Raw genomic sequence first — 69,458 nt, 5'->3', positions numbered from 1 at the left:
GAAAAGATCTTTACCAACCCTATATCTGATAGAGGGCTAATATCCAATGTCTACATAGAACTCAAGAATTTAGACACCAGAGAACCAAATAACCCTATTAAAAATGGGGTACAGAGCTACACAAAGAATTCTCAATTGATGAACACCAAATGGCTGAGAAGCACCTAAAGAAATGTTCAACATCCTTAGTCATCAGGGAAATGAAAATCAAAACAACCCTGAGATTCCACCTCACACCAGTCAGAATGGCTATGAAGCCACATCTTAAGAGAATGTGGGATTCCCCTACAGTGGGGCATAGAACCTTCACTGGGCCAAGGTCCTCTCCTCCCATTGATGACCGGCTTGGCCATCCTCTGCTATACACATGCTGCTGGAGCCATGAGTCCTCCCATGTGTACTCTTTGGTTGGAGTTTTAGTCCTTGGGAGCTCTGAGGGTACTAGTTAGTTTATATTGTTGTTCCTCCTAAGAGGCTTCAGTAAGCAGGAGGGGGTGGGATGGTGAACGGGGGGGTGGGGAACAGGGGAGTTTTAGTTTTTGTTTTTTTTGGGGGGGAAGGGGAACCTGGAGAAGGAGATATTATAAATAAGAAAACATCTAATAAAAAAAAAGGAGAATGTGGGAAATGTTTGTGGTTAATTGTGTTTCACCTCCTCAAACATATGTTGAAGACAAAACTCTCAGTATCTCAAAATATGTGTAGACAGGAACATGGATAAATGATTAAGTTAAAATGAGGATTTTAGGAGCTTCTAACCCAATCTAATTGATCGCTTCATTAAGACAGATAATTTGGACACATAAAGAGTAAGTAGGGTTGTGTCCAGAGAGGAAAGACCATGTGAGGACATAGCAAGAATGTAGTCATTTCTAAACCAAGAAGAGAGATACTTCGGAAAAAAATAAGACTCAGTTGCTCTTGGATATTTAGCCATCAAAGCTATGAGAAAATAAAGGTTTGGCATTGATGTCACATAGTGTGCAATTTTTTATAATGGCATCTTCAAATAGCTAATATAGAAAACATGAGAGTGTGGAGTCCCTTTTTGCTTCTGTTTGAAATCAGCACAATATTATTATAGCTGCATTATATTGATGAAATTGAATCATAATTTCAGCCCAGATGGGGAGTTGCTTTACAAAGGATATGGAGAAAGAGAAGGAAATAACTGTGGCCATTTTATACAAACAATCTGTCATAGTAATTAGAACGGTAAGGAAGCATGTGGTATAGAAATAGATATTAATTCAGGGAATGCTGCTGGTTACTTTAATCTATAATTGTTTTTATCCAAAGCACATTGCTTTCTGATTAGAGTGAGACAGGTTAATTGATTTCATCCCATGGTGTATATGGTGAAAACAAGCCTACCTATTTTAAGGACACTTTACTGTAGTGAAAATTTTGGTTTCTTTAAAAACCCATTTATGTTATGTAAATAGGTTTGTGTTTTAAACCTAGGTATGGGATATGGGGCTGGTTCAGACTGTCTACAGCAGCTAACTATGATTTGTCTTGTGCTCTGGCAGGGGCCTGACTCTGCCAGCTGAAGATAGCTTATGTTTGAAATTCTGGGGACTCTTGAGAAGGTATAAAAAGGCAAGAGCCCAGAGAGAGGTGGTAGCTGCTGCTCCCTGTGCTGCTGCCTCAGCTGCTGCTGGTCCCTGCTGTTGCATTTGCTGTTGCTGGCTTGTTGGATTGCTGGTTGCAGATATTCTGATGATTAAGACTGGATTTGCCCCTAGGAACTCAACACCTCTAATCAGCAGGAAGTAGTGTAAAGAGGTCTACACCCCACTTTCCCTTTAACTTTCTTTCTTACCCACCTAGTGTTGGGGAGTTGGAATGAATAAGGGTGAAGAAGGGTAGTAGTTTATAGTACCAAAGAAAGTAGTCAAAAAGACAAGCTACACTTCACCATTGGTAATATGAATCAAAATTATCTATAACATGACCTAAGAGTGGAAAGAATGAGTTTCTTTTGCCTATACAGATCAAGTGACCATAAGGGCCCTCAAAAGTACGTTCATTTTGTCTAAATCAGTTTTGACACGAATAATTGCCAACAAGTCATCACTGACAAAACAGAGTAGGAGAAGAGAAGATGTTTCATTTTCTTTAGTATGGCACCCAAGCTTTCTATCTCAGCAGGCTCTGGTCCTCAGTGATCATGGCGGGCTGTGTAGGTTATGGCTGACACAGTGAGGATTTAGCTCTGGCTTCTGTAGTAGAGATGGTTATCATAAGCTTTGTCTTACCCTGTGTCCCCAGGAAACTTATTTGTTAACTTTAGGTGATATAATTAGGCCAGCCATGGATGGACAGCATGCATCTTTGGCACCCCGCAGGACTGAAAAGGAAATTGCTATGATTCAGCCAGTATTCTTTTAATGCTTTATTCAATATTTAGTAGAAAAAAATCTAATTTCATACTAATCAAAGTCTGATCCTTTGTTCTTTGTTTAATCAATGTGTCCTCTTTTACTTTTCCTCAGTGAGAGTTCACATCAGTGAAATCATCAGGAAACAGAACATACTGAGGAATTTGATGGTGAAGGGTATTTGTCTTGCATAATACATACTCTTTCTTTGAGTGAACGATCATTCAAGGATCCTTGCCAGGCCTTTCAACTCCCCATTACTATAGTTACAGGGTCACTCTGCCTTCCTCCTACCCCATTCATGTTCTTCATCCTGACTTCCATTTTCTGAATCTTTTCCTTGGATTCATGCTCTTTCTTTAACATTCTTTGATAAAAGGATGTGGTGCTGCTAATAGTTCTAAATCCACACTTGGATACCTTCTAGATGTCTAGCAGCAAAGGTCTTGTGATTTTGCTTCCCATGGCACTGTAGGGTATAAAAAAAGCTATGAGAAATAAACTTTGGGCTTTAGTATTCACTGGTAGACCTCCTTACCTATCTTTCGTCTCTTCTTTCTGTCTTTCCTATGATCATCCTCACTCCCCCCTCAGAAGCTGTTCGACTTTGTGATGAGAGGGAGGATACAAGGCCCCCTTACCTCTTCCTAGGCTATCAATATGCTCTCCTTTTTCTTTCTGCTTTACTCTTGCCCTAGGCCTATCCCTTCTGCACTCATTTCCACCCGAGGGCTATAGCAATTATTGTTCCTTCTGCCTAGGATGCTCCTCGCCTGGTTCTTCACCTTGATGGCTCCTCTCTCTGAAGAACTTTTATTACAAGCTTCCCCTTCAGAGCTGCTCTTTAGCTTCCTAACATATAGTTATCCTCCTCCTTCTCTTCCTCACCAGCCACCACTTTTCTCATGCCATTCTTCTGTGACTTTATTTGTGGTACTGGACAAATTAGTAAAGTCCTATTTTTGTTTGCATCATTGTTGTGTATTGGTAGCTCTAGGAGATCAGTTACCACAAGGTAGGATACCTGTTTTGTAGTCTTTACTGCCCTCTTTTAGGCTATTGGCACATTTAGTGACACAGTTAAAAAGAATGACCTTTCTTATAGCAGTCTTTAGTCATCAGGCATGCAGTCAGCCGAGGTCCCAGATACTGGGAGCCTAAAGACTGCTTTCCAGAGTATTGGATAGTGGGGAAGGGCGATGCTTACTATTATGATCCATAGTTTGATCATTTGTTTTATATATATTTTTTATTTTATAACTAGACTTTGTAAGACCTCTGTAGATATTATCTTTGTATGTTAACAGAAATGAGATTATTTAGCATAAACAGGTTATTTCCAAAGCATTTAAACATGATAAATTATTATAAAGTATCCATTAAAGTATAGCCTATTCTCATTAAATATTTGTTGTTGGCAACTAAACAAAGAAGGTGTCTAAAAGAAAGAAAAGATTGCGGGGGAGGGGTGTTAGGCAAGGGGAGCAACACATGTTGGATTTGAGAGCCAAGACCCAAAGTGTTGTGAAAGGAAAGTCTTTTGCTCACATTATTTATTGAAACTTTAGAACAATTTAAAAATCTATCTATCTATCTATCTATCTATCTATCTATCTATCTATCTATCTATCTATCTATCTATCTACCTTCTATTTATCTAAAGGTAGAAGCAATTCTGGTGAAATCACACCATACAAACCCAAAAATCTATAAACCACACATTTTGTGACACATCTGTGGGATACACAGAAAAACATCCACTTATTGTAGCTACCTGAAAACAGAACAAAACAATGAAATCACAGAAGTCTAACTTGGTGAGTCAGTGAATTTACTGGGGCTACTTATAAGAATATGGACACCTCCCAGCAGCTGCATTGCCAAAATCCCACTCCATCATGGGTGATGACACACAGAAGCTGTAGCCATGACTTGCAGGAAGCTCAGCAGGTCTGAGAGTCTCCTCCAGGCATCTTATCTGGTGAGCATCTTCTCTATCAGCAGCTGTTTACAGTTCCGGACACCTTAGGGAGGGCCCTTGTAAGTCTCATCTCTCCCCGATATGTGAAGTTCATTTATTTTCCAAGTCTCATGGGCCTCCACTTTTCTCCTAGAGGGATATGTTTTAGCTGGAAAAAAATTTCTACACAATACCAATGCATGATTTCAGTTTGAAATTAGCTTATTATTTTCTCACTTCCACAAGAAGTCTCACAAATTAATTAAAAGCATACATTCCACAGTAATAATTTGTGACGTTTTGGGAGAAGGCAATTGTGTACCAGCTTCACTGTAATTTTGCACCTGTAATTTGATTAATTATTAATAAAGAGCAATATAAATAATTCATTTCTTATTATGTTTACTAAGCCAGCAGGGCTTAGTATCGCCTGAGACAATATCAGTGTCTCAGACAAAGAAAATTCCAGATTCTCATTACCTTGTAGTGTGCCAAGAAAATACCACTAGTGGATTTATAAAAACATGTAGTATAATTGTTAATATATAAAGTGTGCTGCTGATAAAGTCGACTGTTGAGATAAAAGTCTCTAAAATATGAAAATTGATAATTTTCAGATGGACTGAGTCACAAATGTTTTAGAACTGATTTGTAGTTATAAAAAACTATGTGCATGTGTGTGTGTGCATGTGTTTGCATGTGTCTGAATGTGTATGTGCATGTGTAAATGTGAATATGTGCATCTGTGTATATGTGCATGTGTATGCACATGCCTCTGATTATATGTGCATGTGTGTATGCATGAGTGCATGCATGTGTGTGTGCACATATGTGTAAATGTGTGCATCTGTTTATATGTGCATGTGTGTATATGCATATGTGTATCTGTGTGCATGTGTGTATAGGTACCTTTTGATATGAACATAAAGAATATAAATATAATGTGTTAGCAAATAATAAAAAATGATCCTAGAAAGTAAAAACTATATTGCTCCTTCCAGAACTCATCTTTGAAAAAATTATACAAGGCCCATGACTACATTCTAAAGGTTTAAAATGAGGAGGAAAGTCCGTTTCCCTTCATTGATCATTCTTAGATTATTTGATTGATTTCTAGGGCTTCAGGCATGGTGACAGTGAATATGGATGAAATTAGAAGGGAAATCTAGCCAGTGAAACGCCCCTAAATATAGCATGCAGACTTTTGTAGCCATTCATAGTGAGTATACACCCACTCAGACCCATCACTTCCTCTTGCTCATTGGCTCCTCACTGTCACTGCCATCCAGACATTCTCTTAGCTTTAAGCCAACTTATTTTCCTTCCTTACATTTATTCATGTTTGGCTGTACAGAATCCTGCTCTTACTATTCATAACTCTCCCTTGAATCCAAACCTCTCCTTTCTACTTCCCTTCCTAATGCTGGAGTTCACATCCTCAGTAGAAGGGTCAATCACCTGAAACTTCCTGTCTAACAAAGTTCTTCTTCACCTTCTTTATTCTGGCACAGCAATGCCTACTATGTGGTCCATAGAAATAAAATTCTCTGTTATGACATGAGAGGCTCCTCACAACCAGGTACTTAAATAATCATCTTTTCCACACTAACATCCCCAAATGTAGACTTCTTGCCATGTCTCAGTAGATGAGTCCTATACTCCCATGCTCATAATATAGCTCCTTTGCCTGGAAATTTCTCCATCTGCAAACCTTTAAAACTCAACTTTGATAATTCCATACTACATATTTTTGTACATATCCATATAATGTGTACAATATACTTTGATCATACCTTGATATTCTTCCTTGAAACTTCTTTCAGAATTGCCCATACCCTCTGTAACTGGGTTATGGTTGTCTCGGGATTCATTGGGTTTGTTACCTGTCACAAAGAATTGAATATCTGCGAAAGACAAGACCAAGCCACAGAGAAAGGAAAAGTAGCAGCTTTATTCCTTCTGGATCCAACAGGCTTAAGGCTGGAAGTCTACTAAGCAGTTATTGGCTTGGATATTATATAAGACTTCTGGGTCCTTACTTTTCCCCTCTGACTCTGTTTAGACAGCCACACCGTGACTCACTGTTATTTTTCCTCACAGTGTCTTCTAAGAACAAGAAACGGCCGTATAATAGAGTCCATTTGTACTTCCCTTGTTTACCTGTGTCTCTCTAACTGTCCTTTATCACCTTCCCATTTCATATGCTCACACCTTCCTCTTTAAAACCCACCAAGTCCAATTAGAGTTTCCATATGTGCATGGATGCAGGGCCTTCTGCTGGAGCAAGGCAATCTATGAGAGACTATACCCTATAGAAAACCAAATGCTCCCACCCTCACCCTCAGTAGACATTATGCCAATAGCTTTGTTAGCGGTGGAGTCTCATGAGTACCTTCCGCACATTTGCTGGAATTTTTATTGGCTTGATCTTATGTAGTTCTCATATAGGCAGATGAAGCTGATGGGAGCAATGTCATTGGTATGTCCAGAAGACACTATTTTGCAAGCATTATTTCTAACCTCTGGTTATTCGAGTCTTTCCAGTCCCTCTTTCACAGTATGCCCTGAGCTTTTGGGGAAGAAGTGATATAGATGTCCCATTTTGTCCTACATTGCTATTTCTGTATGCCCCTGATGATCCATCTTTGAATGGATGACAATGGGCATTAATTAATACTGTGAGCTATAGACACAGGTAGATTCTTGAATTTTCCATCCTCTTGCAATATGAACTTGGAAAAAAAAATCACTGAACTTTTTTTTTTCTTCTGCATTTTTATGTCTATGAAATGGGAACATTAATTATATGTGTGTATGATAAAGTTGGTGTGAGGCTTAAATGAAAATAAATATGTAAATCTCCTTGTCATGGGAAATAATTTGCTGCACAAGCAGACGTCAACATTTCTTTGCAGCGCACAGGGAACATATAAATTTGGTAGCTACTGTCTCTGGACTCTCCTGATCAACACTGAGATGTCACAAGAAGAGAATTTCAGTATGTGAAGAGATCTGCTAATTTGGGAGGTTATCCTGAATTCTTTGGAAAGTATTAGGGAAATCTTGATAGTTACCGTAGGAAAATCATTCACCAGGGACATAGAATGATTCATTTGAATAACAAGACTGTTGTAAAGAAAGTGCAAATTTATCTCTTTTTGCTCTCTCTGCTTGCCAAGCTTTCTCAGTCACTGGATAAGAATTCATTACCTGCCATGGGTATCTGTGCCCTCTTGAGAAATAGACATTTTCTTGGTTTCCTAGATCATAATCAGCTCCAGCTCAGTATGATTTCTAGTCTCACACATGGCTAAAGCCCCAAGTTTTGAGTGAAAGTTGTACCCTTTCCTTCTAGCTGTTCTGTCTACATGAATCTGGAAGTGCATAGAAATCATAAGGAGTACAATGGTAAACAATGATGGGTAAACACATTAGTACCTATTTTTTTTTGAGGAGCTGATCATCTGGTTGGTAGGGTTGACAAATGATTGATTGGATTATAGTGTGGCACATGCTATGATAGAGGGAAGCTTTGTGACCTGACAATAGAGAGGAAAGATACTAAAGACCAGTATGGATTCAGAGATGAGACATGGAAAATAGAGATTGTTCTAACAAAATAGTACAATATGCTATAATAAAATTTCGGTATTTTAAAAATCAGAGAGATCTAGACATAAAGCTGAGTGCTGTAGGCAAGGAAGTTTGTGTTTTAGGCTAGAGGAAGTAATGTTTAAGATTAGGGAAGATGGAAATCCAAGTAGCATGTGGTCAAAGGGAACAACTTGGTTGAAGATCACAAGAGAATCACTTGTGCTCATTTGGAAAGCCAGTGTGAAGCTTAGTCAGGTATCTGTTGTGAGGAAAATAACCTAGAAGGAGGAATAAAACCAGGCAGTGGTGGCGCATGCCTTTAATCCCAGCACTTGGGAGTCAGAGACAGTCTACAGAGTGAGTTCCAGGACAGCCAGGCCTATACAGAGAAACCCTGTCTTGAAAACCCAGAAAAAAAAGGACGAATGGTTTATCCCATAGTTTTGAAGTTTTAGTCCATGATCACTAGTTTTTAGTTTTTATCTCATATAGTGATAGTGAATCATGGTAGTTTAGTATACAAGAGAAAGACTATTTACTACATAGAAATCAGTAAGGGGTAGAAGAAAGGAAGGAATGAGATTTCAGTAACTTTTTCAGAATCATGCCCAAATGACTTAACTTACTTCCACTACCCACCTACAGATTCAACAAGTTAGCAACCAAATCATATGGGCCATTGTGGGACATTTAAGAGCCCAGCCACACTATGTGTGGCAGCATAATCTTATGAATAGGATGAGATTTAGATGTATGTTAAATTATAATAGACATGGAGTAAAATATTTGCTGATTATTTTTAGTAACACTGCTTATAAGCTCCATGATTCTGGGCATGTTGCTTAACCTTTTTGAACCTAATCAGTTCCTAATCTAAAATGAGAGATTTTCAGCTGCAAAGTGTCCTTGATGCTGGTGAGAATTATACTTATCTGTGAGTATAAGGGTAAACATTAACACGTAATTAGCGACTTATGCTGGGTAGTTGGATAGGTTTCCAGTACCAGATGGGCTAACAAGGACAGAGGAAAACCCAAGAGGCATCAACCATACTTGAAGAATTACAGATAGGCTAGGAAGGCTGAGAGTGCTAACTATAGTCTTCCCCGGGGAAGGGGCCACCACTTGGTTATCCAACACCAAGTGGTCAGTCCTGAAGACATGGATGTAAGTAATAGAATACAGACTGAACTGTTGCATTTATGTATTTAGGAGTACATATACATATGGATATAACAACTGTTAATGAAAAAGAGGCCACGAACTTGATAAAGAACAAGGAGGAATATATGAGAGGTTTTGAGAGAGGAAACAGAAAGGAAAAGAGAAAGGGATTGGGGAAGGGAAAGGGAAAGGGGAAGGGAAAGGGAAAATTATATAATTATAATATCAAAGCAAATAAGAGAAATAAGTAAAATAACAAAACCCATAACATTATCTACCTCAAATGCTATATATTTCAATGGGAAAATGTATGTGTAAAATCCTTTGTACTAAGCCTGATTCTTCATCTAGACTAAAGAGTTCTTAGTTCACTTACTAAAATCACCCTTCTCTTCTAGACTAAGGAGGTGGAGCATAATCTATAAGGTAAAAACAGGAGTGTTTCAGTATAGATATGATAAACTAGCAATGTCTAGTATTGTAATTATTGATGTTTAATCTCATTTTTATTTGCCCATTTATTGGTTGTGTTTGGTTGAGCTAGTCTGAGGACTCAATCATTTCATGGTGATCCGAATGTAGCTTTGTACATCATCTGAGATGCTCAAATTGAAATTATTTCTACAAAAACACTCTACTATTTATCCATTAAAGTGAGCTACCCACTTGGGAAATTTTCACTTAGAGATATCATTAGTTTATTGTTTGAGCCAATAATGTTGGTGCAAGATACTCTCCCAAGAATACTTACTGTATACTCCTTAATTGTGTTTGATTCCCAACACAGATTATCTTGATTTACTTAAAATGTACACTCACTCATTTCAAGCGATCTGCCTGTAAATGGCAGTCTGAGGAATGGTATCAGAAACTACATGAGGTCGGGAAGAACAATAATAACTCCCACCCTCATTGGTTTAACATTTTAAGTGATTAAAACTCAACTGTTATCAAATGTTGTAATATACACTGATAAATAATTAAACAACATTCTATTTTCCAGATGTAAAATATGTCAATGTGGGGAATATGAATTTATTTACATGTACTTTTTCTTGGTGCAGAGGCTTCATCAGGAGATGATAAACCAGTGAAATTGTTAGAATATGATACTAATAAAAATTAATAATGAACTGAATTGAACAGAGAGTAAGGAACTGTGGCAAGGCAATTACATGTCACAGAGAGGGTTAAAAGTTGAGCTATTTTATGAAATTTTATACATGAGTTTTTAATCCCAGCTGATCTTTGAATAAAAGGATGCTCCTTTAGATATAGAGAGGGCATCATTGATATGAGACCTTGTCCCCTGCTTTCAGAATTAGAGAAAGGTTCAGAATAATCATTAAGTACAGTTTTGTTTTTGATGTCTTTAACTCAATATAGTCATAAGCCAGAACAGTGTTTAAGTGGGAAGTGACGTTTCTTAATTCCATCAGTGTGAAGAGTTTTAGAAGGGGAAGAGTGTACTGTTAGGCCAAGAACGTGAAGATAATTATTAATGATATTGGTTCTTTTCTTTCTGTGACCTAGTGTATAAGTAGAAGTTCTATTAATGACTTTGACCCAGAAAATGATTATTCCTGGAGAAAAGTCTTTTACAGAAACTGTACAAGTTTTGGGGTCATGAATATTTAGCTCACACGTTAGTCACCGTGGCTCACACTGACTAACGACTACTTTTGATGACAGAGTTGCTTGAAGGAGAACAATGGTTTTGGGTAATTATTTGTGTTATCTGTTGCTCAGTTTGTTCAGCAAATAGTCCCATTCTTGGTACACAGCAGAGAGTCAATCACTAACATGAACTGAATCTGAAAATAAAGACATGTTTGTTTCCAAGTTGATTAGCATAATTGTGATTTGAATTTTTATTCCTAGGTAAGGGACTCTGTCATCATCCACATGGAAACCTGAGATCCAGTCTATGCAGTGAAAAACTGGAGAGGTAAATTGAAGTATTTTGTGAAGTTTTCTACATCCATATTATACCAAAATGTTTTTACCGAATGTCTAGGAATATGGTCCTTTTGTAAGATTTAGCACATAAAGAGTGGTTCCAACCCAAATATGTACTTTCCACATATACTTTCATGCTACAAACTTAAACAGACAGAGCTTTTTAGCTAGTGGGGGTGACTGAGAAACGTGGCATTTAAAATAATGGTGAATGGCTCAGTCATTAAAAAGTCCTCTTTATTTACTTTCACAAATGCCACAGGAGGTTGAGACATGACATTGAGTTTATTGTGATTGCAGGACTTTCCAAACTAAAACAGAGTTGAAGGCAGTTGACATTTTCAGTAATGTTATGGGTCAGAAAGGTAAGCTAATTTGGGATCATCTAAATCCAAGAAGCAGCTTTGTTTTGCACAGTAAAAGGAAGAAAACCATTTTTCTTTAGAGTCATATTGAAAGGACCCTAATAATTATCTGGTTCAATCATGGCACTACTGGACAAGACGACTGGATAAAACTCAGAAATGGTGAACTAGGATGGTGCCTGAGCTACTCACAGAACAACTACGACATTTTGAACCAATTGTAGAGCGTTGTATAAATCTGCTTAGTGTGTTGGTTTCTATGTTCAGGATACATGCAAATGTACTTGCTTATGCTTATAGGTGCATGAGAACACACATATTCATACATGTATATACATACTTGCACACAGACATGCAAAGAGAAAGAATTGGAAATAGGAAAAACAAAGTCTGTTTTGTCTGCCTCTGTTACTTAACAGCTGTGTGTCCTAGGGTAAATCAATTAAAGGGAGGGACAGCTTCCTTTTTCGTCCCTAGATCCCTTCCCATCTTTTCCAACATATTTATTCCCAGATTGTGCACTTATGGACTACATCAGAGGGTCCTTAGCCTCATGGATTCCTATTGGGATTTTTACATTCCAAACCCAAACTGGAGCCAATGATGATAGCAGTCTGTTCTTGGCAACTGGACTTTTAATGTCATTTTTCTATACCCGTTCTTTCCTATCAATGGAATGCCACAATTCATCATGTGATGCTTTTTGCTATCCTATTTCCCTTATCTCTATAGTGCTCCTTATCTTTAAAAGTTGGGGTTTTCTCCTGAACTCTTCATTAACCACACATAAGTGCTATTTCTTTCTGTTATGTTCTGCTTCTTTCTGTCACCATGGCTGATATATTTAATAGACCTCCTTGTTACTGATAAGAACTCCAAAGTTATGCTTCTGGTTATGAAGAGAGAAGATCACAGAGTGACTAGTACAGATCCAGATGAACTTAACCAGAGAAAAGGAAACATAGGTGTCCAGATGCAGGCATTCCAGAAGGCTCCTGTAGCTTTGACAGGCTGTTATTCTGTGTATGAAACACTGAATGGACTCTATTACATTGTGAACATTGATTCCCATAGGAAATCTGATGTGGATGATAAAACAATATCACTCAGAAGAAGTCACCAGCAAAGTGTACTCAAGAAAACAAGTAGAGACTCTACACAAGAAAACTGCTTTCTAGCTGGGCAGTGGTGGTGCACGCCTTTAATCCCAGCACTTGGGAGGCAGAAGCAGGTGGATTTCTGAGTTTGAGGCCAGCCTGGTCTACAAAGTGAATTCCAGGACAGCCAGGGATACACAGAGAAACCCTGTCTTGAAAAACCAAAAAACAAGAAAAAATAAAAACCAAAAAAAAAAAAAAGCTCTTGATTATTTCTTTAATGAATCATTACTTTTATAATGTGTATTTAAATAGAAAAATATCTAAAATAAAGTACATAAATGTATATACTAATTAGAAAGCTCTGGTTTGAAAGCATGGTAGAAATATCCATCACCAATTATGGTACTGCTATCCTAAGATCTGGGTGTATATTCAGGACATTTTTTTTTCTTTAATTTTTCTCACCTAACCATCAGGTCAAAACTAAGCTCGTGTACATTCATTGCTTTGAAATAGTAACTCCTTTGGACGTGCCAATTTTTCTATAGTGTACAGTTAAAAAAAAGGCCAGACTGTGCCTCTTTCAGCACTATGGTGAGGCTTATATGGTGAGCTGCAGTCATTGTCCAGCTTTGCTTTGAAAAAGAATCAATGTTCATAACTGCTTATGATCCATAGTGTGAAAAATGGCTTTGTAGACATTTTTTGTGTTAATAAAATAACAGAAGTTACTTTCATTCTTGTTAAGCCATTTTCTGACATGAGATTTGATCATCTGACCATGTCAGTAGCTGACAGAATTTGATACCTGCTGCAGCTTCTCTCTCTTTTAAAGCAGCTGGCCCAGAATAGCTGACATATTTACCATCAAAAATATAAACTGATTAGGGCTGCAAAAATATGTCTTATTTATTATAGATACAAGATGGATAGTAATCATGGACTTTAATTGCCTTCATTTCCACATTTCTTTCTTATGTAGTAGATCATTTACTTAATTGAGAAAGTAGAAGCAGAGAGGCCATCAGGACACACTGAGATCTTGGCTTGTTTTTTCCATGGCCTTCAGTCTTACTCTATCAGATCAAAGTACTGCATAAGTGTAGGAGAGCATCTCCATTTTTGTTTAGCTATTAGAATGGACTAGTTTTCAAAGGATGCTCTCCCATCTCCCAGTGCCTGTTGATACTGACAGTTATTGTCTCCATCTCTATATTCAGCTTTAAGCACAAATGTGATCTACTATTTTGAGACAAGTCACCAACCACTAAGTAGACACAGACTTTCATCTTTCCCTAACTCTTTCCTAACTTCATTCTACCCGATTCTTACCATGCAGAAGGGTTAAGTATCACCATGTATATACCCTGGTTGTGAATTTCAGAACAAATGGGTCAGAACACCACAGGGAATAGAGATTTGTGTAGATAGCTTCAACATTTTCAAACATTTTTTCTTCCAGTGAGGAAAAAGTCCTTTGTTGTGTAGTGAATCTCCAGCTGAGAAAAATCTCATCTGGAAAATCTAGAGTAATTATACTTCTAAGCAAAAACAATAGACCATAAAAAATAAAAATAAAAAATGAATGACATTGCTGATCTCAGTCAGCTTAGAAGTTTGAATTTTCAAATATTAACAAATGTTGAACCTGAGCTCTGGGTTATGGAATCTTATGCAAGGATTGATAATAGAGAAATAGAGGGGGCAGGGATGGCTTCAGTGCCTACAAGTGGTAGTCAGCTGGTTACCCCTGCAACAAAACCTGGAGACAATAAACTCACAAGGAAAACAAGATGTTTGGCCTCATAGTTTTAGAGGTTCCAGAGGTTTCAACCCATGATCACTTGGCTTCTTGTTTTTAGAATTGTGGCTAGGTAGTACATCATTATGGAAGGATGTGATAGAGTAAACCCTAGCTCTTTTGGTAGGAAGCAAAAGAAAGAGGAAGTCAGAGAGGCTAGTGTCCATACTTGCCTCTTAATGCCTACTCTGGGGACCTGAAGACCATTCATTAAGCCCTACCTCCTAAAATTATACCACCTTAGCATAATGCCAAGCTGGAGGTCAAGCCATTAACAGAGCGGTATGTAATGTAAGAAACAGATTTGGAGATAGAGAAATCCTAGATGAGTGATGAAAATGTAATTGAAGCAATGTTAGAGAAGTCCAAGAGACTCAGTTTGGCATTTGACATTTGCATCACCATGTAGATAACTCACGGACCTACAGTGGAGGACCAAGGAACTAAGATGGCAGCACAATGTTGAAGACTTCGGTTGTGGGATGAACCTGTGTATTCAAATCCTAGTCTCGCCTCCTGCACTTAGACCACTTTGGAGTGGTTGTTTCTATTCTCGTTTGTACATTAGAACAGTAGAATTATCTGAAGAATTTTGAAAACAAATATAGATGGCCAGATATAGTTCTGCAACATTTCAATCAGAATGAGGGTAGAAAGCTGGGTCAGAATGTCATGGTTTTATAGCTGTGATCCTCAAGCGCTGGTGTATACTAGAGTCATCTGGAATTTGTAGAAACAGGCTTCTAGGCTCCATTGAAAACAAGTTAGAATCAAATGATTAGTTTATAGGTCAGAACATTTGAATGTGTAATTGTCTTAGTTAGGGTTTTTCTGCTATGAACAGACACCATGACCAAGACAAGTCTTAATAAAGGACATTTAATTGGGTCTTGTTTACAGGTTCAGAGGTTCAGTCCATTATCATCAAGGTAGGATCACAGCAGCATCTAGGCAGGCATGATACAGGCAGAGCTGAGAGTTCTACATCTTCATCTGAAGGCTGCTAGTGGAAGACTGATTTCCAGGCAACTAGGATGAGGGTCTGAAAGCCCACACCCTCAGTGTCACCTACTCCAACAGGGCCACACCTTCCAAAAGTGCCATGAGCTGAGCATAATATACAAACCATCAGAACAATCATCTCGAAATATTTGATGCCATCTCTTACTAAATATGAACAATGGCATAAGAGAGGCATGGTAGAAATACTGGATCATTTTGAACAATATAAGAGACATATTGAAATTTAACACATTCATGAAGCCATGTTTATTACCAGAAAGAAAAAAGATGACTACTCAGGTGGTAAACGTGACCACAAAGACAGACCAATATATTGATGTGGAAGAGCTGGCCACCAAGAACACAGACTACAGTTTGAGACATTGCTGTTGTGATAGAAAGAATGGAAGTTTTGCTTGGGAAGCTTTGGTTTCTTGGCAGGTAAGGGGTTGTATCTCAGCAAATGAGGTAAGATGCTTCCGAGTCTTGCTACATTAGGTATGGTTCATGAGCTTGAAAATATGTTAGAAATGTAAACTATTAGGTACCCATTCCATAGATCTATTGTTTCAGAGTTTTTACTTAGACAAGATTCCTGTGCAAGTCTTAGGGTGAGTCTATGATGCAGCATTATAATTTAGGGTGCATTGTGGTCTAACAGAGCACGTAATGACACATTGCCTTTGGTAGTGCTCTAGTTAAGGTATATGTGTGGAGTGGGCAAGTCTGCTGAGCAGAAAATCTCCAAGAAAAGATTACAGGTGTGAGAAGGAGTCAGAAGGTGTGTTTCAGATCTAGCACTGTCCAACAGCATTTAACAGTCTAAAGCTGTTGACTGCTTTGAGATTAATCTATTAACTGCTTTGTGGAAAAGAAATATTGTCATACACAAAAATGATTTTTATAATGACCATGGTCTTTTGGGTATCTCTGGAAGTAAACACTTTTGGAAAGTTAATAACTTTTAAAATTCCAGAGTATTAGGAGGAAAAAACCCAAAAAGCTTGAGGAAGACATGAACTTAATTCTTTGCAAACATCTATTTTATTTTTTCAATTTATATGTGGCCTTTTGCCCTCCATTTTTCAGCAAAACTACATATTTATGTAGCAATTCAAAAATCCAGGGGAGTGAAAGAAACATTTTATTTCTTCTTTTGGAAAAGATGACCATTTTCCTGCATGTTTTATTATCCATGAAAACCTCTTATTTCCTAAATAGTATTTGTTCAAGCAAATCACTGGAAGTTGCCTAAAGGGCTTCAGATTTAAGAGGCTTGGTGACTGCTAAGTCAGGTCTATCTTTTGAAGGTAAGAAGCAGAGCGCTTGGTACTGTGGTGTCAAATAAAGTAGACAAGGGCATTTTCATGGAGGAACATCCCTTTTTGGAGGGCAGGCTATGTCTAACAGGTAAGAGAGCTATGAATTTCTCTTAGAGAAACAGTATTTCCTTCACTGCTATGTCTGTACTGTAAAGTTTTCTAGGTATCAAAGTGAGCATAGTTTTAGTAATTTGAAAGATTGAGTGTGAGTCAATCTTGCTATCAAAATATTGTTTCATATTCTCATTTTTATAAAGCATATCTATAGAAGAAGCTGGACCATTTATATTCATTTGAGTTCCCCCCACCCCCCGCTGCCTGTGAAACAAGTATTTATGGCAGGAGGGTAGAATACACTTGCTATGAGGCTACTCAGAGTTATCAGGGGAATGGAAAGTTGGGTCAAGAGCTGATCAAGAAGGAAATGCATATCAACAATGACCTTTAAATCTCTTAATCCCTATCTAGTTATCTAACATCTACTTCAAGACCTGAGACCCTAACATCATTTAGGAGATTGAAGTTGAGTTGATTTAACTACTTACGGATGACAATGAGTTATAGAAAGATTTAGAGTATCTATTCCTCCTGATTTTTCAGGCCTTGGAGGGCAATGGGATTTCATTGTTATATACTATCTGAGTATAGATGTATCCATAAAGGGCAAGAAATAAGATCAAGATGAAAATTGAGTACAGAAGGCCAAAAGATTAATAGCATTATTATTAAGATTGTAATAGATTTACTTCCTTTCCGTTGTGAAAACCTAGAGAACCACTACCAAAGCCAAAAAGGTCGGTGTTGTCTACACTAGATTTTGATATTCCTTTATGTATACCTTCCATGAATCTGTGTGAAAGAAGAAGGATAACAGGAAATCAGAATAGAGACCAGAGACCTCTAGACCCTGGTGTTCTGGGTTTCTGCCAGGACAACATCAAGGATGTTTCTGACTTCAAACAAATGGTGAACATTGTGGTTCCAATTCATAAAACTGCCAGAGCAGTTTCTAATCCTGTTTTTATCATTACAAGAGACATTACAGAGAAACCCAGATAGTGGAGATGGCAAAAGCCAGTGAGCATCTGGTCAGTTCCACATCCAGCAATAGCCTGAAATCTTCAACACAGTTGTTGGATGTTGTGTGTTTTAGAGTTCTTCAAGAGAGCTAGAGGATGTTCTGCATAGCTAACAGAAAGCAAAGTCAGAGATAACTTAAGAACAGGAAGATAAGGTATTTTAAGTATGTATGGAGGGCTTCAGGCTTAGAGATGTTTGGAAAAGTTGAATAAGATTTCTAGAAACTCTTTTAGGTATTTCTGTGGAGTCCCTGTCCTCTTCAGGTCACTCAGTACTCCCCATAACTTTTCCATAAGACTCCCTAATGGAATCTTATGGAATTCTAGCTAATGTTTGGCTGTGGTTCTCTACATGTTTTTCAATTGGCTGCTGGATAGAGCCTCTCAGATGACAGTTTATGCAAGGCTCCTGTCTGTAAGCATAACAGAATATTATTAATAATGTTAGGAATTGAATTTTTGCCCATGGGATGAGTCTCAGTTTGGGTCTGTCCTGCCTGTGGAGTGCATACTACTAATTAGACTGGCCTCAGTGGGAAAGGATGCACCTAGTTGTTCAGTGACTTGATGAACTATGGGAGAGGTATGTGGGGTGTGTGGGTGGAGGAGCAATACCCAAGGGGGATCCTCCTTTTCAAAGGAGAAGAGAAGGGAGGATGGGGGAAGATCTGTTTGAGGGGGTATTGGGTAGAGAGGGAGGCTGATATTGGTGTGTAAAGTGGATAAATAAATGAATTTAAAAAAGATTTCTGGGAACAAAAGAACTTGAGTCTTGATAGATTAACAAGTTCTATTTATTAAAAACAATGCTTGGAGCCAAGAGATGGTTTAGTTACTAAGTTCTTACCCTGAATTTATGAGTTTGATCATTAGCACCTATGTCAAAAAGCTGAGTACACTTGTGATCTCAGTCCTGGCGAAGTGCAGACAGGAGGATCCCAGGGATTGGCTAGCCAGCCTGTCTAGATGAAACAGAAACCTCATGTTTAATAAGAAACTCTGTCTCAATAAATAAGGTGAGAGACCAGAGATATGGTTCAAGATATGGTTAACAGCACATGTGCTTTTTCAGAGAACCAGAGTTCAATTCTCAAACACTCATGTAAGGCAGCATACAATTGCTCTTACTTCACCTTCAGGGCATCTGACTCCCACTTTTGACCTCTGTGGGCATCCATATGTGCACACACACACACACACACACACACGCCAACTCTCCTCCATACGTACACCCACATAATCAAATAAAATAAATCGTTGACTATCTCTGTCTTTTATGATCTTTTGTGAAGATCCCTGGGCCTTGGGAGACATTCCATTTAGAGATGAACATTTCATAGTCTTTTCTTTGCACATTGACTATGGAATTCTCAAAAAATTAATAATATTGTTTGAAAAATAATTTTAAAAATGATAATATGGGGAAATGTTTGAGAAATAGACAAGAAACATTGCACTCACATGTGTACACACATAAGTGAGCGTGCACACACACAGACAAGTCAGCCATTGTCGTAACTAGCATTGGCTTATGCAAATTGTGTCTTATAGCATACTGCGTGTTCTTATAGTCATCAGCTCTTATTTCACCCTCCCAAGAAAACTGCAAAGGAAGTGTTATTGCCTTCAGTTTTCTTAGGAGGAAATTGAGGCTCGCTCTCTTATTCTGACTGTTTACGTTCAGTGGATAGCTAGCAGCAGAGATAGATGTACACCTCATTAGAGCCCTTTCTACAGTCTCTTCACTTTTCTGATGAGTGTTTTCAGGAGATACTGATGAGCTTATATATATTTATTTTTTCTTAAAATGTGATTTATATGACCAGGACACTCATATCAGACTAAGAAACTGAAGCTTCTGGTGGCAGTTTTGAATTCTATACTATAGTTCCAAAGTGAAAGGTTATATTGATTTTCGTGGTTTTTGACTAAAAATATTATTTGATGTTTCTGTTGCTTGTCAGATTCCTCAAGTCAACATAGAGAATGAAACCAGTCCAAGTTTGAGATCACTCTTGTACTCTTTTTTTATATTTGCCCCAAGAAAGATTTTCTCTCTCCTACTTAGTTGGCCTGCTTGTTGCTATAAAAACAAATAATTCATAGGAGGGTAAATATTAATGACTTCAGTAGAAAAATACCCTTTTCAGGAACACTAATTTAATTCACTCAGATGTCTAAAGCCTCAAAGAGTCAATTCAGTGATAACATAGCTTCTACTATCAATTGGATTATAATGGGAGGAAAATTATTGTTTTGGTACATAAGAAGAAAGATTACACAATGAAAAGAAGAGAAAAAAAAGGTTATTTTTTCCTTAAAGACAGTGATAGAAACTAAGGAGGAATATGGTTTAGCTGCCATGGAAAAAGTCACCTCTGGCCTCCATGGAACACTAGGAAAGGACACGTATCATGCATATATGTAAATCACAGGACAGGAAATTTTTTGCAGGGAGTGTGAAATTAAAGCCATAGGAAGAATACAAATTACAGGTAAATAAACTCATTGGTATTACAGTGAGAAAAGCTTTTTTAAAAAAACAGGTTTAGGATTCAGAAAATCAAACACAGAGGACACTGGGTGTTTTATTTTAACTCTCTTTTTCTTTTTTTATTGATTTAAGATTTATTGCATTATGATAAGAAAAGTTATGTGACTTCAATTTATCTGAATTTCTTAATATTTAAAAACATATTTTAAGTAAATCAAATTATATCACATTCTTGTTTCCCTTTTGTACCCCAACTCCACCCAGAGAATCCCCTTCAATACCTGCAATACCTTCGCTTTTTTTATTTTGTCATATTCTTTAAAATTTATAAAATATTCTAACAATAAAAATGAGTATTATAAAAGTTGTTTGATATAAAACAACAATCAATTTAACAGTCTTATGTAGATGCTTGTCTACAGCAATACTGAAAATACATGTTTTTCTCAATTTAAATTTTAAATAACTCCAACGATATTGACTCTATATTTTAAACTAATACATCACTACTAGTATTTTTTAAATGAACATAAGTAGATAAAGTCTTTTTGTTTGTTTGTTTTGGTTTTAGTAGAGCTTCAAATCTTGGCTCTTACTGTGGTACAAGCCCCAAATAAGAACAATTTTTAGACATTGGAATTCATTGTAATAAGGCTGTACTTCAAGGACCCTCACATCACCAAAGGATTTTAGCTCCATCGTAGCTAAGCTGAGAGTTGACAGTTCTGCTGCACCAAGAAATGAATTGTAGGCACGATTTTTTGATACAGACTTCTTGCTACAGTCAGAGCTATTTGACTTGAATGAGTGACTTCATTCTCATCCTATAGAGAACAGGCTACATTCATTTAAGAAATGGTGTTTGTATTAAGATGGTCTATCCATGAAGTCATTCACCAACTGTTTCATTGAACAATGGTTCTGCTTGGAGGGTGGCACAGACATTAGGTAAGGGTAAGAATCTGGTTCATTAGCTGTGATAATTTGGAAAAGCATTCATCTGAGAGAAAGAGTAATTTATAAAGTCCTCTTGTTCAAACTTGATACAATAGTTACAAACATTAAGCAAAACATTCAGTCTCTCTCTTTGTTATTTTCTTACAAGCCACCTTCCAAGTTAATTGTCTACTTTTCTTTTGGCTATATAAATACTTTTGAAATATGTAAGCTGTTCTGAAAACCATAGTATAGTGTAAAAACATGAAATAAACAATCCTACTAATAGAGAGGCTGAGATAGGAGAAGCAAGATTTCAAGACCATTCTGTGTTACCCAGCAAGACACTGTCACGCACAAACACATAGAAAGTGTCTATGTATTGTACAATATAGGATCTATTTCTCCAATTACTAAATTGGAGAGATCACTTGATGACAGCCAACAAACTTCTAATTCCTCATATTTTGGATTTCAATCAATTAGGATATGTTGGTAATATTAATTTTCATATTAAGATATTATGAAAAAGTAATTGTTACTCCCTGTTATTTTTGTTGTTAGAGGTGGAATTATATTTGTGTGGGTTTGTTGAAAGATTAATTTCTTACTTCTTCTAGGGTGTAGTTTTGCTCCTTATGTTGGTGTTTTCCATCTATTATCCTTTGTAGGGCTGGATTTGTGGAAAGATACTGTGTAAATTTCATTTTGTCATGGAATATCTTGTTTTCTCTACCTGTGGTAATTGAGAGTTTTGCTGGGTTTAGTAGCCTGGGCTGGCATTTTTGTTCTCTTAGGGTCTGTATGATATCTGCCCAGGATCTTCTGGCTTTCATAGTCTCTGGTATAATTCTGATAGGCCTGCCTTTATATGTTACTTAACCTTTTTCCTTTACTGCTTTTAAAATTTTTTCTTTGTTTAGTGCATTTGGCGTTTTTATTATTATGTAACAGGAGGAATTTCTTTTCTGGTCCAATCTGTTTGAAGTTCTGTAGGCTTCTTGTATGTTCATGTGCATCTCTATCTTTAGGTTAGGGAACTTTTCTTCTATGATTTTGTTGAAGATATTTACTGGCCCTTTAAGTTGGGAGTCTTCACTCTCTTCTATACCTATTATCCTTAGGTTTGGTCTTCTCATTGCATCCTGGATTTCCTGGATGTTTTGGGTTAGGAGCTTTTTGCTTTTTGTGTTTTCTTTGACTGTTGTGTCAATGTTTTTCTATGGTGTCTTCTGCAGTTGAGATTCTCCCTTCTATCTCTTGTATTCTGTTGGTGATGCTTGCTTGCATCTATGATTCCTGATCTCTTTCTTAGGTTTTCTATCTCTATGGCTGTCTCTCTTTCTGATTTTTTTATTGTTTCTATTTCCATTTTTAGATCCTGGATGGTTTTGTTAATTTCCTTCCCCGTTTGTGTTTTCCTGTAATTCTTTAAGGGATTTTTGTGTTTCTTCTTTAAGGGCTTCTAGCTGTTTATCTGAATCTTGCTTTTCTGGTGTGATTGTGTGTCTAGGACTTGCTATAGTGGGAGAATTGGGTTCTGATGATGCCAAGTAACCTTGGTTTCTGTTGCTTATTTTCTTATGCTTGCCTCCTGACATCTGGTTATTTCTAGTGTTACCTGCCCTGGCTAAATCTGACTGGGGCCTGCCTTTCCTGTGATCCTGGTTGTGTCAGAACTCCTCAGAGTCAAGCTGTCTCTGTGATCTTGTGATTCTGGGATCCTGTGATCCTGGGCATGTTAGAATGCCTGGGAGTGGAGCTTCCTCTGGGTGCTGTGGGACTAGCTGCAAAATTTGAGCCCAAAGTCTGCTCAGGACACTGGACCAGATAGACTAGAAGGAACTTGTGCCAGTGGACTGGTGGAGTTCCTATGTGCCTTGGTTCCTATGTGCTGGTTCCAGTTACTCCTGGTGTTGGGACAGATCTTGTGTCCTCTTCACCTCCAGGACACTGGGTTTTTAAGGAGGCAGGTTAACAGTGTTCCAGAGATGATGATAAGAGCATGGTACATCTTTCTGTAAATCATCCAACAGAATTCTTATTCAATATCTTATCTAACAGAGACAGGTTTAATATCCTGGAAACAAACTTCATGATAAAATATAGAACATTTTATGCTTCTGGGCTCTTGACACACAAAATCAGTATGGTCTTTAAGAACCCTGAGAAGCTTAGGCCATTAAAAATGATTTATCGGTGATAACCTTTGTCTGTTGAAAGAGTGGCCCCTGAATATGCAAGATTAATAGTTTATTTACTCATGAATGTTATTCTCACCCATATTCTGTTCTCATGTCCATATCTCTCTTTCATCTACCACTTCCTGCTTCTTGAGTTCTCATCTTTTGCCTAATGCTTGGTTCCTAATACCTCACTGTGTGGGTGCTGGGTTCCTAACACCTCACTGTGTGGGTGCTGGGTTCCTAACACGTCACTGTGTGGGTGCTGGGTTCCTAACACGTCACTGAGTGGGTGCTGGGTTCCTAACACGTCACTGTGTGGGTGCTGGGTTCCTAACATGTCACTGAGTGGGTGTTGGGTATGTTCTTTCTGTGTCTTTTCTTTTCAGTTCATCTGCATTGCTTGGGAATATTGGTTCTAGGACTTTATTTTTTATTAGATATTTTCTTTATTTGCATTTCAAATGTTCTCCCTTTTCCTGGCTTCCCTTCCAAACCTCCCCCAACCCCTCCCCCCCACCAACCCACCCTCCCTTACTTCCTGGTCCTGGCATTCTCCCCTCCAGCTGCATATGTAGCAGAAGTTCTAGGACTTTCTTTTCTGTTACATCAAGCGTTTAGCTGATGAGCCTGGACATCCCAAGTTTAGTAGGATTTTTGCAGATACCAGTGTGAATTTGACCAGATTTTAGTGGATACAACTTGGTGATAGGAGAGGAAAAATTCCTTATGAAAATAAGTTTGCAAAATCCTGAGTGCTTAATCATTTGCCTATAGACTCATTGGCTCATGTGCAAATTAAAGGCTTGGAGAAATCTTTCAGAAGGAAAGATTTTGTGGTGAATTTATAATGTTGATTCTAACAGAATGTAATTATATATATATATTATACACATTTGATTGTTTTCAGTTAGCATATTTCATGTGATTCTATATAAAGAACAGAAACCTGACTTTAAGTAATGGCCCTGGTGTATGAGTTTCTGATGTTTCTATGGTATTATTAGATAGTATTTGCCATAGATCTTCCGATGGTGCAGTTCAAATATTTTTTATTCCCTTTGGTTATTTTCACCTTTACTAGACTAAACCACAGACTTTGAATTATCTGTACATGTCTCATCTACTCTGACAAAGTCCAGATAAAATTTGGACAAGTCCAAGGCTCTTATCTTACTATGTCTCTATTCATGTGTGTCTAGATAGTCTTTGAGCAGTGATGTCTACTCCTTTTCTCACTGATGCAGAAATATTCGGCATTCAGTATTTAAAAAAAAAATTGCTTTGACCTGCGTTTGGAGTCTTCTTTTTGTTATAGTCACCCTGGGTCAGGAGCAGAACTTTCTGATAATATAGCTAAATTGCAATCCCTTCCAGCCAATACTCTGCCCCTGAAAACGTTTGTGCTTACCTGGGAATTGGGATATTTTGGAAATTATATTTTAAAGTGCTTACCTTAAGAGGATGCCACAGAGAGGCTTCAAAATGAGGCCACAGACCCGGCAGAGATGTATATTGCCTTGGGAATTTAAGCTGTCAAATAGAATACAGAGAAAAATGCTGGCAGTTCAATTTACTTCTTCCTTTTCCTCTGTGTGACTGGAACATAAGAGTTTCTCTCCTTCCCCCTCTCTTTCTCTCTCTCCCTCTCTCACCCTTTCCCCTTCTTTCTTCACGCTAATTCATTACTCCATAACACAGACAATTTATGTACTCTCCAGCCTAGTACCATCTTAAACCTTTCTTTTGAGTTAACTTGTAATTGTGCATATTACTAGGGTACAGTGTGATGATTCAGTGCATACATACAGCATGTTCTTGATAAATTAGGTAATTAGCATTATTATCTATACTTATCTCTTTATGTTTGGAGCCGTCTATCTTCTAGAGCTCCATAAAAGATATAATAGGCTAGGCCAGACAGCATTTTTATCTTCGTGGCATTTGCCATTTAATTTTCACAGAGATAACATTTCTACACGTTCCATGTAGGGGAGCTTTTCTTTGGATATATTGCTTCTTCTCTTACTTTTTAATGGTAATTCTTATTAAATCTGTTCCTTGACAATTTAATACTTGCATATAATTCATTCCAGTTGCTTTCACCTCCTTCCTCTCTTATTTCTCTCCCACTCCTGTCAACCTCCCTCCTTTATCCAAATCCATTTCTCATACTCATGTCTTTTTTGGTTTGTTCTGTAATCTACCTGGTTTAACCAGGGATATCTGTATGACTCATGAGACTGGTGAATGAGGGCCCTGGGCAGGAGAGAGCTGGAGAAAAATGACCTGCGAATGGGGCCACTTGGGTGGGCTGGATGAGGAGTGAGGCTGAGATGACCACCTGTAGAGCACCATGAAGGCCTAGGAGGTAAGCCATGCTGGAAATGACCCCAGCCTGGTGTCATAATACACAAGTGGGCATAGCACTCCTGAAATTACTCCTGAGGTTACCTCAGACACTCAGAAAACCCAAGCACCTCTAAGAAGATCAAGTAAGTGGTGGAAAATGGAAAAGAGAAGCAGAAGGACATAGACACAATGGAGAGAGGCAGAACCAGAGACTTGTGGGTAGGAAGGATAACCTGATGGGAGTAGTCAGTGACACCACCTGGGATTGTGGTGGGTTGTCTTCAGTATTCTTATTTCTTTATTAAATTCATCTTTCCTCTCCTAAGTTATTCTTGTTATTTTATTCAGTCCTTTGTGTTTTCTACAACTTCAACTAAGTATCTATTCTTTAATGGCTGCTACATGCATGCATGTGTGTGTGTGTGTGTGTGTGTGTGTGTGTGTGTGTATGTATATATTCTAAATATAATCTTCTCTGTCTAAATAATGTTACTTGTATCTATATTTCTGGGACTAAACATTGGTATTAGATAACTTACTGGTGTGCTCTTCTCAGTATTACTTAGTTGATTATAGTTCTTTGTGTAGGGTTAAAGCGTCTTGAGATTTCCCCTACTTTGATATGTCTCTTAGCGATATTCTTGTTCAGCTCATGTATAAGCAGTAATGTTGGGGATTTTTTAATGTTAATGAAAAAGGAAAGCATGAATTTGAAAAGGAGAAAGAATGGTATATGGGAGGAATTGGAGGGAGTAAGTGTAAGGTAGTAATGATAATTATATCATTATAATAGAATAAATTTAAAAAGGAATCCATTCTTGTCCTCTTAAGTTTATGAATGTTCTTCTCTAAGCTCTTAGAACTTTTGAACATATTTATAACTGTTCTTGTAAATCCTGAATCTTGCATTTCACCTAAGTTGCTCTTGTTGGGCACCATTATTTAATTTTTGGAAGGGTCATATTATCTCTTTTTTACTGTTTGTGTTTTTTGTGATGGAACTTGGGCAGTTTGGGATATGTTGTTGGTTTTGTCTTTTGCTGTGAGGTTTTAGGTCATTCTGATAGAGTCGCAAGGCAGGGCAAGGCAACTGGATGGTTGGTTTGGGAGAGTTCCAACAGGGCAAAACTTAAGGGAGCAAGCCTCTTACGGTGCAGGAGCAGTTCTCTTCCCTTACTTTGCTCTGTGTGACTACAAATGAGAATGATATTTTGAATTTTGAATTAGCCATATTATAAATGCAGCATAGACCTATAGGAGACACAGTATTTGGTGAGGTTCCCAAAAATATTTGGACAGTTTTATCAAGTATATATATCCAGTCATGCTTTTCAGTTTACCATAGTAAATTCTGAGCTAGAGCTCTCTTTGTTAAGTAGTATCAGGTTTCTTGAACATGCTAAGTATGTGGACATCTAAAATGTCTAATAGAGACATACAATTGGTAATATATCTTACTAACTATGTAGTTTTTCTTACTTCTGTGATTTATATTCTTTTAAGAATCTATGTAATGATTATTCCCCCTCATAATATTATGTAAGGTTTTGCATGGTCTAGATTTTCTAAACTGCCAAATTATGATTATAGTACTTCATAATCTAGTTATTTTAATTGAGAGATTTTTTCACTTTATAAACAATTTGGTTTTGATTCTAATTCCTGTCCTTTCTCTGAAAGTTGGAATTTTTGGACTAATGAAAACAACTTTTAATATGATCCTGGAAGTAATTTTGTTTACAGTTTTCATTTCTACTATGTCTTCCATCTTTTGGACTGGATTTGACAAAAGACAATAATATCATGGTTATGAAAGTAAATAACACAGAATCATCCATAAGGTATGGGCTCTAAGACCCACTAAAAATGTTTATAGAAGATGGACTGTAGCAACTATAGAACCCCACACTTGTTGTTTTTCTTTGTTACAATGCTTACTAGTGAGGCTAAAAAGTTTATGAATATGATAATTTGTATTAATGCTTAGTGAGTCATGGGGAAAATGAACACATGTATACTACTCCAGTAGCTCATGCCTCGTGGGTTTATTCTATAAACTCACCTTTATTTGTAAATCAACCATAATGCAACCAGTGTTCCATTATGAACACACTAACTTGTCTCAAATTTCTGTCTTTACCTAACTCCCCTATAAGAAAGCCTAGGAGAGTTTTGGTCTGTCACTATTTATTGGTTACATTTTTCCCCTAGCTTTTTCTTCTCCCTTAGTTTAACATACTAGGTATGTCTCACTGAACTGAGTCATCTTGGCATAGTTTGTGAAGTATCATCCCAGAAGGACTTTTTATTTACACTTGTCAATTCTAATCTAGTGGACATATCATTGGAAGGTACTCAATATTCTGTTTTTGCAAAATTTATTTTTCCTGCATATTCTAAACTCTCTTGTGAATTGATCAGCATAACCATCATAGCAGAGTCTATTTTCATTAACAGAGCTCAAATCTTTCCCCTTTCTCAATCTTCCTCCTTCTCTTCCTCTTCCTGCTCCTCCCCCTCCTCTTTTTTCTTACTTTTGTTTTAGATTAATTAAAAAACAAATATCATTTTTTGAAATGCATTGATTTTAAAACTTAAATGCAATAAGCAGAAACTGCACCATTATTTTTAAAAGTTATTGAGTTAAACAAATTAGCCAGTTTTGACACAATATATAGGTAAGAAGTTCTATTGTTGTAAACAAATCTCTCCTATACTATACCAGAAAGTTCTCATCTTACAGATCTGTTTGCCTCTGCCAGGTAGAAAAAAGTCAATATGGCTGTGTGTGATGGTGCATACCTTTAATCTCAACACTCAAGAGGCAGAGATAGGCAGAGCCAAGAGTTTGAGGCCAGACTGGTCTATGTAGTGAGTTCCAGACCAACCAGGAGTACACAATTAAACTTTATCTTAAAAAAAGAAAGAAGAAAAGACTGAATTGAAATAGAAATCACTCAGTAGGCCCATCATTAACTATGCTAAACATTTAAATTATATTAGGATTTAGTTAGTAAGCATACTAAACATCTCTTTTATTAATTTTTCTACAGTCTCACTATGTAGTCCAGGTTGGCTTAGAACTTGTCTCTTCAGTGCTGAGATTGAAGGTATGCACAACCACAATAGAAGCACCAGCTTTTTTTAAAATTGAAAATAGAATTTTCATTTTTTTTATGATTTTCCTTCCTCTAAGTCCTCCTACATCTGCTCCACCTCCCTGCTTCTATCCAAATTTATACCCTTTCTTATTAGAAAACAGACATCATAAAAAAATAGACAAGATAAAATAAAACAAACCCACACCAAACTGGAACAGAAAAATAAACAAATAAATAGAAGAAAAAGAGCCAAAGTAAAAGGACAAAAAATACATACAAATGTAGACACACATTCACATACACAGAAGTCCTGTAAAGACACCAAACTAGAGATCAAAATACATACATCAAAGACTTGTAAAGTAAACAAACAAATTCTGACAAATCATTATGAGAAAAAGAACCTCCAGAAGTAAGAAACCTTTGTGTTTGTTTTGGGAATATACTGCTGGGTATGGGGCCTGCCATAAAAGTGACTTGTGTATGTGTTTTAAGCTGATACAGACCCTGTGCGTGCTGCTGCAGTCTCTGTGAGTGCACATATGTGTCCGTCTACTTATGCATGGCTTCTTTGGTGTTCCCCATCCCTGCTGGCTCCTAAACTCTTTCTGTCTCTTTTTCTGAAGGGTTCCTTGAGTCCTGAGCAGACAGATTTGATGGAGACTTAGGACTTAATGTCCCCTGGTTTTGGCACATTATCCAGTCGTGGTCTCTGTATTTTCTTCCGATCCACTGAAGGAGTAAGCTCTTCCCATGACAGCCGAGTAATACACTCATCTATGAGAAGAATAGAATAATATTGTTTCTAGTTATGGCCAACAAATGAATATTATTCAAGAGCAGTGATTGTCAGGTACATCTCAATTTCAGTTTAAAACATTTTGGTATAAAACATGAATAGATACTGTGTTTAAAGGGTTTAAAAAATTAAATTGTTCCTCAATACAATAGTAGGCTGAGAAATAATCTGTCTAGAAATTACAATAGAAAGTAAAATAAGGATTCTTAGGGAGTCTTTTGGTAAGGGGGACTTGTTAATTTTATTCTAAACTTATTAAATGTTAAAATAAATTATCAAATATTTATTAAATACTCTTCAAATGAACAAATTCCTTGGCCCTACTCTGTCCATATTAAAACTCATGTGAAAGCAGTGCATGAAAAATGTAGCAAAATGATTTACATCTTTTATTAGAAGTTTTGGAGTCACGTGGACAGGTTTGTTACCTGCTAGCTGCATGTCTTGGGTTTCCTAACATTTGTATGCCTAAGCTTTCTTAAGTATAAAATATGTTATCCTATGATATATGATTTATATGATATTCTCTATATACATTATATATACATCATATATCATCCTAGGGATGGTATAAAGACTGTTATTAAAGAGCCACCAGAGAAATGGAACCAATAGAATTTCATACACACACACACACACACACACACACACACACACACACACACACACCTGCACACACACCAGAATTGGTTCATGTGATTATGATTCTAAGAAGTTCCAGCAGCAGCAGCAGCAGTTAGTGTTGGCAAGTTGTACAACAAGGATAAATCAGTTATAATTTATATCAAGCTCAAGACTTAGGAGGAAATGGTGCTTTTTTTGTTTGTTTGTTTTGTTTTTTGTTTTTTTTTTTGGTGTTGAGTCTGAAAGCTAGAAGCGATGGATATCTCTGCTCAAAGCAGTTAGGTTTTATATTCTATTTAGTATTTAGCTGATAGAATGATGATGCCCATTCGCTGTGTATAGGACAGTCTGTTTTGCTTGGTCTGCTGATTCCAAAAATGCCCTTGTATATACATTTCAAATGTAAGAGTGTCCATGGACTGAGTCTGACTAACAAATTAAATTAATCAACATAAGTGAGAAATGATAACATGTGTGTAAAATGCTTCGTATAATGCTAGATGTAGAGTTAGCAGGAGGAGATGCTGGATAGCACCAGCACTGTCAACCAATACAGTCAGTATGATCACTGTCACCATCAGCCACATTGACACTGTGATCCTAATGACTTCTAAGTGCCTATTCTTCTATCTTTTCTGGTTCAAAGTCTTAACCCATTGATGAGAACAAAAACTAGCATAGATCTCAGATGTCTCAAGAGGGGTAGAATCCTCCTTGCTCATAGCTGGGACTGGCCTGAGAACTCATCACTCGATTAGTTGCTCTTTCCTTCCCCAATGACTGTTCCTACCTCCTGAGAATCATCTTCTTAAAGTCTTTGCTTGCAGGACTCTTACTCTCAAGTTCTACTGCTGTTCTGAACCCAAGTAATAATCATAGTAAAATGTCAGGGAAAGAATTAGTAAACATTACCACCCAATTTAGACACTCGAATGAATACACAGAAACATTAGAAGCAGTAACAATGAACTATGTTAAGTGACTTTAGAATACAAGGCAGCTATTTTTCAAGTAGTGTTCAAGCCCAAAAGTTATGCTTTCCTAGCAAGAGTGATGGCAGTGACTGAAAGTCCTCCAAGGGCTGAGGAGGAAATATTTCCTTTGATTGAAAACCCAGACTGTTGACTGGCTTGCCGCAAACCTATCTGTAAAAGCAGACAAGCATGCTGTAAAGATTTGTGCGAACCTGTGCTTTCCCCAGTGAGAAACCTGTCTTTGAAGTCTGATCTCTGAATAATTGTGGGCCGAGGCAGCAATTATTGCTGTGCATGTATTAGCCCAGATCTAAGGCGCTGTGTGGCCTGGCACAGGCTGATGTGGAATTGAAGAGAGACAGGATCTGAATACAGAAGACAGTCGGCGAGCTCCACACAACCAAAATAACAGCAGAGAAAGAGACTCAGAAGGGCTTTTGTGTGCTTCTTTGTGTTCTTGAAGCTATGAAAGATATAGGCATTTGTGAATGCACCTGTGAGGAGATACTAGCATCAGAAGATCCCTCGCTCACCAGCTCTGCATGCGTTCTGTTACAGGCATAGCAAATGAAACACACACAATTAGCTCAGTGTATTGCTTTACTTCTTCTCAATGGTTTCTTACTGTAGGTGTAGATTAAAAGTAGTCTCCCGTACTTTGTTGGTGTTAAATAGCTGAATTGTTGGGCATCAGGTAACAGCAGACATCATGAATTTGGTGCCTAGGAAGGCCACATCTTCCCCTTATGTATGAAGTCTGACCCAGCTTGTTCGTGTTAAGGTAGGCCACAGAATACATGACAGTGAAGTCGCCATGCTCAGCTCTGCCGGGCAGGTTTTTGTTCTCTTTTTGAAGGACAAGTAAATATGCATTTTCCCCCCCAAGGAGACAAGTGGCTAGTTGCACAGTTAAAGAGTAGCTGTTCTGAGAGCGTTGAGCTGAGAGCAGTGGAGCAATAATAGAGTTCATTTTTTAAGTGCCTGGGAGCTATGATTTTTCTCTTCAGATTCGGGTTTCTAAAACTGTTTTACTAGGGTCTGAGAAAAGAAGAAAAGTGAGGGGGATAAAGAGTTAGAGAAAGTCTCTCTTTTAATTTTTTTTTTTTTACAGTGAGTTTGGAGAAAAATAGAATTTTTATTTAACAACAGCAATAATGTTATCTTTGTCCTTTTCTTCTTATGCTGCCCACATCCTTCCTTTTGGAAACCTACTTTATGCTATAGTCTATCAGTTCAGTTTCTTTTTTTAAAATTTGCTAAATATTTTCTTCTATATGTGAGAACATGGCTGTGTTAGGTTATCTTGAACCATACAGATCCATATTTAATAGCTACCTGGTATAGTATTATATACCAAGTTGTGTTCTCTAAATGTGATTGACCCTGTCACTTAATTTTCAAAAATTGCCTTTCTCTGAAAAATCCCTTCTAATTGATTATTTGATTGCATGGATTAGTTGCATAGAAGATATAACTAAAAAAAAATGTAATTATCTCATCTAATAAGTACCTTAAAAATTCTACCTCTTTTCCACTGGATTAATATTTAAAATTCAACTTCCTGGGGTCTCAAATCCCACTGAATCAGAATTCCTGGAGTGCAGGTGTGGGAGCTATGTTTTAAGTTGAGCCAGAGAAATCTCCACTTCTGGGACTTTTATGTCATGCGTGTGTGTGTGTGTGTGTGTGTGTGTGTGTGTGTGTATGGCAGGGGGTTAGGAAGAGGAGAAGAAGAGGAAAATGGATTTTAAGAAAATCCTTGAGCTGGGCAGTGGTGGCACATGCCTTTAATCCCAGCTCTTGAGAGGCAGGCAGATCTCTGAGTTCAAGGCCAGCCTGGTCTACAGAGTGAGTTCCCGGACAACCAGGGCTACACAGAAACACCCTGTCTCGAAAAAACAAAGAAAAAACAACAAACAAACAAACAAACAAATGAAAAGAAAATCTTTGTAAAACTCAAGTGTCTTTAGTGTTTATTCTGTCCAGTTGTTTAGAGTGCTTGAGGGTGAAAAACCACATGGACCACAGGAATCTTAGCTTCGCTGAGACTTGGCCTTTCCTTTTGGGAACCTACATCTGTGCGTGAGGGTAATGGGAACATCCACATGCCAAGAGTGCCTACGTCTGGAAACACTTCAGGCCACTCTCGATGCGAGGTAACACTTCCTAGCTGTCGTAGCCAGTCAGATCCAGTCATGAGCAAAACCACAGTGCCTTTAGAAGTACCTTTCACGGCTCTCGGCTGAGTGCCTTGGTCCTTCCATCTGTTACTGAATCGCTGAGTGTCCGGGGTACAGAAGGAAGGATTATACAGCACACCTCGCTGTAGGGTAGGGTAGAATGCCGTCCTTCTCCATTCCTTATGTATTTACCATGTTGTTCTCAGGGTTTTAGGGGCACAGGCGCTGCCTTTTCGTTACACCTGTAGCATGAGTACTTTAAGCATAGTTTTATTTTGCTGCAGCATACTATATATACATGTTTTCAACTTTTATTTGAGGTATTGTACTTAGGTGATTCTTTTTTTTTTTTAAAGATTTATGTATTTATTTTATGTATATGAGTACACTGTAGCTGTCTTCAGACACACCAGAAAAGGGCAGAAGCTGCTGACCCCTGTGGTTGAATCACGGAAAAGGGGGAAGAAGCTGAGAAGGGTGACTCTGTAGGGGGACCAGGAATTTCATTTAACCTGAATCCCTAAGATCTCTCAGACGCTGGACCACTAACCAGGCAGCATACACCAGCTGATATGAGGCCCCCAACACATATACAGCAGAGGACTGCCAGGTCTGGGTTCGGTCAGAGAGGATGCACCTAACCCTCAAGAGACTGGAGGGCCTAGGAAGTTTAGAGGTTTGGTAGGGTGGGGACATCCTCATGGAGACAGGAGGCAGGGAGGAAGTGTGGGATGTGGAACAGTTGGAGGGTGGACCAGGAGGGGAATGAAGTCTGGAGTGTTAAAAAAAAGAAAGATTAAATGAAATGAAGGAATATTTTTAAAAAAAATAGAAATGGAGGCTGGAGAGATATCTCAGTGGGTAAAAGTGACTGCTGCTTAAGTATGGGGTTGTGACTTCAAATCCTCAACACTCATGTCAAAAGATAAGTGTGGCTATACAGTCTGGCCACCCAAGTGCTGGAGAAAATGGAGACTGGGGGGATTGCTAAAGTTTGCTGGCTGCAACTTCAGTAAGAGTCCTTGTTTTAATGGAAGAAAGGAGAGAATAGTGATGGATACCTGATCTCCACTGGCTTCCCTGTGCATGTATACTGTAACATGAGTATTCACATACTCATGTGTACATACTATATACATCACATACACATACTCACACGTACACACTCACACACACACACTGAATAAATAAATGAAAATACAATCTCAAAAAAGAGAATAGTTTTAAAGGCATTGTTTTGTTGGGCATATTTACACAAAATTTATAATGTCAAGATATTCTGATACAGGGACGGATGAGGTGGGTTTTGTTGTGACTGTTTTGTTATATTACTCAAAACCACACTCTTTCTACCCTTTCTGAATTAGTGTGAAGACTCCACAAGCTCCTTTATGAGTGATTTGTGAAGTGTTCTAGACAGAATGAGCCACAATGGTTGTATTCCGACTCTCCGCCTGAAGTACCCGCTTCTGTTCTTGGTACTTCACTGTGCTGTACAATAGATGCAAGTATGCTTTTTAACTCCACAAATTCACCACTACTATAACTACTAACACTTATTTACTGTCTGTTCAAATTTTGAGACGAAAAAAGGGATGAAACAACATGAGAACTTAGAATAGCTGACCTAATAACTGGTTTTTATACATGCGTATGTGTGTGGCTTTGAGTGTGCATGTATGTAGTAGGTACATGAGTGTGTGTGTGTCTGTTAGAGAGAGAGAGAGAGAGAGAGAGAGAGAGAGAGAGAGAGAGAGAGAGAGAGAGACAGACTATGGAGGGGGAAAACCAGAGGTAAACCTTGAATGTCATTCCTTAGCAACTTCCTACCGTGTTTTTTTGAGACGTGGTCTTCCACTGAAACCTGCAGAGCAGCCAGTGAGTTCTGTTGTCATGAATCACTTTTAATTTTCCTTCTTAGGTCTTAAATAATAAGCATGGACCACCAAGGTGACTCACTGAACCACCTCTCCAGCCCCCAAATTTGTATTGTATATGAGTCAAATTTTATCTGAGAGTCAGAATCTTAAGGAATAATCGAAATATTTTAGCTTCCTTAGAGAGACAGATTTAGGAGAATGTTGGATTGGCTAGGTTCCAAGCACACAGGTGAAAGTCATTAATATGAAAGTGTCCTTCGATATGTCAGAGTATTTTATGTAGTTATTTATTTTAAGATAATACTTAATATTTTAAGATATTTTATTATGTTGCTCACGGTGAAAGAAAACATATAGGCTTACATAATCCTATTGCTTTAGGCTCTTGTGCTGACAAACATGTACAACTGCACTAGCTGGCAATATTGTATGGTTATTGCATGAATATTTCATGAGATAACTAGTTGTATTTTTGTAATTTAATAACTATTTAATATAAAGTTAATACATAAAAAGTAATGACTTATTAAATAAAAAACAGTTCTAAAGCATATAAACTTATATAATAATATATCATTCAGAAACTTCAAAACACATAAACAATTAAAAGATTCACACTTTTTTATAGAAAATTCTTGGTGGCATTAGAGACTGATATATCCAGGGCTGGGGCCTTACTTTAGTGGGGCTTCTTCTCTAATAAAAGTGACAGGGTGACAGGTATCCTGGGATTTTGCAACTGCTTGTGGCCTGGACTCATTTCATTCTTCTAGTGGGTCCATCACCTTTCAGAAAATGAAGACAAGGTAAAATAAAAGCATGCAGCATATATAGAAAGACTCAAGTGCCTCAGGTCATTAAGAAATAAGAAACAAAACAATGATTTTAAGAGAGAAAAGCTTTCTTTTGTAAATTAAGGTCTAGTTTTCTAAAAAAAAAAAAAACCAAACTATTTTTTTAAACACTGGATTGCATCTACCAGATGATATAATAACATTGTATTTTTAATCAAGTCAAAAATATTTCTAGCACACAATTATAAACATTCACCCTCCTTTGTAAACCTGCAAGTTGGCTGAGCCGCAGACTACCTAAGCTGGGCATTGCTGATCTTTACTTGTTCAATTTCCTAGATTTAGTGTTTAGTGATTCCTTTGCCATAGCAGAAAAACAGTCTAAGGAGCCTGACTTCAGTGTATTGCAAACTTTTAGAGATATACTACTGAAAATTCCACCAGCCAGTGGTAAATGGCCTGACTGATCAGTAAAATAGCAATATTTCTAAAGAAGTAGTGTGTGTATGTGTGTGTGTGTGTTTGTGTTACATTTGTATCTGCTGGAAGATAGTATAGTTATCTATGCTTCCATTTTCAGCATTTGCTGGAACCTATTGTAAACTCAGATTCATTGCACTCTGTGGGACATCTGAGGGGGAGCCAACTTTCCCTAGAGCCACTAGAAATGGCAAATTTCCTTTGGCTCTTTGGGGCCACTGGCTGCCATGTCTAAGGAATTCTAAAGAGTAAAATGTGAAGTTTTCAATGTGGCCCTAGTTGCAGTGGCCATAGTTCTATGAAACAAAAGCCCCTGGGCTTCAACCCTGTGACTGTGTACTGCTAAGGAGGTAGAGTTTATAAAGATGATGCTCCTATTCAAAAGTACCCTTAAACTCAGTTCTCACATCTACTCTAGGGAACACAATACATGTCCATAATTTGGAAGTGAGCAGAGCAATAAACACTAAGATGAAATAGTCTTATTCTAAATAGATCCATGCTGAGCATTATTACTAAATGTGGGCTTAGTGTAAAGCATGTAGAAATTACTTGATTAGACTTAAATGCTGCTGCAGTCATTAGCCATCAAGTCGCTTCATTTTCTGAGATCCAGTTTCCCTATCGGTGCAATATAAGATTTAACTTGTATGTTAATACATATATTTATTATATTATGTAATGTAATATTACTAATACGTATGCTAAAATAAAATGGAGACAGCGGATTTTGAAACTTTATAGCATGGCCTTCGGCATTCATCTCCTTGGACTGAGTTCTTCCTTCACCATTTATTCAAAGTCTAATCTTACACTTCTATTTCTAAATTAGTGTTTCAGATTGTTATAAAAATTACCACAGGATTAAAATGATAGTAAACTATCATATAGCTTTGGCAGCCAGAAGTCTGAAAAGTCAAAGATTCACCATGGTTTGTGGTTTCTGCATCTCTGAGAAAACCTCTAATCACCTCTTCTTGTTCCTGGTCATGATAGCGTCCTCCCCACCCTAACATTTAATATCTGTCTGCACTTTTCCATGGATTGTTTACCACATCTCCTTTATGTTTCAAGCACCCTAGGTCGTTCCTCTATGAGTTCCTCTTGTGTGTTCTCTACTTGTATGAGGACACCTGCTATACTGGATTTTACAGCTATCCTATTACTATTTGACCTCATCTAATTTTTTCTAAAATACCTTTTATCCCAGAGGCTCACACTCACAGGCACTGGAGTTACAAATTTCATATATTTTTCTGGAGTTCATAGTTCAAACTGCAATATCCCACAATATCCACAAGCCTCAGAACCCAACAATAATGTATAATTGGGCTAATTTTTTTTTGAGAATTCATAATAAGGACCAGCCTTTCTCTCCACGTGAACATCATCACCGTTTACTCAGATCTTTCCAGAAGCATCTATAACACCTGCCTTTCCGTGAAAGCAGCATGGTTCCTAAGGCCAATATCCTCACCTTCCAAGTGATTATATCCACAGTTGGGGATTATTTTAAGGATTAAATTCAGTATGCTTAACCAAGGAAATGACACTTTGCAAATGCTTAATGAGCCCTAGCATTTATTTAAGCATTAGAATGAAGTACAGGAACGTGGTCTTGGTGGTTGGAAATAGTCACACATCAGCAAATCTCTAGGTATAATTTGAAATATGTAAAATTCAAATCTTATAGCTTAAAATAATAACTGCAGAGAGGTTTTCTCTTAGCCATGAGGGATATGTTGTGAGGACTGCAGTGCATGCCTGAAATCATGTAGGAATCCCTGAATTCTTTGCAGGTTTTTTTTAGAGCCTGTACTTTTATACTATAGGGACTCTAATTAAGGAAAATTAAAGTTCCTTGAATATAAGCACTGTGATACTGTGACAGCCAATTTAATAATGGAAGCAGCTAAGTAACTAGTGGGTAATGGACACAGTGTGGATACAATACAGAAGGAATCAACTCATGTTCCTGGTGGAGAATGGTGGAATGGTGCAGTAGTCCATTCTACTCAGCTGGTGTGTAACTGAAAACATAGAAATTACTCTGAAATATGGAAAGTGAAGCTTCCTTCACTTAACCAACAGTTCCAAGTGTCCCAAGTAACAAAACTGTTAACAACGAAATGCTGGCAAAGCAAGTTAAGGCATCTTTATTAGGTCATGACCGTCATCTTAAAAGGTGCAGCAAGAAAACATTTCAGCTAAAATAACTAGTGTACTTTTGGAGAAATGCTTTACTACTATATCACTATTTATAGAGAAGTAAAATCAGATTTGTTTTTTGTATTGCCAGTCCGACATTGAGTGCAAAAGACATGAATTATATATGTTTATATGCATACATATGTATATTCTGTTATTTAATTATTGACAATATCCATCAATGAATTTAAACATGCATTTAAATTAGTATGTAAACTCTCTTCAGGGCTCTCCACTTGGGCTTCCAGTGTCCACAGCCTCATCTGTAGCCTTTTGAAAACTTTGACCAAATAGAAGAAATGGGTAACCCAAACCACTTTCAAAGTTATCCCAGGGATACATGAGTAGGTTTGGTAAAGATGTTCTTTCCAAAAGACAACTGTAAATAAAAGCCCAGTCTCCGCACACTTTCTGGGGAGAGTACTGCAGATGCAACAAATCAGTTGAGGATAACACTTGAAAATTGAAGTGTTTCCCACAGTGTCCTCAAGGCAATGGTGCAAGCAAGAAACCAGAAGTTGAAATAAATATCAGGCTTGCAAGAGAGTTGGGACTAAAGCATATTAAAGTAATATATATATATACACTTTAAAAGGCTTACCAAAGAACCAGTCAGAAGTATGGTGGGTAAAATACGGCTGAGAATATTAAAATACTGCTGTGTTAATATAGGAAAATTGCCATGCCTAAGGCAGAGTGGATGAAAGAGACGGAAGGCCCCTAAAGTTCTCTGAAGAGGACTAGGAGGCAGCCAAGAACATTTTCATTCTTTCAGTAGAACGTCTCAAATGTCTTTGATGTGCTAGCTAACTAGTACAGCTTCTGCATATAAGAAGGTCTCTGTAGATGACTGTTGGATGAATATGAATAATGAAGCAAGATATTGTTTATCAGACTCAAGGGAAACTTCCCAAACACAGATTTAAGAAATAAACAACTTCTCATCCTACTTTTAGGTAGAACTATGTTATAAAAATGAAGCATGTTAAGACTCCATCAGATCTGGATTCAAATCTGACTCTGATGACGTCTGGTGCAATGGGCTCATTGGTTACATTCTATTGGTGTTCAGTGTCTGGGTGGGTTGCATCTTTCAATTAACTTAAAAATAATTAATGTCACAAACATGTTGTTCTTTTTGAGTGTTTCCCCTTATACCTTGTGCTGCTTAATTACTTGCCAACTTGACTAGGCTAACTGATTCCCTAATCAATTAGGCACCTAATACAATTTTTTGAGTGAGTTTGTGATGAAAATATTAGACATGATTAGCAGTGGAATAGGTGATCTAAGTAAAGATCTTCTCTCATCAATGTGGGTGAAAATGACCCAGTCCCTGGAGGAAACACATACACAATAAAGTAGAGCAGGGAAAACTTCCTCCTTTAAGATCCTTCTGCCCATCTTCATCCCTCAGTTTTGGAGACCTCAGTACATTGGCCTTTGGACTCTGGAATTTATATCAGTGAGGGCTTGGTTCTCAAGGCTGGAATATGAATCAAATGATACCAGTATCTGTGGTCCTCCAGTTGGTATGTATTATGTGAGTGGCTTCTTGGATCTTATAATTTGGTAATTGCCTTAGTGAATCTCCATATATATAAGCATCTCTCTGTATCAAATTTCATATTTCTCTGGGGGAAACTCTGACAGTTTTACATTCTTCCTCTCTGTTTATTGTTTTTTGTATCTCTCAAAATTTGCTTCTCTTATGATTATCTCCATCCAATCTTTGCAATTGAGCCTACTATGACTTCTGAATGTACTCTCTTAGTCCATCCTTCTGCTAGTATCCAGCCCTAAGATGCTTAACCTGACACAGGATAATAACGATGAGGAGGATGATTACGTGCAGCCTCTATGCTTCAGCGCATAGAAATAGTCATGGAAAGTGGATTCAGAAAAGAACATGATTCTAATATCATACCCTTCTTGTTCTTTCTATTCTTCCTATAGAGACTTGGGCAATCAATCTCCTTCCCATGACAGTTAAAGCTGAATTTTACAATGGAGACAATGAAACTATGTGTAATAGGGTTTACCTATATGTCTTTCAGTTCCTCAGGTTATCAGGGCTGGGTCCTGGGTCTGCCTTAGAATTATATCTGCCAAATAGTCAAACATGGACTTTTTCTTCCTCCTCCATTTTTCTTCTTCCTTCTTTTCTCTGTGTGCATAGTTTGTACATATTTTCATGGGACTCTCTCTCTCTCTCTCTCTCTCTCTCTCTCTCTCTCTCTCTCTCTCTCTCTCTCTCTCTCTCTCTCTCTCTCTCTCTCTCTCTCTGGGGGTGGGATGGCAAAGGCCAATATTGTGTGTCCTTCTCAGTTGCTTTCTGCTTTACTTTCTGAGGGGATTATTCTCTTTGAACCTGGAGCTTGTCAGTTTGGTTAAGCTTGTTGCCAATGAGCTTTAAGGGTCTGCCTGTTTCTGCCTCTAAATGCTGGGATTTCAAATGCTCACTGCCACATCCAGTTCTCGTGCAGTAAGCATGTTAATAACCATTTATTCTACTCCCCTAGCATGGACTTTTGATGTGAGTAATAGAAATTGAACAGCTAGTACTGCTTTAAAATGGAACATCACAATATTTCCCAATAAGAAAGCTATTTTAGTGCATGGCTTAATGGATATCAATCAGAAGAGGCAATGTCAGCTAGTCACTTAAAGCCTGGAAAAACATTAGTCAGAGTGACTAGGAGTACAGAAATTTGGTATTAGTCAGCCAGAATATGTCACAGTAACTTCTCTTGGGGCTGGAATCACATTTAAAGTCCTATTTGGGGATTTTGGTGCATTCTTCTAAGAGAAAGCACCTATTGAGTCCTGACATGGCATTACATAATTCATTTAACTCCTGTTCCATGGGTTTTAGGAAAGAACTTACAAGTGGGACCATTATTTAAGGAGTGTTTAGTAGGATGTAATAAATTATTTACTAACCTAGAAATGCCTATGGTCAGGTAATCATTGCTAAAGGTCAACTTAGGGAAAATGGTAAAATTCAGTAGAAAGCCAGGTTTACTATGGTTGGGATTCTTTTCCTATCTAAGAAACTAGAGAGTTAGTATCTGCCCTTTAAACCCAGATAAAGATTGTCTTCTTTTGCTTTACCACATGTTCTAAATGATTTTCTTCCATCTCTAAATCTCTTCCTATTTCTTACTAGATTTTGCCAACTTGACATATGCTAGAGATACCCGGAAAGGGGAACTTCTGATGAAGAATTGTCTCCATTAGATTAGAATGTGAGCATCCATGTGGATCATTTTCTTCATTAATTACTCATGCAGGAGGCTCCAGCCCACTGTGGTTGGTGATACCTTTGGAGAGGTGGTCCTGGGTAGTGTAGAGAAAGCTGATTCAGTAAGCCATGGTGACAAATGAGTGAACAGCATTTTTTCATGTTTTCTGCTCCAGTTCCTGCCTCAAGGTTCCACTCTTGGGTGACTGCCTTTGTCTTCTTGGCCAGAGAAATGTAACTTGTAAGCCACATAAACTCTTCCCCACCTAAGTTTCTTTATATTTGGCAGAGAAACAAACTGAAACATCCCCCGAATCCCAGGTCAACCTCATCTTTTAGTACTTTTGCCTTTGGCACTTAGGTTTTTTGAACTAGCATTTATTTTTTATTTTTTATTTTATTTTATTTTTTGGTTTTTCAAGACAGGGTTTCTCTGTGTAGTTCTGGCTGTCCTGGAACTCACTCTGTATACCAGTCTGGCCTTGAACTCAGAAATCCACCTGCCTCTGCCTCCCAAGTGCTGGGATTAAAGGCGTGTGCCACCACTGCCTAGCTGTACTAGCATTTATTACTTGCCTAACATTCATAGTTTACTACACAGGGCTTCCTGGAACTTTTACAGCAATCTAGATGGTTAACATGTTTAGCAATCAAGGTATGCTATAGCTTTTTCCTAAGGAGAATATCACTAAACAGAGAGTACAATGATAATCCCAAAAGATGATTCTAGTAACATCTAGCTATGTATATGTAAAAGAGTTCATTAATGGGACAAGGTCAACTTATTAATGGCTATATCACCAAAGAGTCCCCTTCTCACAGCACTTCTCAAGTGCTTATTTATTCTTGGGGTGGTGTTAGCCTCATCTTGACTTCCAGCAGAAGCTGTCAATGGATCTAATCTTTTTATTTTTATTTTTTCTGAGACAGGATTTCTTTGTGTAGACTTGGCTGTCCTAGAACTCACTCTGTAGACCAGGCTGGCCTTGAGCTTAGAAATCTGCCTGTCTCTACCTCCCACAGGCTGGGATTAAAGGCATGCACCACCACTGCCCAGCTAATGGATCTAATCTTATGAAGAATTTTGTGGTTGATCACAGCTGTTCTGAATCAAGAAGATAATCATGGCCAACTCAGAAGAAAGAACAATATGTGAGACTACATTTGTGGAAAAGTATCTAGCTCGAAGTCCTTAGTACACTGAGTACAATAGACATGCTCAGAATGAAGAATAAACGTAGTCATAAAATTTGCCTTCTCCCTAGTCAAATTGAATTAGGTTTATCTTTCAAAATAGCTTATCTAGTAAGTAGGCAAGTTAGTAGTATAAGAGATTTGAAATCTTTTAAATTAGAGGTATTTATGAATTTAAAATCTATAGTATATAAATTAAATTCATAATATAAATCAGAAAGGATCCCTGAAGCACCCTTTTCTTTGCAGTAGAGAGAGAATTAAAGGGGTTATAATATCGACTTTAAAGTAACTATAGTGATTGGCAAGATATCATACTACTGTGCTTTTTCTGTTTATATTAACTGAGCTAAAGAGATTGTGTTTAATGGAAACATTTGGTGAGTTTAATTTTTAGTAATACAATTGCTGTGAAAAATTCAAAATTCTATAAGACTTCAAGGTTATTGTATATGATTCCTCAGGTAACATATTTCCACTTTGATATGAAAATGACATACATGTTTTATGTTATTTCTCTATTTCTCTATTCTATCTATGCATTATTGTCTATTTAGTTTTTAAAAATAATTATTAATGGCTTTAATAGATCATTTTTTTATTCAAAGTTCATGTTAGTAGCTAGAACCAGGGGAAAACAACCCAAATATTCTGATCATTTATATGTGAGCTTTACAAGAGGTTGAATGAAAATGGACATCTAATTATAACCTTTATACAATAGTATAAATAATGTGGCATGGCTTTGTTTGTAAAGAAACATGTTGAAATATGACCTCATAGTGTCAAAAATTCTGGGCTTCAGGATGCTGTGATTGTATCACTCTGGGCAGGAGGCTGGGTAAAAAGTATGAGAGGCCCTGGGTTTCATTTTATACTAAATCAGGATAGGGCTATTTGGTTTGGCTTAGAGTAGGAGCCATGTTCTATATGGAGTTAGAAAGGTCACTTACCTCTTACAGTGATTTGCTTTCGAGCCTGCAAAGATGGTGCTCCTACAGAACTGTGGAGATGGGACTGTGGACTGTGGGACGTGGAGGTCATTTCTCCCAACTACTTCTGAATTGTTTGCTACTCATATCTTCCAGACCAGTAGATCCCCAAGTTTCCATGTCCTGAAGTGACTAGAGGTAATAAAAGTCAATTGTTATGAACTCCTATCAAGTGAACGAACGCATGTGTTTTGAAGGGCAGTTGTAAAATGGTAATTTTCATTTTCCATTTGCGTTCTTTTAAAAATAGTTTTTCTTATAAAAAAGCATACAGAAACATTTATGAATTTATCTCTTCTATCAGGAAGCTGTATGGAGTCAATTCGGATTTAGCTTCCACAGCAGATGGCTGGTTGTTAACTACCGTATTGTGTTCACTACAAATGTGTGCAAACAGGGCAGTATACTTGTGACAAATAGTTTACTTGTTTGCCTGCATATGCAATTTCCGCTGATTTGTGAATTTGGGGTCTTAAGTAAATTCTCCAATCAAGGTGATAGAGCTGAGTTCCATGCTACTTTCATCACATGTCACTGCCAGCTAGAAAGTAGTTGGCTAATTTTAATTTTATGCTTCCAATCAAAAATTGCATGATAGAAATGAATTCATCCTAACAGGTAATAATACATTTGAGTAAGATATTAAGCACGCATCTTCACCTTGTCAAAAACAACATGTCTTTCTTCTCCAGGTGAATGGGTCTCGGTGACAGCTAAACAGGAGTCACCTTATCCCTCAGTAGGTGTTACTGACGAACCCTTGAAAGAGCCCAGAAAGCAAGAATGCTGCCCTGCAAACCAGTGTAGTCCAGTCCAGAAGAAGTTAGGATAGCAAGGTGGCTGCTGAGATGCTTTTCAGGAGAACTAAGGCAGCTGTCCTCTGAATGTTCTTCAAAACCCACTGTACACAGCGTAAGTGGAAAACCCTACGAGTAATTTTAAAGACAAATGTTTAGAAACTTTAAAAGATACCTTTGTTTATAAATCTATTTATGATGACTTTTCTCTTTGTACTTTTTTCCTCTGTATTTTTCTTTCTTGCCTCACACTTGACCATTCATTTTTATTGTTGTTTTCATTTGAGAATCCCCCTGCTTTCTAGACGCCTACAGTTTCTTTTCTTTTTAATGCAAAGGAGAAGCATTCCCTTATATTAGGAGTCACAATGAGAGATTATCTTAAACGCACTGGCTGTTTTGTGTTTGGGATTATCTTGAATGTTTTTAGACATTTGTTTTGAAAATTTATGGTGAAGTGACCTTAAAAATTTTACTCTTCTCAAAGTTTTCCCCACTGAAATGACCAGCAATTTATCTAGAATTGAGAAAGTGTTTGTGTATGGATTCAGCTAACTGTATAAAGTAATGGCTTACACATTGTGGCTGTTTTTCTGTCCTAAAATAAAGTGGGATAAGTTGTCTCATCAAATCCCAAAAGCAAGCAACAACCAAAAACAAAATGATAACAAAAAACTCCACTTATTCTATTTAAGTTTTAGACTATGCAGAGAAAAGGATGCAAGTTTTGAAGCCAAAATGGGATATGAGTCCAGGAACCAGGAGCAAAAGATAATATTTAGTAAATGAAAAAAATAGGAAGCAGTCTGGAAAAAGTCAAGATGATATACTAATATATCTGCATTATGTTTGGTATTATAGTTGGGAGTCCCAGGAACATATTTTAAACATATTAGAAAACATATTTTGCACGTACTATTTTATTTACAAAGCTCTCTTATAGAACTTCTAGAATAGAATCTTTATGTGTTATACAAGAGAAGGTGGTTGTAGTGAGAGAGCACTGAGCTCTTAATTCCAACAAAATAGATTAAAGTGAACATCTGCCTTGGCAGAATACAGCTTAAAAACCTTCCAAGTCCTACATCAGTATTGTCAGAAAGAACAGTCATTGTGAGTGTTTATGGTTGTCACCACTGGCATATCCTTTATCTAACTGTGGGCGAGCATGATAAATACAACACTGTTGCATCATGGAGGGCAGCCATGGCTGGCAGTGAGGGTACCTGTGTCAAGGTACCTTGGCTAAATGTCACTGAAACAGAATGGAGGTTGAGGAGCACAGAGGTGTGGTTCTGCCTAGGAGCTAGACCCTAGCTTCCATAATCTTTCTTGCCCAATGAAGTAGTGAAGAGCACAGTGCTGCAATGCCGAGCTCATAGTCTACAATGTTCCTCATTCACCTTTTTACTTGGTAGTTGGTATTTGTTGAGTGACCATATGAGATTTTTACATGAGAACTACAAATCATAGCGGTGGCCATTAGAATACTCAGAGGCCATATTCCTTTTACGGAGTTGTTAGCAGAGCAATGTAACTTAGTGTTGGAGTTCTTTTAATTGTGTAAAATAATGGATGAGTCTTATACATAGAAACAGTAAGGAGAAGTAAAATGTGGTGAAGTTGAATGTGGACATAGGCTTATGATCAATCCTCTGTTGTAAAGATGAGGATGCAAAGTATTAGGAAAAAGAAGAAATAGGATTATAAATCTAGGCATTTGAGATTTTTAGGGTATATACTTTTTGTCTTCTTTATAGTAACCAAGTTTCATGTATATGTATGTGTATGTGTACGTGTGTGTATGTATATGTGTATGTGTACGTGTGTGTATGTGTATGTGTACGTGTGTGTATGTATATGTGTATGTGTACGTGTGTGTATGTGTATGTGTACGTGTGTGTATGTGTATGTGTACGTGTGTGTATGTGTATGTGTACATGTACATGTGTGTGTATGTGTATGTGTACGTGTACATGTGTGTGTATGTGTATGTGTACATGTGTGTGTATGTGTAAATATGGCACTGTACTTGATTGTGCTCAGGAGGAAATGGTCCTCTTCAGCAGGTGATACCTAGAGCCGTTGGTATCCTGGAGGAGGAGTTCCCAAAATGAAGGGGCTATCATTCAGTGCAGAGGATTCACAGTATTCTAAGGGGTACCCTTTGTCCTTGGTTGTATAGATGCAAGACACTGAAGAGAGTAGAAGAGTTGGCTCTGCTTCTTTATACATGTTTTGAGGTAGAGCTTGTTTATGTGAATTCTTAAGGGAATAAGACTTAATAACAATCAGGTAAGCTAATAAGGTTGGAGGGAGGATGGGAAGGGATTATATAGTGCCTGCTAGCTTCTGGGGTAAGTAGTTTTATGCCTGTTATCTGCTAGTAATTTCTGATGGAAGTTCAAGTTTCTATCAGGTAGCACCTGGAGCACAGAATTTTGACAGTGAGGTTCAGATATGGGCAGAAACTCGTCTTTTTACTGCTGTCATTGGGTAGTTGAGAATGATGTTAGTGTCTGACTTTTACTATTAACAAAAGGCAAGAGTTAAAATTTTTGCTCAGCAAGATTTTGAGTTAATGAAAAGCAATTAGGTGTTTCCCTTCTTTTTTATTATGAAGAGAACTGGGGATATGAGTCATTACTATACACCATATCCACAGAGGATTCTCACCCAATGAGGGTGCAATTGCATTCACATTGCTAGTTTGATCTATTAGGCAGTTATTGTTAATGTAGGCATGAGGTTTTACTTGTATAAATATCAATGTTCTGAGAAGTTTATTCTCTCCACTGAGTATCGAAAACAGCATTAGTAGTGATTATGTGTTTCAAATTAAATCCACACAGTCATCAATGATTAATATGTTTAAACATGTGGGTATCTGAATTGCAGTTACCAAACTCAAGAGTATAGGATTTAGAAAATATAATCAAGAATGTGAGCTTATAAAAACAAATATCTAGTAGCAAAATCAACACAGATATTATAAATAGAAACCTGCATGTGAATGAATGACTAGAATATTGACATTTGAGTTACCTTATTAAATATGATCATGTTCATGATCTGAGTGTACTGTAAAGAGCTAGTTTCTCCTCATGCATAAGCTATTCATTGAGAGTCAAGAGCACATAGATGCATGGTTCTCTGTATTTATTTTTCTCTTTTTCTCAAATTCCCATGAACCCTTAAGTTGTTATATGGACTATATGGATGCTTACAAAAGAATAGAATGTTTTGTTTTTGGTGTTATATGGCACTACTTTGAGACTTTGACTCTCACCCTTGTACTGAAGACACATAGAAGGGCCCAGGACCACATCCTGAAGGGTCAGATCATCACTTTTAATGTGCCAAGGTTAGGCCAGGAAGGCTATCTCCTATTCAGGACCACATGCTGTCTTTTGTCAGTGCAGCATGTTGTTGGAAACCATAAAACCCTGTTCTCCACATAGGAAGACATTGAATTACAGAGGTCTAAGAAATATTTTCCCTAGAATTGCTTATTGGTGCAACATGGCCTCCTGCTGTCCCCAGTTTCCTAACAGCAAAAGCCAGGACACATTACATTCAACAGGCTCCTTCAGTTTCTGCTAATGTCTCGGCCTGCTGTACCTATGCTGTTGTAGAGGACATGGCTCCTAGAATTTGGCTTATGAGGAAAAACATTCTGTAAAGGAAAATGAACTAGGGTTGGTGTTCATGAGTCAGCATCCTTCTGACTCTATCCAGAGCTGCCATGGCTGTGATTCTTGTTTATCGCAGCTATCTAGCCTCCTCTTAGTCTTAGTACCTAGAAAATCTTCAGGCTGGCTGGCTGTGTTAGGCAGATCCTTCCTCTCTAACCCAGCTTTGCCAAGGACCCTGTTGGGAGCAAGTCCTGCTCAGCAGCAGGGAAAACCTTAATGAATAATCCATTGGCTTTAGGCTGAGTATTGATCTTTAAAAGGCTATGCCACATCCTAAGAATGTGAAGAAGTGATTACATTTGATGTATCACAAGCTTGCTTGTATATGTTTATAAATGGACCATTTTGATACAAATTGCCTTGAAAACATCATGGCACCAGGTTCCGGTGTTGGTATCTTTGTGGAGGCTCTCATCAATTATGTGTGCAGATTACTGACTGAACAAAGATCATTCCTGCTTACCAATTCTGTCAGATTGCTGTCAGCCAGGAGAGTTACTTCCAAATGTAGGCTAGTTTATGAAAAGGACATCCTCTTAGGGACTCATCTCTGAGGTGGGCACTATTTGCATTAACTTAGTTATTTATTCATGGATTTTCCAAAGCACCGAGAGAGTGATTGAAAATTTCCTTCTCAAAAAATGCACGAATTTAGCTTTATTAGTTGTTATCTGCAACTCCAGTTTTAGTTGGAATACCTCAGAACAGTCTTCGAGTTCTTGATCTCAGGAAACAAGCTTTGTAGTTAATCTGCCAAAGGCAATTAACTGACTTTGGGGGTTTTGGAGGCATCCAGTGAAGGTCAGAACACCAATTCTCACCACAGCATCTCTCTTCAGATATCATCTCTACCTCCAGTGATGGAATTGTATTTATAGCTCTTTATAAATTAAGGTGTTTGTTAAAATTAACTTGGATAAGGAAGTCATTATCCAACAGAACAACACTGAGAGGAAAAAAAAGACAATAACAGATGCAAAGAGCAGTCTTTCATTAGGGCCAGAATGAAAGTAGATGCTCAGATACAGGTAAGGATGGTAGGGATTTGTTTGGCTGTAGAGGTTGTGAGAAATATCATCAGAGACCATTTCGGTGTGTTAAGCTTGGATATGGAAGCCTCCCCAGTGACCTTGAGAGAAGGAATAGGGTCAGACATCCTTGTACATACTACATCTGAACAGAAGAAGAGCCTTGTGCTTCCAAAGAAAAAACTAGCCAACATACTGGCTGAAACTCAGGCAGCATACAAATAAGGTTAAGAGGGCAGTTTCTCAACAGCCTTGAATGGATTGGAAGAGTCAGGCATAGCTATGACATAAATATCTTTGAAGACTCAGAAAGAACTGACCCTTAAAGGTAGACACAAAGCCTGCAGGATCAAAGAAGTAGCTGCAGTTAGGAAAGGCTAAGATCTGTAGGTACACTGCTTATTTTTTTTATTACAGATATGAGAATCAGGGTACCCAAGTTTCTTCTTCCATTGTGGTGATCTGTGCTCCATGGTTCATGGATTCTTATCTAGGAACACCGCTTTACTGTGTGTGTCTGTCAATGGGAGAGTAACTGAGGGTAGAAAAAGGGGGCTGTCATGAAAGAAAAATTCTCAGATTTTCTTTCTTATATTCTGAAAGTTTTTAAGTGAAAGAAAGCTAGGGATATCTCTTTACAAAATGGCCCTAAGGCTGGCTGGATAATTTTGGTGCTTCACTGACCAGTGGTTGGTTTCATAAGCATGAGTAAGAGCCTCCTCTCTATTGAAGATGCCTGGAGCATCTAAGTTTCTGTAAGTTTCTGAGGCAAATGCCAGGTATGTCCATACTCTGGGCTTTGTCGATACCCCTAAAAGGAAAGATAATGACTAGAATTTCTCTAACATTCTACAGTTCAAACTTCTGTATTATTTTCCACTTTTCAGACCCAATATCTCAGGTCTAGAAGCTTCATTCCCATCCTTGTATGACCCCAAGAATTGTGTAAATACTTGTCTTAACTCCACATGAAGTGATGTATTCAGTGTATTCCTGAGTCAGAAACTGTCATTATGAAAGTGTGTCATTATTGACTGAAACCCAAAGTCAAATGAAGCATCAACACAAAGGCATGCTACACCTGTTTCATTATTAATGAAGAAAGGATAATTCAGATTCACAACGAAGTTTATGATCAGAATGAATCTGAGGTTTGAGTTTAGTGTCAGCACTGAGTTTGACTCGCCTCATGTTTCGGTACACAGAAGCAGTCCAAAATGGCCTTATGAGCTCATGACCTCTTTCTTTCCTTCCTTCCTTCTGTCCTTCCTTCCTTCCTTCCTTCCTTCCTTCCTTCCTTCCTTCCTTCCTTCTGTCCTTCCTTCTGTCCTTCCTTCCTTCTTTCCTTCTGTTCTTCCTTCCTTCTTTCCTTCCTTCCCTTTCCTCCCTCCCTTCTTTCCTTCCTTCTTTCCTTCCTTCCTTCCTTCCTTCCTTCCTTCCTTCCTTCTGTCCTTCCTTCCTTCTTTCCTTCCTTCCCTTTCCTCCCTCCCTTCTTTCCTTCCTTCTGTCCTTTCTTCCTTCCTTCCTTCTGTCCTTCCTTCTTTCTTTCCTTCCTTCCTTCCTTCCTTCTGTCCTTCCTTCCTTTTTTCCTCCCTCCCTCCTTCTCTTCCCTTCCTTCTTTCCTTCCTTCCTTCCTTCCTTCCTTCCTTCCTCCCTCCCTCCCTTCTTTCTTTCCTTCCTTTCTGCCCCATTAATCCTTGCAAATGAATAGATCTATAAGGAAAGAGGCTCATCAAGTAGGATTTCAAGATAAGACAATTTCCTGTTTCCCTTGGGTTCTCCAGTATGGCATGGAAACACAGGTACTCTTACTGCTGCATAGATTAGAGGAATTCAGCTTGTACCTTATTCAGGAGCAGGAAACCGTTTAGAAGAGGAGGTATTTCCTGTTTCCCAGAATTCCTCATGATCACTGGGTATAGGAAGTGTGGGTGGACATCTTAGTAGAAGAAACAGGTAGAAGCTTCTGAAATTACTAGGAGAGGGTTTGGGAGGCTCTCCCTAGAAGATACAGAGTAAAGATGAAAATAGAAGGAATATTTGATAAACACTTTAAAAACATCTTTCTAACAGTCATTTCCATTAAATGTTGTACTTTCTATTCTCTTTCAGGTGGAGCCTTCTTAGGGATGAACATGAGAGGGGTCCAGATAGACGCCTATGGGAAGGCCACACCTTGCTAGTCCCACATTCCGTAGGTGACAATCCCTACCTTGATTACCACCAGCACAATTATTTTCAACTTCAAGTTGCTCATATTCAGCTGTTTTCTCCCATGATCTCTTCAGATCCACATCCCCAGCAAGTCGTGTGTCCCAGTTTGAACCACCAAACTTTCTAAACAATTGTGATTCATTGGGTCATGGTGTGATTAATTTTTTTTTCATTTTTGTTTGGCATTTGAATCAACTCCCTCTAGGAGTTATAGCAATGATAGAAGATAAATGAAACCATGTTTATTACAACTCACTCTATATAAATCATCTTGCCCTTGGTGAATGGATAAGTGGCTATTTGCGAAACAGTAACCTGAATGTGCTCAGTACATATAGGAGCAGATGCCAAAGACTATGGAATTGAAGTAATGTTTCATAACAGGTTCATTTCAGGTTGTACTGATAAAATTAAATCCCCCTCCCCAGTTGCTTCAAAATACTGTGGCTTAGAACTTGTACAGGAATGAAAAAAGGATAGTTTTGAGAGGCTGAATGTCAATGTGCCAGCCATCAGAAGCAAGTCCAGGGGACCCTGTATATATTCCTCAGGACCAAGGAAGATGTGGTGATCTTCATGCAGGGCTGAACCTGAGTGGAGCAATGGTGGGTGGAAGTCTCTGGGCGGAGTCGTTTCCATTAGGAGCTCCAAGGAAGTTTCCATTAGGACATGGATAAGTCTCCCAGGAATCTGAAAATAGACCCATGGGCAAATCTGGAAATTTACATATTAGATAGACAAGAGTGTGTGTCTATGATAGTTCAGTCAAAGGATTCCAAGCTCTTTCTACCCTAGAATACCTTCCATACCAACCTGTTCTCTCTTTCAGACATTTCCTCTTTAAAGGAGAAGGTTAGGGTGAGATCTCTTCAGGGGCAAATAAATCCTGTTAATTATGAGTTGTTAAGCTACATTAGCAAGTTAATGTTTTTTATATAAATAAGTAATTTATATTTTAGCATTTAAGTCCCCTTTCTGTATCAATATCTGTGACCAGCTATGTTCAAAAGTGCTTCACCCTTATATAAGTATTATTAAGATAATTAAAAGACTAACCATAACTCTACTTTTTCCTGTTACTAGAAAAAGAATCTCAAAATATAAACAGTGAGATTGAAATTGTTACTACAATGAAAAAATACTTTCAGGTTAAAAAATATTTGGTTTTTCCATATTTGATATGAGTAACATGTTCATTATGGGTTGTTTTCTGATTGTGATTTCATTATCATACAGGACTATAGCAAAGTACTATAAATAGATTTTTTTTTATATTAGATGTTTTATTATTTACAATATCTCCTTTCCCAGGTTCCTCTCCAAAAAATAAAATAAAATAAGAAAACAAAAACAAAAACAAAAACTAAAACTAAAACAATCCCCTGTTCCCCCCCCCCAAACAAATAAAAATGTGTTGCCCCACAGTGCTGGAAGTTAGGGAGTTTGAAATCAAGGTGTGGGCAGTGTTTGTTCCTAAGGCACTGAGGGAAACATTGGTTCCAGTCTTCTCTCCTTGGCCTATGGCTAGCTGACTTTTGTTTCTTTACAGCTAGGTTTGTCTTTTTTCCCCTCAGATTTCTTGTTTTCACAAGGACACATAGTATTCCATGAGTGTCCTCTTTAATAACCTCATTTTAACTCAATCATCTGTAAAGATTTATTTCTAAATAAAGTTACAGGCATTAGAAGCTAGGAGTTAGATTCTTTTGAGCTGATATACTTAGCCCATTTGGTGAGTTTCCATAATGGTATTTAATGGAGAAAAAGCAGTGGATTCATTCATCAAGTGGGTGATGGTCTTTGTTTTAGAAGATTAATAAAATGATAGGCATGGGTTTTTGACCTAAGTAGGAAAGACTAAAGGCACTGTAGGAAGGGTCTAGAGCAGGAGTGCCTCAGGCTGAAAGGCCTTCCTTGTCAACACATGTAGTTGGTAGAGAGTGTCTGTGGTAAAGGGTTTTATCATCATGAGGAATGTTACAGTGCAGCCACAAAGACATTAGATGCCAACTTAACTTTATTCATGGGGTGGTGGAATATTGATCCCATTGGTAAGTGTCTGGAGGAGATGTTTATTATAGTTAATTTTGGAGTGAGAGTTGCTTTGTATCTGTTCTCCTGAGTATTCAGTAATAAAAAGTAGGATTAGATTTAAATTTTAATTAAAATATAATTAGATCATTTGCCATGCCTTCTCTTCCCTCTTGTACTTTCCATATGGTCCCCTTTCCCAAATTCACAGCCTCCTCTTTAGCCATTGCTGTTCCATACACATAGAGATGAATAAACACATGAGTACAACATGTTGAGTCTGTTTAGTGTTGCCTGTAGGTGTTTCTAGGGCTGACCATTTGGTAATAGATAATCAATCAGAGTACTCATCCATGGTGGAGAATAAATAGCCTGACTGCATTTCTAACTATAATGAAAAACATCAGGAATGTCAGCGCTTCATTGTAAACTTGGTGGTTTCTATTGGTAAATATTTAAGTTGACCAATTTTATAGTCATGTAGAACATATGTTGTATGCTGATGTATGTATTGAAACTAAATGGGGAAATGGCCTGGAAAATTTTCATGTTTGACAATGAATATCAGTGTGCTGGAGCCTGCTTGTATAGCCAAACAAAAGTAAGCAAACAAGCAAGCAAGAAAGTAAGAGAGAAAGAGAGAGGGACAGGGAGAGGGAGAGGGGGAGAAGGAGAGGGAGAGAGGGAGGGAGAGGGAGAGGGGGAGGGCGAGGGGGAGGGAGAAGGGGAGAGAGAGGAGAGGGAGGAGAGGGAAATTGTGTACCCTGCCCTGCTTCTCAACTCCATGATGTATGTTGGTATCTTAAAATTGGTCAAGGTGAGAGAAACTACAAATGACACTTTACCAATATTGCAAATGTTAGTTTTTTTGTTTTGAAGTGCCGGCTCTGGCACATTCAACACATCTTGACAGAACTGCAGATATATAACAATTGGTAACAAATTGATATACTCTGATTTGAGGACCATTTACAAGGAAAATTCTCTCATTTGATGAACAGAAGGGGCTGTTTTTTTTAAAGTACCATGCTTTAGAATAGTTTGTAATGATAAACTGTAGAGCCAGCTTGGGAAACAGATGACAGGAATCTGAACTGCAATTTACTAAGAGCTTCTAAAGCCGTGGAGTAAATTGCTGAGGTAATTTCGATGGTTGAAATATATTTATTCAGAAGAATTAAAATTCAGACTCCCTTCTTAACTGACAGCAGGGTGATTAATGGCCAGGCCAGAAGGAGAGCAAATCCATGGGACACGCTGGGGACCATGAGTTCCTAAGATGTCATCTGTCACGTTTTAAGGTTTAAACGGGAGAGAGACGATGACTGATGAAACAGTTGTTAATTCAAGCTGCATATCTGATGAGCTGTACTGTATGGGTTAAGTGAGCCAAACAAAACCAGGAGAGCTATGCAGTTCTCCTCTGGAAAACGAATTGAGTAGTGCCTCGCCTGAGGTCTGAGGCACTACCTTGGGCAGGACTTCCCAGGTTTTATTGTGATAACAGACTTCCTGGGGAGGCTTGTTGAGGGTTCATTCTGCTTCAGTCAAGGATGGTGTTGGAAATGAAACCGAATGGAAAGGTCCTAGCAGTCCTTCCAAGGTGGAGATATCCCACTCTCCTTTACTGGCCACAGTCCTCTAATTAAAAATATTAATGGGTCTCACAGTTGAAAGTAGCTTCCCTTCTCCCATCCCCTTTTGCATCCTTTCAGTTTAAGCTTCATTAGTGGTTGTGGTAAATTCCTCTTCCGTAGTCAATGCTTCTTAACATTTAAGCCTGTTCTCTTATTTATGCATTTATATATTTTGTTTTGATTTCCCTCTCCCCTATCTCCTTTACTGGGATCTCTGTAATTCTGTGGAACTTCCAGTAGAGGTCATTGCTTTGTTATAGAAATACTTTCTTCTTTTGCTAAAGAGAGGGCTGCTCTGTGGCTGCAATGACTTTGCACTGTGAGGGAGTAATGCCAAGGGCCCAGTCATCTCCAGATGGACTCGTTTGTATACTGTAGCACCTCTGTTACAAATGTGTGGAGTGGGGTGTGGGGGAGAAGCACTTGCTTTCTTCTAGTGAGCTGATCCAGTATTCATATCAAGCAGGATTTCTCAGTCACCTGGAGGAAAATGCAGAGGAAACTGAAGAATAGCAGGTGTGCCAGGAAGATGAAGTGTGGACTGTTGGCATGCTAGAGGACCATCAAAAAGTACCACAAGGATGGAATGTCTCAAAGTGTGGATATTGTTTTTCTTACAGTTCTAGAAGATGGAGATTACATCATGAAGAAGTGGGATTCCTTTAGAAGCCCAGGCCTCCTTTGTCATGTGTCTGGTGATTTCTCTGTTTTGATCCTGCCTTCCCTCCAGATGGGGCTGAAATGTTACTTTATAAGCATATCAGTCAGTGTATTATTGCCCACCCTAAAATCTCATTTCTGTTTAATTATTTCTTAGAAGATCCAGTTGTCAAATACAAAAGTACAGTATACCTAGGATACAATCCACAACACTCAAGAAGGTTAACAAGCAGAAAATACCAAGTGAGGATGCTTCAATTTCACTTGGGAGGCAGAAGAAAATAATCATGTGAGGCAGAGGGAAGGAGGACCTGGGTGGGAAGGGGAGGGGGAGGGGGAGGCAAAAGGAGAATGTGATCAGGATGGGGGGTAGTAGGAGTACATTCCCTCTAGAATGTACCAGAAACCTGGTAGGTGAGAGACTCTCAGGACTTGAAGGGAGGGATCTTAGATGAAATGCCCAATGTGGGGAGAGGGAACTTGAAGAGTTTACCTCCAGTAGAAAGACAGGGCATCATGGAGGAATGGGGTTGCCATCCCACAGTCAAAAAACTCTGACCCAGAATTGTTCCTGTCTAAAAGAACTGCAGGGACAAAAATGGAGAAAAGACTGAGAGAAAGGCAGTCCAATGACTGGCCCAAATTGGGATTCATCTCAAGGGGAAGTTACATGGCCTGACACTATTATTGACGCTATGATGTGCTTACAGTCAGGAGCCTAGCATGGGTGGTCCTCTGAGAGACCCAACAAGCAGCTGACTAAGACAGATGCAGATACTTATACCCAACCATTGGACTGAAGTTGGGGACTCATGTGGTTGAATTAGGGAAAGGCTGGAAGAACCTGAGACCTGGTCTAGCCTCAGTGGGAGAAGATATGCCTAATCCTCAAGAGACTTGAGGCCCCAGGGAATGGGGAGGCCTGGTGGTGGTGGGCCATCCTCTTGGAGACAGGAGGAGGAGGAAAGGGACGAGAAACTGTAGGAGGGTGACAGAAAGGGGGCCATTGGCTGGACTATAAAAAATAAAAGTAATTAAAAAAGGAACTATCAGAAAATATATTTAACAATTTTGTCTTTTCTCTGAATAACATGAAGCAACCACTAGTTGTCTCTGGCTCTCACTTTTACCATGTACAAAGTGAAAACATACTCATTTTTTTTCTAAATAATGTAATATAATATTTAGTGACTATTTTTGGATCCTTTGTTAATTTTATTTTATAAGTAGTAGAGATAGATGTTCTCTACTTCATATACTATTGGCTAAAAGAAAACTGATAATTTTTAAGACATTAGTAAACATGGAGTTATCATAGAACAAATACAATCAAACAAACAAACAAGATATAGAGGGCTAAGCCTCCCACAAATTAACTTTTAAGGGGACATAATTCATCCCATAGCCTTTAATATGCAAATTGTTTTAAGATTAAAACTTCCTTGATGGATTTAGCCATAACTTGGAGATACTAAGAGAAAATGCTGCTCTACCTTTACCAGCATGAGCTGAATTCAAACAAAACCGAGTTTAAATAAAAATGACTTTCTTTCCCTTAAACAATTGTTTGTTTCTTGCGGGAGCTACACACTAATATCTGATCTCAGAGCAAAAACATACAGGAAGAAGGTTGTATAGTAACAAGAAGGATATACTTTCTGCTTCTGCTTCAGTCTATGACATTTCTCTTCATTTTTCCTCCCCACACATCTCTCACAAATGCTTTGTTCTTTCGGGTTTGCTGAGTTTGCCTTTTTCTTGAAATCTTTCTAGGTCACATGAACTGAAAGTTTCTGTTCTCTGAGTTCATTAGCTGATTCTAAAAATATAGGTCAGTGCACCTAGTATATGCTTGGAATGGCCTGGGAATACAGCTGAGATATCTATGTCAGCCCTTTCTCCCTGCTAACTAACTTAGTGAGGTGGAAATGTTGGTCAGCAATATGTGGCCTCCTGCTCTTGCACAACATCTTGAGGAGTGAATCCTTGGAGGATCAGAGGAAGTTTGCCTCTTGTTCATTTTGTAGTTATTCACATGTGCTGGTAACTCTCTCTCATAAATTATTGAACTGTCATCTCTTCATTTCTCATAAAGCAGTGCCGGTTGTATGGATGCTTACAAAATGAACCACATGAAATGCTGTTCTTTTTAAACACATGTTAAGGTGCTATTCTGTAAAGTAAGACTCCATGGACAATTTGCCTGTGGTCCAAGCAGGGCTCATATAGCCCTATCTCAGAGGACTCCCGTACCAACATCAGAAAGATCTACAAATGGCTGAACTCAAGTTACAGATTTCAGAAACTCACAGAATTGGCTTGTTGTTTTCAAATGCAGCAAATAAGCAATGGAATAGAGGCTTCAATGAACACTTTACTCCCCCTTCTCTAAGAAAAGAGTATAAACCTTAGCCCACTCTAAGAGAATTCCTATCCTGCTTTCCCTTCCCATGTCGGGGATTTTTGTGCTGATTTTCTTTCAATACTTCTAGCCTGTTTTATTCTGCTGTTAATTGATGTTATAGAGGCATCCCTTACGTGGAGCCCTTCCTAATTATGAGTTTTTCACTTTGCTTTGTGTCTGCTCTCAGTGTAAACTCTTCATTAGTTTATGCTAGAAGATTTCCTACTATATCTAAGAGCTTTGCTTTTTAACTCTGATTATAAGATCTTATGGTATTATTACACTTTCTCTTGAGCATTCTGATAGCAACATCAGCAAACTTCAGTTTACTTCAGTAGTCGAAGAGTCTTTCAGTTTGATCCAAAATAAACACTACCCTCACAGTGAAGGACCATGCATAACGTAAGATCTCATCTGATTTTTGTCACGAGGAAATTACTATTCAACTAAACATCAAAGTGGCTAAATGGCTAAATTACTGTATAAATTCTTTTGTCTCTGTTGTTACAGACTTTTTTTTTTAAGTATCTGACTAATCTTGAATCAATACCAATGTAAACAGAGAACTTGAGGGGTGGGGCCTCCTCTCTCTGCAGTGCTTTTCTGCTCCACTGAGGTAAATGGGCTTAATTTTCCTGCTCTGATTATTTTCATTGAGTAGTCTCAGCTTTGAGATGATGTGAGGGAGTGAACCATTGTATCTGAGAGCAGTTATCAAAAGTCCCATTGCCAAGAAATTAAACCCGAATATAGTATGAGCAAAACAGAATTGTCCAGTCAACCCCAGGTATCCTTTTCTATGAGCTAATTAACGTTGTGTTCAACGTTTGCGCAAGCTGACTCTCACACAGGTTCTTCAAACTAAAGTAAATGTGAGTTTGGTTTAGAAACTTGAGGGACTTTAGTTACCAGAACATGAAGCTGCTGAGAAACCAGCCTGCCTCTATTTTAGGTTTAAAATCCATCTTGTAGTAAAAAAGTATCTTCATTCCTCTTTAGGATTAAATCTCTGTTTCCCAAGGATTGGGCTATGCCTCACCTGTAATCTTAACCTCAACTTGTTATGCCCACATGGGAACCATATTTTTGTTTCCGGAGGTCATTATGATGAACTTGTTATGATGTTCTTGTCTGTCTTCCTCTCCTTAAATGCTGACCTACCGAATCCTGCCTTATAGGGAGGCAGACTGAATACACAAATAAAAACACTTGCTTTAATTAATTGCTTGCTTCAATAATTTTGTCATGATGGTTTGGGTCAATGCTCTTTCTCCTCCCACCTCTGGGATTAACACTGTCTCTGTGGGTTCTTTCTCTGCGTGGTATGTATGAGACTCCCTGTGTCCCATAAATTATTGTTATTTATATAATAATTGGATGAAAATGGACACTCCATGCGGGAGCTATTCATGAGTTCTATTTGCTAATGTAACACAAACTTCATGTTTGCTCAGGGAGAACACAGCTTCTGTTTCCTTTAATCTTTTTTTTTTTAATAAGAGATGACAGTATATATTAATGGAGGGCAAGAACATATCATTGGGCTTAAGTATTAATGATCATCTAATAATAAGATATGATAGGATTATATTAGAATTGCAGAATTGGACTATTTATTGAGAGTGGCATGCTATCAAATTATAAGCCTCAGAGGACATAGGGATAATTACAGTCATCTAGATATGAAAGAAGTTAAAATCCTTTTGAAAGTCTACTTTATTATTTTGCTGTAAGGTATAACCAAATAAGGTTAACTTAGAAAATGTCTGGTATGTGAAAAAAATGAAATTTATTAGCATTTAAATCAGACCCCATCTTTTAATAATTTCTGGTAATTTTTAGAGGAATTTCACATTTGATGTCTTTGTTATGCATAAAATACAGAAGCCTGATTGATAACAGAAATTAATATGCTTTTAAAGTGGTAAATTCTTTGCTGCAGAAGATTATTACTGCAATTATAATACATCTCCTAATAGCTCACTGAAATGCATGTCGTGAAATATGTCCATTAAAGAAGTTTGTATTTAGTTTGTAATGAGCAAGATGATCAGTAACTTGAGTCTAAGAACTCAAACGTTGTAATTCAAATCTTACCTGAACCTTTAAGGTGACTCCCCATGGAAGTTCCCTTACCAACAGAACCAGCCACTTGGGCAATCATCTTAGTTTATTTTCTTTGTACCTGTTCACTGACCTTGGTCTCTTTCACTGCTTTCTGTCACCTTCATTTTTTGCTGAGTCTTCCATTCCTCCAAGGTTTTCAATTTGTCTTTCTTACCTTTTTGTATCAGAGTGTCTCTCTCCTTCCTTAAAAAACCCTTGAGAAATATTCAGCCCTAATTAGTCTAATTAACTTGTAATCTTTCCAACTCATTGCATCTTGGCACTAGTTCCACCATTGAAGCAAAATCACTCTTAATAACTAAATGCAAAAGTCATCTGTTTTCCTATCATTGTCTTTGTAAATATGTGGATCTGATGCGATGACTATCTGATTCTGTGAGATGCTATTTTGGAATCTCCTCTGCAGTACTATTAGTGATATGCTATTTCTGACTTTAGATTTCAGGATGACACCTCAACAGCTTTAGCTAGGACCACAGAGAAATGGCTACTATGTATATAAGTATTTATATGTATCTTCCCAATTTAGAATTACTATGTTACTAGTCTGTTTTCTTTTCCTTCTATTGAAAATTGATTTTTCTCAAGACTGTGTCCTTATAATGGTTTCCTTTCCTTCTACTCCTCCCAGGTACTCCCCACTTCCCTTCCAATTTGGATCCACTCCCTTTCTGTCTCTCCTTAGAATATAAAACAGCTATCTGAGGGATAATAATATGATGTACAAAACAAAACTAACACTTTGAAATTAAACAAAACAAACAAACAGAAAGGACAGAGCCAAGAAACAGAGGTCCACTCATTCACACACTCAGGAATCCAAACAAACAAACAAACAAACAAACACTTTACTAAACTGGAAGCTACAATGTATACACAAAGGACCTGGTGCAGACCCATACTGACCTTGTGCATTCTACTTCATTCTCTGTGAGTTCATGTGAGCTCCCATCGTGTTGACTCAGAAGGCTTTGTTTTCTTGGTGTCCTCCATCTGCTCTTGCTTTTACATATTTCTTTTTCCTCTTCCACACTGTTCATTGAGCACTGAGGGAAGAAATTTGATGGTGTCATCCTACTTAGAGTTGACTGTTCGAAGGTCTCTTGTTCTCTGTATAATGTCTGGCTATGGGTCTCTGTATTTGTTACCATTTGCTGCAAGAGGAAGCTTCCCCAATGATGGTTGAGTAAAATTTTACTGCTTTTTTAAAAACAGTGACATTTGGTTTGTTTTAACAACTCTGAGTGCTTTTGCTAATCTCTTTGGCATGTGATTACTCAGAACTTCAGGGAACTTTCAGTGACAACATTGTTTGCTTTTTGGATAAAGTATCATATTATTTGAGTCAAAGATTACAAGGTACACGTATATTGGCCATAAGAACAATGTACTGTATCAGACTTATAGTTCTGACTACTGATACAGGGTGTCATTCCTTATGACTCTGTCAAACTCTATGTGTTTCAGGATGGAAGGAGAATAACTTTTATAGCAATTATCCTCTTATGAGGTATAATTTTATAATTATTAAACAATGAAAAAATGACAGAAATCATATTTGTGTGTGGACACAGGGGAGTAAGGACTGTCTAACATATTTATAGGGTTCCAAAGTCTATGGTCCCATTTTGATGATCATGGTAGAGTATGCTGAAAGTGCTCTCCAGAGTTTCTGGAACTCTCAGAATAGGACAGGTATCATTTAATGTGGTTTTCCTGAATCTTGACTTTGGATATGAACTTATAATAGTGTCAAATGTCTGAAGGTAAAAGCAAGACCTTTGGAGGGCCCTAAATAGTCTTGAGAGAACAGGAGGATGTTCGTCACTATTCTGTGTAGTCCTGAGAGGATATCCAAAGACATTGTATCTCTGTGATGTGACATGGGAGAATCCCTGAAGTGGTGTCTCTCACATGGGTAAAATGGCCACATTGCTGATGGTAAATGGGACTGAAGGGGGTGGGGAAAGGGAAAAGATTCTTAAAGGAATAATGCATAACTTCAACGACCCTCTCAGAAAAACTATTTCAGCATAAGTAACCCTGGTTAGGACTAAGCGGAGGAACTTTGAAAGAATTTGAAAACAAAGTTTAGAAATAAATTTTATTGAAAAATTTACTGCATATTTTGGCACCAAATTTTAATTCATAGCTGATTAACATGCTGACATAAGGCTTTATTACTGAAGATGACAGAAAATTAATGGAATTGGGCTGAGCTGCCACTAAATAAATTCCCACCAAATAGGAAAAAGTGATTTCAATAGAGGACATCTGGAGTCAGCGATTAGAAGAATAACTGGTAAATGTTTAATCCTTAATATCTTTAGAAACCTCAATAAACATATTTGAAATATCTTGACTCTTTTAAAAACTGCATAAGTATTTATTATTGACCATAATACTATATACATAGCATCCTTTTCCTGCTATTTGCACATTTATTATTGACCATTGTACCATCAAATGTTAGTCTCCCCAAACTGATCAATTTTCTGAGGTGGAAACTTAATTGAATGACCCTTCCCTTTAGGATGCTCCTAAAAATTGGTGTCCTATTTATGTGATTACTGGCTTTGTTTGAAATTTTTGTGACATCCTTGTTTTTAAGGAGATTTTCAGACATAGAGAAATGCTGTTGTCAATTCATATCTGAAATATCTGGGGATTTGGGGAGAAAACATTGAAAATTATCTTTGATCTATCAGATAGACTTCTTTTTTCTTTATTTTACTATCCAAGGGAGAATAGTGCAGTAGATCTGTACCTGCATTTTAGAGTTCCCCCAATTCTGTGTTGATGAGCCCACCCATATAAAAATTATAATCAGACTGATTTATCATTTAACATCTACAACTAGAAAATATTGAGAAGATTGTTTTTAGAATGTTGAGAGAATTCTAGTGCTTAGTTAACAATATTGGGCAAATGTCATTTTGATTGTTTTGATAAATATACCTTGGCTATGATAATAATGGGAAAAGATTTCATGAGGGTTTTAGAAACTTTGTCCTATCTCTGTAGCTGTGATCAATCTAAATCTAAAATTCCTCAATTAAGTAGTTTTAAAAGCCCCGTATAAAGTAAGTTATTTTAAACTAGTATTCTAGCCAATCAAGCTATCAAATAACTATGAGGAAAATGAATAAATTTTTAAAGGTTGACTCATGCACTGATCAGGATTTACTGAGTATCTGTACTATTTAAGTATTGTGACAATTAGTAAGGCACTGGATGCTGGGGACAGACAAACTCCCAGTCTCACACCATTGAAACTCTATTGTAAGAACTTGCAATAAAAGGAGAAAAAAAAGACATAACATGGCAGAAAGTGTTGTGGAGAAAGTCAAAGCAGAGTAAGGGGTTATAGTACTGCTTGGCTACAGTTGTTATAAGGAAGATTGTATAGACTTAAGTTGACATTTCATAAATGACATGAAGGAGGCCATTAGGAGAACTCTGCTTCTATTTGGGAAAAAAAATCCCAGGCATAAAAAACAGTTAGTATACTTATATTGAAGTGGTACCATGTCTGAACTATTCAAGAAGGTTGAGAAGAATAAGAAAGGCAGACCTGAAGAAACCAATAAAGTGAAGAAGACAATGGTAAAGGAGCCTCAAGAGTGTTATGACTCTCTATGATGATTTCGACTCTGAATGAGAAGTCCTTGACACAATACCAAGATGATTCACAGAAGAAAAAAATGGTAAGTTAAACCTTATCAAAATCATAAACTTATGACTCTGAAAGACAAATTAAGAGATTGCTATAGTGATCTAATAAGGGAAAATAGATTTGTAAATCATAAATGTAATAGAAAATTTGCACTTAAAATATAAAGAACACTACTGTTTCAACAATAACTAAATAAACTACTCAGCAAAACATAGAAACAGACTTAGACAGCTGCTTTACCAAAGATGTAAATAAAAGGCAAATTGACCCATGAAAACGTTTACAACAGCATTGTTCATTAAGGAAATTTAATATAATACATACCTATCAGAGTACCCCAAACTGAAGAAGACTTACCAAAGTGTTAATGAAAACCTTGTGTAACTGATCTCTCATATACCCTATAAGACTTTAAAGGAGAACACTCAACAAGGACTATGGAGAGGAACAATTAATACTAAAAAGCTTTAAAAAAATCACAGGTTCCTTAAATGTATAAACACATGAAAGAAATATAAATGAAGTAACAAAATAAAGGAGATAATGCCCCATACTAGACATCTTATATCCCCAAGTAAAACCTCCAGTGCTAGGAATGGGTTATATCTTGTTGAGTCATTGGCCAAAAGGCTGTCATGGAACCTCCCAAACATCAAGCTATTGTTAAAGCTTTTGGTTGCTTTCTACAACCTGATTTGTAAGGCCCTATTGCTGAAGATAATACTTTTGTCATCGAACACAGAGAAGCCAAGTTGGTGCCTAACTGAAAGTTCTACCTCTGCTGAAAGGAACCTGTATACTACCAGAGGAGAAAGTTATCATCAGTATCACCTAGCTACAAGCTACAACAGTGACCTGCTTGAAGGGTATGTAGTGACATAGTGGCACAAACATTGTGGGAGTAACCAATAACTCTCTGATTTGATTTAAAACCCACTTCATGAGATGAAACCAATACCTAACACTTTTAAAGAGATGGGGAACCTAAGACTAGATAGCTTATGGGCTTACGGGAAAAACAGTTCTGTGATTCTGTTGAAGGACCATAGCAATAATATAACTCCCAATGATGTATGCTATACCCATAGTTCAGTGCCTCACTCGGTCCTCATGCAGTAGGTTGGAACTATTACAGAGACCTACAACATGACCATGTGCAGAGAGTGGGAGAATTTTTGGAACACTCAGTCTTAAATAGAATTTCATCACCAAAGCCTTCCTCTCAAGGCTCAGGGATCTACATGAAGAGACAGAAAGACTGTAAGATCCAGAGGTAGATAATAGATGACTCCAAAGAAATAGTGTCTTCCAGATACAGAACTGATGCACATATGAATTCATAGAGCCAGTACAAGACCTGTACAGTTTCTAGCTAGATAGAGTCCTAGCATTGAGAGGGGGAAAATAAACACAGGGCCCCACTTAAAACCAAGAAGCCATCTGCAATCATACCCACTAGTAAACAAACCAGCTTTCTCTACTGGACTATTTCTGCATATATCCAGGATGGACCTTGTGCCCAGGAGTATTTGACCAACACAAAATGAAAAATTTTTTTTGTGGACTTTTTGTTTGGTTTTGTTTAGGCATATTTGTCTTATTGATCTTTTGTTATTGTTGTTTTGATTTTCATTATATTTTTGTAGGTTCTTTGTTTCTTTTTTTTGGTTTATTTATTTTTGTTCTGAGAGAGAGAAAGAGAGAGAGAGAAAGAGAGAGGGAGGGAGGGGAGAGGGAGAGAGAGAGAGGGAGAACGCAGTAAGTTAGGTAGGTGGGGCAGTAAGGAGGAGTAGGGAGGAGTAGGAAGAGGGAAAACATGATCAAAATATATTGCATAGAAAAATTTTAATTAAAAATTAATAAACAACACAGTTTGTTGAATGTTACTCAGCTGCCTGGATGGAACCGTGATCAGCAGAGCTCCCTGGAAGAGGCAAAGACATTCATCCACCTAAAAAGGATGATCTCCAAACTGTTAGGATGCCTGTGGGTTATGCAGTGTCCTCCAGGTTCCCAGCTTTGGTGACCTGCCGTCCATGCTGGGGTGGACTTTGGTGATTCAGCTGTCTTTGAGCCATTTCTGCTCCTGTAATAGGCCCTATCCATATTCCTGTAAGTAACTGCAATAAAAGTTATTTTTCACTAAATTGGACTTTGGTGGTAGCCATACTTTGGTCTGGCCTTTTGTTCCCTATCTGGGGTGAGTAGACATTTGTTCCCATTCTCCATGAATAGTGTCAGATGGCAGTTTCAAAGCTCTAAGGTTGTTTCTAGAGACAAAGAAGAACAGCATTTGGAACTGGATAGAGAGAGGGCTGTTGAGGTAATTACATAAAATCTATTTTCCTTCTTTTTATCATTGTTGCAGTTTCTATTTTTCTCAGAAATAGAGAAGGCTGCACACTTCATTAAATTCTTGGTAATTGGCTCTTAAGTAGGTTTAAATGACCTACCGTTAATCTCCCTTGGGCATTTCTGCCACTGGCCACTTTGTCACCTTTAGCCTAAGATTGTTCTAAGTCAGGTTCTAATCGACTTCCATGGACGTAACTGGGCTTCCAGTCAGGAGAGGATTTGCATTATTCATTTCCATTTCTCAGAGAAACATTTCCCTTCACCTACTTCCCCTCAGGCATCAGCCAGTCAGTAGGAATTTTTCTTAATTATGTCTCCCCAGTCAGAGCTCTGGTTCTCATCCTGGGGCCACAACCAGCTAACCTAGCTTCTCCAGGGCAAAGTCAGTGAGAATGGAATTTGGTACAGGTGACATAGTGCTGAACCTGGGCCACCAATCCTGGGTGACTTGCCGATTAATGATGGGTAAATGGGATGGAGATGGAACTGATATTTTACTGGGATTTCTTTTTGCTTTTCTTTTTTCCCCATATTCTTGAATACTTGTTTCTTAAAACCTTTAATAGCAGACTCCTATGGTTGTTCAGTTGTTTCTCCAGCTGTTCATTTTTGGGAATCCTTTTTGTGTTCCTCTTTGTCCCCCCCCTTTTTTTAATAACTTTTTCTTCTGAGTACACTTTCTGCACTTTCTCTAGGAACGCCTCTCATATCTGTCTGCTGGGCTTCAGGCTGGTGTGGCCTGCTGCCTACCAGTTTTCATTTGCATGTCTCCCCTCCTTGGAGTGCCCCATCCTCTGTCCTCTCAAGGTGTTCTGTAAAACTTTGATCATGCTGGGCCTCCTCCATAATTTGTAGGTGTTTTTCTTTGTGTGTGTGTGTGTGTGTGTGTTTTGTGAAGCTTCAGTACTTTTAATATTTCCTTCATTTCCAGATCTCCTAACTATGGTATTCCAATTATATGTCACAAATGCAGATTACTTCCTATGATCTCATTTCTCTCCTTGTGGAAAATCCCTTTGTGTGAATCCCTTTGTGTTTTCTAGGATGCTCTCCAGGAAGTCTGAAGTTGTTAGCATTAACTTGCCTGGCCTGTATCTAATTACATTTCTGTTTGCTATTTGGATTGGAGATACAATTTATTGGCTTATTTCACTTTTGTCTTTTCATTATAGACTAGATCTTACTGTTTTAACCTTCCCTGTACTTGTAGTAAATTTGATTTAAAAAACTGTTTAACCAGTTTTCCATTCTTGGTGTAACAAGCATGATTTGTTTTTGGCCAGCTTATCCCTGTTGTGCTCAGTTTCCAAGCTGCACTGTGAACCTGCCCTCAGCTTGTCTACTTTCTAATATGTTATTCGTCTGATTGCTTGTTTCTCACCTTTCACTTACCCATTATGGTATATAGCTATGAAAGCCTTGTAAATAATGTCAGAAAAAGGACTCTTAATTTTGCACTATCTATCAACTTGTTTTATGACCTGGATCTAGAGTTTTCTTAGTAACAGTGAGTTTGTAACATCATCTTGGCATATGGCTTATTGAAATGATAGCAGTTTCTATTTCTTCTTCAGCCAGTTTTTAACGTTACAGATTTGATATTTTGAGTTTATGCTTCATCTAAATTGTGGCTTACTGGTCTATGTAAAAATGAGTCCCTTTAAAAGTTTCAGATAAAATTTTAAATTAAAAAAAATTTAAATTATGTTCCTTCATTTTTTTTCACAAAGTGTTGATTTGTGTCTTACCATTTTTCTTGATCTACCTCACCAATTTAATCTGTTATTATTATTTTTAGAGTACTAATACTCAGCCTTTAGCATCTTATCTGTTATATCTTTGTTATATATCATAATAGTATTAATTTTGATTTTTAATTATGCCATTACTTTTACTTTGGCTATATTCTTATTTTTTTCTTTGTGTCCTAATTTCAGGTTTTCATTTCATTAGCTTAATCCATTCATATTAATTTGTATAATGATTGTATTCAGACTTATGATTTCTTGTTCCATTTTTTTGGATACTGTTTTATTTGAGGGGAGGTATTATTTTCTCATTTTTTGGTAATTTTTCCTTTCATATTTCATATCCAAATTACCAACCTCTAGAAGAAAATATCTTATGTGTATGATTTAGTGATTTATGCAGAAAATATATTAATTAAAAAAGTTATTATCCATCCATATTAAGAAATATATAATTGTAAAACTGGTAGAAGTAAAAAGGGAGACATGATTTATAGATTTATAGGTAATGAATGAATAAGGGTAAAATACAGCAATAAATTGGTAAGACTAAACTGTAAAATGTTCTAGAGAAATATAGTTATCAAATGAGTTTAAATAATCTTAATATATTTATATTAAGACAATTGAATAATGATCAAAACTTGCATGTCAAAATATAAGGAGACTCAGTTTTTTGAGGGTTGGCATGATGTTTTAATCTGGCATAACATAAATTTATTGAATGAACCTCAAGGATCTCTGAAGAATGAAATAATGTGTTACAGTAAATGTAGGCTTCTGCTCCTTGGGAGTAATGCTATTATACAAATTAACTTTAAAATAGGAACAGAGAATGCTTCCTAACATATTTTATTGTGCAAAAAATACTTTAGCACCAAAAGATAAGCACAGGATATATATATACATATATATATATAT

At 37.6% G+C, this 69,458-nt stretch overlaps 2 long non-coding RNA genes across 2 annotated transcripts; one reads left to right on the top strand and one right to left on the bottom strand.

The window, feature by feature from the left end:
• Positions 1–29,314: 29,314 nt before the first annotated feature.
• Positions 29,315–45,087, bottom strand: LOC116083493. Its single transcript, XR_004115747.1, has 4 exons — positions 44,826–45,087; positions 44,127–44,297; positions 35,932–36,038; positions 29,315–29,573 (listed from the first exon to the last, which is right to left on the bottom strand). It is a non-coding gene; the product is annotated as an uncharacterized LOC116083493 (long non-coding RNA).
• A 6,499-nt stretch (positions 45,088–51,586) lies between these two features.
• On the top strand, positions 51,587–52,150 carry LOC116083492. Its single transcript, XR_004115746.1, has 2 exons — positions 51,587–51,641; positions 51,798–52,150. It is a non-coding gene; the product is annotated as an uncharacterized LOC116083492 (long non-coding RNA).
• The last annotated feature ends 17,308 nt before the right edge of the window (positions 52,151–69,458 follow it).

The sequence above is a fragment of the Mastomys coucha genome, unplaced genomic scaffold (genome assembly GCF_008632895.1).
Source record: "Mastomys coucha isolate ucsf_1 unplaced genomic scaffold, UCSF_Mcou_1 pScaffold8, whole genome shotgun sequence".
NCBI lineage: Eukaryota > Metazoa > Chordata > Mammalia > Rodentia > Muridae > Mastomys > Mastomys coucha.
Note: the sequence above shows the minus strand (reverse complement) of the source record. Positions and strands in the feature narration are given on the sequence as shown.